Here is a 72,089-nt window from a genome sequence, read left to right as displayed (position 1 = left end):
GACATGTTTTAAAAATTGCTTGTATCATTTTGTAAAGTTGGTAGAATAAAATATTGTGTTACCACCATGCATTTCACTGGCAAGTCTTGAACCCAGGACACTATGCACTACAGTCAGAGCAACATACCACTATGCCAAATCAGCAGCTTCCTGAAAAATAGGAAGACTGCAACTTAATGGCTATCATTTAGTTTATTAATTTTCACTTCCCACCATAGCTCTCAACCTCTCAGCACAAAAAACCTGGACAAAGCCAATAATGGGGGAATACAAATTCAGTTCTCACTTCTCACCATAGCTCTCAACTCTTAGCACAAAAAACCTGGACAAAGCTCACAAGTGGTGGTGGCTAGGGACTTACCAGGGACACCGTTTAAACATTGCTTGTATAATGTAAAGTTGCTGGAATAAAAATGTGTTATCACCATGCATTTTACTGGCAAGTCTTGAACCCAGGACACTATGCACTACAGTCAGAGCAACATACTACTATGCCAAATCAGAAGCTTCTTGAAAAATAGGAAGACTGCATCTTAATGGCTATCATTTAGTGAATTCATTTCTCACTACAGCTCGCAACCTCTTAGCACAAAAAAACCTGGGCAAAGCTCACAAGTGGTGGTGGCTAAGGACTTTAGGCTCTTTTTAACCTGTACCCAAGGTACAGGGTTTGAGTCTGAGTACCTCTGACCACCAGGTGAATTAAATGGGGGCATTTTCTCTCTCTCTCACACACACACACACACACACACACACACACACACACACACTCCTTACTTACTAGGTAGTTGAACTTCTTTCCATCCAGTCTTCCATAGTGCTGTAACAGCCATTTATTCTGCCTGCAGAGTTAGTTTGCTGTAACCGTTCATTCTGCCTGCAGTTAGTTTTCTGTAAGAGATCATTCCATTGCACTTCATTCTGCCTGCAGAGTTAGTTCACTCTCATTTGAACTTCATAGTGCCAGAGTTAGTTGAACATTGCATTTGAACTTCATTAAGTAGAGTTAGTTTCCATAGTGCCAGAGTTAGTTTCCATAGTGCTTTTCCACTCGCATTTGAATGTTGCATTAACAGTCAGCAGCCAGCAATGTGTGAGCTCCTTGAGCTCAATTCTGACAGGCTGGTAGCCATGATGGAGCTGACATCATCTAGCACATGATGACATCAGCGGAAAGTAAAAAAACAAAAGAAAAAATCAGAAATGAAGGGGTGCCACTCGGGAATCATGGCACCCCTTCATTTGAACCCCAAAACTTGGTAAAAACCAAGTAATTTGGCATGGTTGGGAGGTATGGCCAGACACCAGTCATGATTGGTGTGTTCTGCATCCCATTTTGTAACCTGCACATGCTGTGTCACAGCACGTGTGTGCTTCACATGCATGGGGGGGGGCTGTTTCATATAGGGCTACTGTCTGTGTTACATACCTTTCTCTCCAGCATGTACTCTGTATACCACAGTGATGTCATAGGCATGTAGAACAGGTGAGACGTGTTAGTCCTGCCATGGATACATGGGAGGTACAAAGTGGGATCTGACACCTCCCTGTATGGAGCCATATACATCCCCTCCAGAGCAATTAGGAGACAGACTACAGATGTACAGTCATGACACAGACTCCATAGGACAGGTTATCTACACTGTGTATTGGTGTACCATGGGACCTGTGTGACTGCTACAGATGTACAGTATGCCTGTGTAGTGACATAGCAAGGGTGCCACTGCAATGATAGGTGTGATGACTGCCACAGTCAGTATAACAGTGACAGTCTGGAATGTATATCCCAAACCTGTTGGTACAGGTTGTACAACAGTGAATGCATCCCCACATCTTACTGACCAGTGAGCGTCAAAGGCTACATTACTGTCTTTGTCCATAACCCCATGTGTAATGGCTCACCTTTGTGTGGTGTGCTGACGCTACAAAAATTTGCAGGGGTAGATGATTTCCCACAGGACAGTATTGTGCAGTCATTGGCAGTTAGTCTTTGTCAGTGGATCAGAGTACAACTGTGTCTTATGCCATCCTGGATAACTGTTGGTTCTGTGTGGGATTCTGTGACAGCTCCCAAAATGCAATCACCTGCTAATGTACTGAGTCAGAGGTCACTGACATTGGCTGTTACTGCAGAGAGGGAACAGGTATATGGGGTGCACCAGTAATGGAGGATGGTGATGTCATTGCAGCATAGGTTTGCCAAAGCTATCTTCCCAGAGTTTGACTGTCAGTCACTTGCCTATCCGCCAGCTGACATAACACTCTGCACATGATGTACACAGTTTCCAGCAAGGCCTGCTGGTCTAATATTGTCATACACCTTGTCAGGTCATGGTTGGTAGAGTGAGGCATATGTCCAACACCCATTGCATAGTGTAAGAGTCAATGGTCTCCTTCAGTTACAATTGGTAGGCATGATCTGGCCTGGAGCAAAAGTAACAATGTTTGGTCCAGTGTCAGTAGGTGTAAGTGTAACTCCTATCATGGCATTTCAGGTGACATGACTCAGAGATCTGGGGACACCGCTTGGCACTACATGCTAGTTGTCCTCTGTGCAAGTATTGCAGTTACTTCCAGCATGTTGCAAGAAGAGAGTCATGCAAGGTGTCTTGTCAGAGCACAGACAAACACATTAGGGAAGTGTAATATGTATACATTGTGTTGCTTAGTTGTTCTGTGGCTCATTTGCCCAAAGGGTGGTCCAGGTCCTTACCTACAATGCCCTGCAGCAGTTCCATGATATTCCCACATAGGGAATCAATGTAGTGCATCATGCATTTACCAATATGGGTGACCAGTACAGCCCCCCAATGTGAGGTCCTCCCTGGTGAGTTCTAGCCACAGATCAGTCTCCTTAGACCTAATGGCATGTACCCCTCCTGCAGACAATACAGACATATATGTCAAGACAGCCATGTATTACCTCCTGTAGGATAGTTGACATAGCGTGACTGCACTTCCCCTTTCAGATGGGACAAGCAGGTATACAGAGCTCTACAGCCATGCATTATGTCAGCAGCATTACAACTGCATGAACATGGCTGTATGTGACAGGAGGGACACAGGCTCATCATGGCTCAGCAAACCTGGCTGGTCAACAACTGCCATTAGCAGGCTGTACAATAACAGGTGGACAGTGCTGTGTGACAGTTGGGGTGTGGGTGCAACCCCCTAATATGGAGGCACTACCTCCTCAGCTAAAAGAAGCACATAGTGTTGTTTTGATGTTGTGTAGACATGGTAAGTGACAAAAGTAGCCACCCACACAAAGCAGAACCACAACACACAGTGTAGTTACATATGTGACCTCAAAGGACAGGCCCAGATTGTCGGTGACCTTAGACGTCTTGATGCCACATATGATGGGTCTGTACTTGTACCTAACCTGCACACTCACACTGTCTGCATCAACTACATAGGTTCATAGGTTGGTACTAGGCTAGCGACCCTAGGGACTACACAAGCCTAGCCATAACAATTCCCTGGCTATTTCTTCCCACAATATTTACTTCCCTGAACCCCTGTCTAGCAGGGCAACTGATGTGATCCCTGGGGTGAATTTCCTATTTTCCTTCCAATTGTCAAGGTTCCTTTTGAAGACGGCCAAAGAGGTGCTCTGCTTGATATGTATTGGCAGTCTATTCCAAAGTCTGGGGAGTCTCTGGGTCAGGAACCTATCCCTCCAGCATGTTTTGTTTATTATGATGGCAAGGTTTAGATCCCTGGAGTGTGTGGCTTTGAGGGATTGGGATTTCTTTAAGTGTAGCATGTCTAACAGTTCTGGGTTTGACATGGCCTTGTATGTTAAGCAGAGATCAACTCTAAGTAGACGATATGCGACAGAGTATAGCTGGAGTTTTTTAGACGGTCAGCATAGGGCATCTGCTTTAGGCCTGTGATTCTTTTAGTGAGGTATTTCTGCGGCCTTTCCAGTTGCTGCAGATGTCTTGAGAGGTACATACCAAATGGGGCATTGTATTCTATAATGGGTCTAATGAGGGATGAGTACAGTGGGACAATGACCTCCTTTTTTCTGGATGAAAAGCCCTTAGTGATGAGGTGTGCCACATAGAAGGATTTCCTGACTGTTGTGGCAATGTGGTTATTGAAGGTGAGACCACTGTCCACCTGTGTCCCTAAGTCTCTTATCACACTGTCAGTGTTTAGTGTACTGCCACCTATGTGGTAATTCACGGGTACATGTTTTTCCCAAAGGGGGATAACTATACATTTCTTGGCATTGAGCCTGAGCCCATGGCTCTGGCACCAAGCATCTGTTTCTGTAAGGTCCTGTTGTAGAATATCCACATCATTTGGGGATTCAGTAATGGCTCCAGGTTTGCAGTCATCTGCGAACTTTGTTAGTCAGAATCCCTTAGTGTTGGCCTGTACTTCAGAGAAGTGGATGCCAAGAAAGAGCGGTCCCAGGACCCAACCCTGAGGTACTCCACTTGTCACCTGTCTGGAGCTGGATTTGGAGGTGGCTACTTTTACAGTGTGGGTTCTGTCAAAAATCCAGTTGGCAATTCATCGAGTGACATAGGGATTAATGCCCAGTTTAGTAAGTTCATCTATGATTCCAGAGTGGGGGATGGTGTTGAAGGCCTTGGCGAGGTCCAGATAGGGTGTGTGGACAGCCTTACCCTCATCCACAGCTCTGGAGACTGATTCAACAAAGTCAATCAGGTTCAGGAGACAAGATTGGCCCTTCACAAACCCAAACTGGATGGGGTCCAGTGTTTGAAGGTTTGCCAGTGTCTTTGTTTATAAGTTCCATGATAATACATTCCATGGCCTTGCAGATCAGTCTCATCAGACTGATGGGGCGGTAGTTCCCAGGATCCACGGTGGATTCCCCCTTGTGGAGTGGGATAACTGTAGCTGTGTGCCACTAAGTGGGCAAGAAGTCTGAGGTGAGGCTATGATTAACTATGACACTTAGGTGAGGTGCCAGTTCATTTTGTAGTTCATGTAGTACACAGCCTGGGATGTCATCTGGTCCCATGGATGCTGTATTCTTAGCTTTGGAGAGTGTGGTTTTTACCAATGTGGCCATTATTATTGGAGTCTGGCAATCTTTCGGTATTGAGATGGGCCCTTTAGGGGGTGAGGGGGGGGGTGAAGTTGGCACTGAATTGATCTGCCAGGATATTGGCAATATCCTTGAGATCAGTATATTTAATGCCATTCTGTTGTAGTCCAGAGCAGATCTGAGAATTGCCATTTAGATTCATGACATAGCTATAGAATGCCTCCTGGTTGTCTTTGGAATCTTTGGCAATTTTATTTTCGTAACTAGTTTTGGAGGATTTTATGAGGGATCTCAGCTTCCTACTGAGGCTAGTAAGGGAGTTTTTTGCATCCTGGGATTTTCCTCTTTTCTGCAACAGTTTCTTCCTTTTGTTGTAAAGTTTGTTTATGGCAGAGGATCACCAGATTGGCTTCCTTTTTTTGGAGGAGAGCGTCTTGGTTCTACTTGGGATGGCACGATTCATGCACGAGTGGATGTGCTCATACAGTGCCTTAGTGTAGGATTCAGCAGTCGAACTTTCAGTTCCTGTCTGCATGGGTGTCATGAAGTTTGTCACTTCTGACTTGAGTAGCATGAAGTTGGCTTTGGAGAAGTTTTTTATAGAGGTTTCCTTACTGGGGGAGGGATGTGAATGTCAAGGGTGATTAGCTTATGGTCAGACCTGACCAATGAGGGGGTGACCATAGGTGTGGAGCATCTATTTCCCATGTTGTTAATGACCAGGTCTGGGATACTGGAACCCCTGGTGGGACTATGGATTAGTTGATCCAGGGCAAGGGTGTTGGCACACGAGTAGTTTTCCCAGTTAATGGCAGGGTAGTTGAAATCACCCAGTATTAGGGTGTTTGATTATATCTTAATATTTTCCAGTATGTTTACAAAGGTGTAGTGAGAATCTTGGGGCATGGTGGAGGATCTGTAGCAAGCTACAATTTGAATTGCAGTCTCATCTAGTGTTAGTTGCACATGGAGAATTTCAGATGCATTGTGTTGGGCAACTAGCCTGGTGGTGTGAATATCCTTGGTGAAAATGGACTCTCCTCCACCTTTAGTGTTTTGGTCCTGGTTTGGTGGCCGAAAAGTGTGGTAACAGTTGTAGCCTGGTATTGCAGGGGTGCTCTCTGGAGCCTTGAACCAGGTCTCAGTTACTGCACAGATATTGATGTTCTCCATTTTTAGGAGTGCCTCGAGAGAATGCATTTTGAGGTTTAGACTTCCAGCATTGAGTAGCATTACCTTCAGATTTTGTATGCTTGTACCTGTTACAGTGGTGGTTTTGTCCTTTGAACTTTGCTTAAAAAAGGCACTATAGGAGTGGCAAGAGGCTTAGCCAGTAACCTGAATCCCAGGGTCGACAGGTGCAGACCATCTCTGGAAAAGCATCGTGGTCTGTCGATCATGTCCTCCCAGGCAGACAGATACTGGATCCCCTTTGAATGACACCAGAAGCTTAGCCAATTGTTGAAGTCAATCATTTTGTGGTCTTTCTGGGTGAAGGCAGGATGCTACTCAGGGCTAGGGTCATACCTGCCTGGGCCACATGATCAGAGAGGTCTTCCATGTCTCTTTTCATGTAGTCCAGGGCGGTACGTCTCAAGTCATTCACTCCAACATGGACAATGACAAGAGTCATATTTGTACTTGTTGTGGAGTGACTTCAGTGCATGCGTTATGTGGCAGATCTTTGCACCCGACAGACAGCTGACTGTAATTTTCTCCTTGTTCAGCTTGGTGAGTGGGACATCAGTGTGCCTGACTATAGAGTCATTTATGACTAAAGTATTGGGTACGTTGTCTTGCCTTAGGGGGTGTTGTTGGGTGGCACACTGGTGTTGTGAGCTATGTGACACTTTGTTTGTGATTGGTGTTTGTTTGCATTTCAGTGTCAAAGGTCCTTGTTGCTTGGGCAGGTTACTGTTAAGGGTCTCTGCATATGTGGGTTTAGTGTTGCTATGTGAGGGTGTTGGTGGTGTGGGTTTAGAAGGGCTATGTGTTGCTTGAGGTGTAGTGTGGGTGTTAACCTTCTCCTCTTGACTGTCTAGCACAATCTTGGGTGGAGAGAGTTTTGCTTCCAGTTTGGCTATGTAAGTGCATCTCCCGCAGGTTGTAGTGTTGGATAGTAGAAGGAGAGGGTTGTCTGTGTACATGAGGCAATTGCTGCATTGCCCTAGATTCACCAGATGGACAGGAGAAATCACTGGAAGCTGACTCTTGGACATGCCTGGTTTGGTGCTTTTTTTTTGTGAAGTACAAGAGCTGTTTTCCCTTACCTTAGCAAGGTACTTTGCAATTATAGGCTGTTTAGTGCCTACGATTAATGTCCCCACCATATGTGACATGTGACATTCCTACAACCTATCTCATAACTTCCATATATATATAGAGCAGTTCGTAACTGGCCTGTCATTGGAAGTTACACAGCATCTATTGCACATGCAAACATTCCAGGCTGCATCCCAGATGTGATCTGACAAGGATGACTAACACCATTGGGAAACCCTTGCAATCATATTGACACTACTGGTTGCACACCTGCTAATTGGACAAAGTACAGTTGTGTACACTTACCATAAATGTAGATGTTTGAGTGTATTCACTGTTGCAGTCATCACACTTGGGTTACCTGCCTGCAGGTATCCCTCAGTTGGCCCGAATACCAGAGTCTTGGGATTTCTGCATCGGATGCCGTTGCCTCTTCCATGACATCAGGTGAATAAAACATGCAGCCAATGCCATTACATCAGTTTTTCTTGCCCCAGATATCAGGAGCCCCCAAAATAGGAAGCAAGTACATGGTGTGGAGCACCTCCAGTAAAACGAACATACCACAGCCATAAGATATGGCCAAAAAGAGGATAGGTAGAAAGTCCAGAAAAGTCAGGGGGCTGGAGGGAGGGTAACCAGGACTGCAACAATGAATACACTCAAACATCTACATTTATGGTAAGTGTACACAACTGTACAATGTTCTTCGTGTTTCACTGTTGCAGTCATCACACTTAGGTTAATTCCCAAAGCTGAGTAAGGGTGGAGGCAGTCAAGAAGTACTAGGGCTGACTAGCAGGCCTTGTAAGACTGCTGTGGCAAAACCAGTCATGGGTTTAGAAAGGACAGGTAAGTGGCAATGCTTGGAGAAGGTGTGTACATAACTCCAGGTTGCAGCTTCCAGAATGTCCCTGGTAGGGACTCCCCTGAGAAATACTGTAGAAGTTGAGGTAGCCCTAGTGGAATGAGTTTTGATCCCCTGTGGGGTAGGTTTTTCCATGGTGTTAGTAGCACAAATGGATGCAGTGCGCTATCCATTTGGAAATGATTTGCTTTGAAATGGACTTTCCCTTTGCCCCTGTAGGAAAGCTGACTAGCAGCTGGTCAGATTTTCTGAAAGGCTTAGTCCTGTCAAGGTAGAACCTGAGCTGTCTGTGCACGTCCAATGAGTGCAGGATTCTCTTCCTTTTATCCTGAGTGTCAGGGAAAAGGTTGGTAAATGGATGGATTGGTTTAAGACCACACTTGATACCACCTTGGGCATCAAAGATGGGTTAGTCCTGATGGAGACCCTGTCAGCCTAGAAAATAATGAAGGGTTCCACAGCCATTAGTGCCTGTAGCTCAAACACTCTTCTTGCTGAAGTGATGGTTAGAAGTAAAGCTGTTTTCCAAGAGAGGAATTCTAACTCTGCTTTAGCACCAGGTTCAAAAGGGGGAAGCATGAGCTTCTCTAGTACAAAGAAGAGGTCCCAGGCAGGGGTGGGAGCTCTCCTCGGGGGTCTTAAATTGTTAGCTCCTCTCAGGAACTGTTTGATCAGAGGGTGAGAAAAGAGAGGTGGCTCTGAATTGTAATGAGCTGAGATGGTCAAGGCATGAATCTTAATTGATGCGAAGGAAAGGACTTTGTGGAGCAGCTCTGCTAGGTAATCTAGAATTTGAGGTAAGGAGGGCATGGCTGTGCCTTTTCTTAGAGACTGGCTCCAAGAACATATCTTTTCCACTTTTCTGAGTAGGATTTCCTAGTACTAGGGCTTCTGGCCTCAAGGATGACATCTAGCACCTGTTAGCTGAGGGTTGCTGGTGTTGTGTTCAGGGAAGAAGCCAGGCTGCAAGGTTCAGTGTTTGCAGATGAGGATGCAAAATCTGTCCCTCCTGCTGGGAGGGCAGGAAGGGGGTCTGATGTAGGTGCCAGGGTGGCAACTGCTGTCAGATTGCACAGGAGTGGGTACCAGTGCTGGTGTGGCCAGTCTGGTGCAATAAGGATTGTCCTTGGTCTGTTCTGCTTGATCTTGAGTAGTACTTTTTAGAGGAGGGGCAGAGGGGGAAAGGCATAAATTGATAGATTTTCTCATGTAAAGGATAGGGCATCCACTTTCCATGCTTGGCTGTGGGGATTTCTGGTGCAAAGTTTGCTCAATTGATGGTTTTGGGAGGAGGCAAAGAGGTCCACCTCTGGTGTTCCCCACCTGTTGATTAGAAGTTTGAATGAGTCTGGTTCCAGTTACCACTCGTATGGGTCCAGTAGCTTTCTGCTTAAGTCATCTGCCAGTGTATTTTGTTTTCCTGGAAGGAATTGAGCTTGCAGGTACACTTGGTTGCTCAAGGCTGTGTTCCACAGTTCCATGGCTAACCTGCAGAGTGGGTAGGAATGAGTTCCCCCTGCTTGTTTATGTATCACATAACTGTGGTGTTGTCTGTCTTTATCAAGAGTTGTCCTGGAGGGAAAAAGGTATTTGAAGGCTGTCAGAGCATTCTGTACAGCTAACATTTCTTTTTTGATTGATATGCAGGTGAATTTGTCCTGGGCTCCATTTGGCTTGAATGCATTTGCCTGCCATGTGAGCCCCCCATACATAGTCTGATGCGCTTGTTGACAGGGTTTGGGTGGTGAAGGGTTGAGTGAAAGGAAGTCCCTTGTTGTGGTTGCAAGCCTCTGCCAACCAAAGGAGCACTGCACTTAGACAAGGAAAGATAGGAATCAGTGTTTCCAAGTCCTGAGAGTGCTGACACCAGAGACTTTTTAAGTACCATTGAAGTTTCGGCACATGCAGTCTTGCATATGGAATTAGTAGAATGCATGAGGCCATGAACCCTAGGGCCTGCAGTATTTTTCTTGCAGATAGCTGGGTCTTGGAGGCCATTAGTTTGAAGTAGTTTGTCAAATGAACCTGCTTTTCTGGAGTGAGGAATGCCATCTGAAAAGTTGTGTGCAAGCTTGCTCCCAGGAATACAATATTTTGGCTGGGTACCAGATGTGATTTCATTTCATTGATGGTGTACCCCAGAGAAGTTAGAATTCTCTTTACGAATGCCAGGTGCTGAAGTAGCAATTCCTGACTATTCACCTGAATCAGGCAGTCATCCAAGTATGGGTAAATTTGAATATTTCTCTGCCTGCAGTATGCAATGGCTGGAGCCAGGCACTTTGTGAATACCCTGGGTGCAGTAGATAAGCCAAAGAAGTGCAGAGAACTGGTAGTGCGTGTAGCCTGCTTTGAAGTGTAGGTATCTTCTGCAAGAGTCCCTGATTGGGATGTGCCGGTATGCTTCCTTTAAATCTAGTGTTGCCAACCAGGCATCTTTGCCTAGCATAGAGCCTGCCCTGAAATGTAGATATTTCCTGCAAGATTCCCTTGTGGGGATGTGTAGATAAGCTTCTTTTAAGTCTAGGGTGACTAGCCAGGAGTCCTTGGCTAGCACAGGAAGCAGCTGTTGTAGTGTAAGCTTTTTGAATTTTGGGACCACCAGGGAGGTGTTGACAATGGACAGATCCAAGATAAGGCACCATGAGCTCTCTTTTCTAGGCACCAGGAACAGTCTGGAATAGAATCCCTGTTCCCTTTGCTCTATTGTAACAGGTTGAATAATCCTGACAATGAGAAGAGAAAGTACTTGCTTTTGAGCCTCTTCCCACTGGTTTGGAAGAAGGTCTGGCACCCCGCTTGGGGTTGGCAGTGAGTGGAAGTAGAATCTGTATCCCTGGGATACAATGCTTAGGACCCATTGATCCTGGGTAATGGACATCCCATTTTTTTTTTTGCATGCAGGGCGAGTTTTCCTCCTAAGGGTGCAAGTACTTGGGCATGGCTGGGAAGAATGATAGACAAGTCATTGTGAACTATTTCCATAAGGGGGTGGCTTATCTCTCACGGTTTTAGAGGTGGGAGCACTCCATTGCTTAGATCTCTGCATACCCTGAGACTGTAGTCTTGGTGGTCTGTTGCCCCTGGGTTTGGACTGAGAAGGGCTGGGAGGGACTGGAAAGGAACAGTTATTAGAAGGCCAATGTCTACTGAATCTAGGTGACTGTACCTGTAAGAAATCTGTAACAGTTTGCATAGATTTAGCTTTTTCCTCCATCTTTTTAAGAACAACTTCTGCTTTTGTGCAAAACAAGCGTTCCTGGTTCAATGGAGCATCTAGCAATTTTGCTTTGGCATGGTCTGGCAAGATTTGTTCCTTCAGCCAAGCATGCCTTCTCAGTACAGACCCAGTGACAGCAGCCCTGCAAGATGTTTCTAAGGCATCAAAACCACCATGCAAAGTATGTTTACTAACTTGGTTTGCAGAATGCATTAACTCTTGTAACTCTTTATTCTCTGCACAATCTGGAAGCAACAACATTTTCTATTTAATTAGTTCCATGATATGCTGCTGATACTTCAACATGTGAAACTGGCAATTTAAAGCCCTTATGGCAAGAGTTGCAGAAGTGTATACCTTCTTACCCCATCTGTCTAAAGCTCTAGAATCCCTGTCCGAAGGGGTAGGGTTTTTGGCTGTAGTGGCCTTAATGCCTTTAGGTCCCTGGGAAATGGTCTCTGGATCTGCAGCGGGACTCTTAAAGAGAAATTTGTGAGAGTCAGGTACTCTGTAGTACCTGTCAGGCTTTCTAGGAGCTGGTGGTAAAGAATCAGGAGTAAGCCTGGACTTCATGAAGACATCATCCACATTATCCAGAACAGGGGGTATAGCTAGAGGCCTGTGCTGAGGCATGTCTAAAAATTCTCTGAGTCTCTTTTTGGACTGTGGGCAATCCTGGCATACCCAGCGGAAATGCTCCCTTAAGGTATGCAAGGTTTCACGAAAAGAAAAGTCCTCTGGAGGGGGTGCAGAAGGAATGGAATCCTCTGCATTTGAGTCCTCATAGGTAGATAAGGGAATGTCCTGGTAATCAGAGGGATCAGAGTCATCGGGCTCATGGTCTGTAGAATCAGAAGGAAAATCAATCCTTTGTCTTATAGAGGGGGAAGGCTGGCTTCCCCTAATTAAAGTTATAAGGTCTTCAGCCATTCTAAGCATTTGTTTCCATGGCATGGGAGCTTGAGCATGCTCTTTGGTCTTCAGGTTTCTAGGTGTAGTGCGAACTCTGGGCCTGAGAAAGTCGGTAGTTTTAGTAAAAAGTGAAGATGGTTTAATACGAACATCAGAAGGTTGGAATACACCTTCAGAAGCCGATGCCTGTACAGCGGCTCCAGAACCATCCAAGGTAGAGACATCCGTAGGTTCCATAGTCGAAGAAGCAACTCACGGCATACCAGACTCTGAATGGGTCTCAGCAGAGGCCTGTGAATCTGTAGAAGCGGGTATCAGGGGCTGCGAAGGCGCCTCACTGAGTACCGGCCTATGCGGTCTGTCCCTGTCTTTAGCCTTACTTTTTTTGGAAGATCGGTAGTTGGATGGCTCATCGAAGCCATATTGGAATATGGAGAATGAGAGCGAAAGAATTTAGTCACAAAGATAACCTGATGGTGAATAGTTCAGGTGTTAAACAAGGCACAAAACTGACAGAGAGGAACGTCGTGGTCTGGACCTAAACAGGTGATGTAGTAAGAATGAAAAATTCTGTGAAGTGTTTGCTTTCCACAGGCAAGACAATTGTTAACTTTTTCTGATATCGGTTAGAGCAAGAAAAAAGGATCCCCAACAGCATATTTAGCTTTAGAAGACTTCAGGCTTGAAACTCAAAAAATGAAAATTTCAGGTTTCGGCTGACTGGCACTTGTGAACTGCTTCTGCTTCGGGCTCCCACACAGCAAGAAAAGCTGATGTAATGGCATCGGCTGCATGTTTTATACCCCTGACATCATGGAAGAGGCAATGGCATCCGTCGCAGAAATCCCAAGACTCTGGTATTCGGGCCGACTGAGGGCTACCTGGAGGCAGATAACCCAGGTGTGATGACTGCAACAGTGAAACACGAAGAGCATCAACAATTGTTCTACCCTTGCACAGAGGTGGTGCATCCATTGAGCAACATAACTATACACCTCTTTGTCTGAGTATCCATATCTGTATGCCCATAGGGGCGATCATCACGGAGCTGATCAGTACACATATATGTGTTCTACACACAGTTGACAGTACACAGTTTGGATGTGTGACAGGGAGCATGACTGTTACATGTAGTGGACATTTCCAAGGCAGTCACCATGGACCTGGGTGATGGTACATCAGGGCATACAACCCCCTAGATTAAGCCAAGCTATATGACTATATACCCCACTCAGGCAACATTTACAATGCAGCCACTTAGGCATCCATGATACTGTCATTGTAGGGGTCACTGAGTGACTGATTGCTGGCATGCATACACAAAACAGGGACATCCACCTCCAATAACTGATCTGTAAACAGCAGTGCTCAACAGGGCGCAGTCCTGGGTCCTCTACTGCTTTGAATCCATTCAACCACAATACATGCGACTACTGACTGAGTGTGGCTAACAGTGTTGGCTGATGCTTGCAAGCTGTGAGCAGTCATAGTGTTTCTGTGGTATGTCACTATCCTACAAAAGGGTATTGCGAACACATGCCTGTTGGCATACTATTAGCCATAACCTCCATACAGATATATATGTAGTATCATTTCCATCAGTTAGACCTATGTACCTGGTAAGTAGCACATCAGTCGCAACATGTGATGTACATACTCAGGGGTGAACAAACTGGACAAACAGATCTGGCCACACGTTTACACCCAAATGTGCCTTAAATCACGATGTATCTACAGTGGTATGGCAGGAATCATGTGGCATAGCTGAGGCCACAGTTACCTGTAGGTGACATACTCATAACCTCCAAGTACTCTTCCCTCAGCACGCCAATATCTGAGTGCATTTGGTGATGTACCTTTCCAAACAGTTATGGCAATTGCACACATCAGTATGGGCCCTTACAAGGACACCATGTCTTTCAGTATGTGTTCAATGGGGATCATCTGCAATGAGTGTCATTGTCACCTGTGGCATATAGAGTACTCAGAGGTGATCTGTGCCTTGCATACGGGGCAATGTGTGACCCTGCTTGACTGCATATGCTGCCTGTCTGTAGAAGGCATTGTAGATGAATAACTCACTGTAAGGACATTAACCTCATATGTGACATTAGTACTACATGCTTGTGGGAGAGATTTGTGTAGCAGACTTAAGCACACCCTTGAAACAGAACCCTACCTAATGGCACACAGAACACCTCAGTGCACCTCAGCACATACCATCTGTCTGATTGGCTGGGCGACCTTCATTTCAACACAGGGCATCTGCCTGTGTCCCTCTTGGATTGGGGCAATATGTGCTGATCCTGTAACTATGGATATAAAGGTGTCCATGATTGTGAGGGCTGTATGGCCATTATGCTACTGAAGTTCAAATGTCCTATGGTTCCATAACATGATGTAAAATGCTCTATCAGGCTCACACACAAACATGGCTACATTGAGGCTAGCACCACTTCCAATCACTGCATACAGGATACACTGAGGCACACATATACTGCAAGTTGGAAGTATGTAGATGAGAGTACTTACCTATGTAATGGTATACACCACAGATCACAGTATGTGATGCCCACAACACACCTGATGTGTGCTAGTACCATCAGTTCAGGACATATGCTTGATGACATCAGCAGACTTTGTTGTAGTCAGTCCTTTGGGGGGCACATCACACACTACAAATAAAATACTGCAAAACCCTACCTTTTTCTAAGTTACCAAGGTGATCATTTTTATGCCATCTGGACATACACACGCACCAAGTAGTCTGGAATGAGATTAGAACCCCTCCCTATCTAGTCTTACACACTATAGATCACAGTATTTGTCACATGCACCACAGCTTACATCTGATACTACAATGTCAGCTGGTAGCCTCTAGGTGGATGACAACATCAGGCCTTGTACAAGAGGGCAATTTGGAAGCCAGCAACAAGTTACAGGGCCAAAAAGTGCATAACCATTGCAGGTGGATAGCCCATGAGGGCAAGGCAGATGTTTTGCAGGGGTAAACACACACATACGCGCGCGCACACACACACATGCACATGTGCACCAAGTAGCCTGGATTAAGATTAGAACCCCTGCCTATCTAGTCTTAGACACTATAGATCACTGTATTTATTTCATGTGACATGGCTTCAGTCCAGATACTACCTTGTTAGCTGGTAGTCTTAAGGTGGATGACATCATCAGGCCTTGTAGAAGAGGGTAATGTAAAAGCCAGCAGCAGGTTACAGGGCCAAAAAGTGCATAACCATTGCAAGTGGATAGCCCATGAGGGCATGGCAGTTGTTATTCAAGGGGATATATGCACACACACAGATGCACAGCAAGTATCCTGGAGTGAGATTAGAGCCCCCTACCTATATAGTCATATTCACTATAGATCACCGTATTTATTGCATGTGCCACGGGTTGAGTCTGTTGTATATGTAATTGCAGGCACAGTACTTGTACATTACACACACCAGGCTTGTGTTGAACAGCATCTGTGGTCTGCAGAGTGATATTCCTTCGTACTGTTATCTGCATCTAGTAGCCTAGCAGTGGGATAACTTATTATCCTAGCTATGTATGTACACTTACCAGTATGGCCATATGTGGCTGCTTGCAGTTAGGCAAACCTGTGGGCAGGAACAATGTGCCCTGTCCACGCATGCATTGACTACATTATACATTATGCCACCTGCTCACCTGCATCTCTCTACATGGTGGTATCCAGCAGGCACAGGGGTCTGTAGGTAATTGGATTATGTACTGTTGCACCCTTACATTTGATGAAAGTCTTGGAATTTGAAAAGTTCTTTTTTAAAACTGTTTTTGTGTCAAAAGGTGTTTGTAGTGCATTTCATTTGAGCATTAAGGTAGTTGTATCTTTAAAGGATTGTTAAGGGTAATGACATCACTCATTTCTAACAGTATTTAAAGGCTGTACTATGGAGTGCAGTTAGATTCTGATGAAGTCCCCAGTTTGAGGGGATGAAAGTGCTCAATCTGTGTCTTTGTATGTTGGAAGAATAAAAACAGCTTGGACTGAAGAATTTGGCTGACTGAAAGTGTTTCCTATTGCTTCACAGTGTATGTTTTGAACTTTTTTTATTTATATTTTACACTGTGGTTACTTTTGTTTTTTTTTTATTTCCTTTAATTTACCTGACGCACATAGGACAGTTTCACTCATATCTGTACGTGCTATGCCATTTCTGTCCATCTATCTACATTTTTACAGCCCCTTTCATCTTTCTATATTTCTGTACACAGTACAGACACTGACATGGGGTCTAAAGTGCTGCCTATCTGCTTGCTGGATCACTCAACCTGCCTCATTTGCATAAGATTCACCTGTTTATGAGGTGATTCGGATGCCATGGAAGTTTTCACATTGGCACACTTGTGCACGCCGCTCAGCAGAGCTTACTGAATCAAAAACTTGCTTACTTTTGTGTAAGCAGCACAGCACGATGCCTACACGGTAAAAAATACTGTGTAGGTTTTATTAAATTCTCCCCTTAGTGTGCTTGGTATGTTTAAGTGTGAGGCATGCAAGCAAAGTAGATTTATTAATACAGACAGTTTTGGAGATAAACTTACAATACTGTCTTGCAAAGGTCAGTACAATTCCACCATCAAGGGAGTGGTATATGTAACAACCTGTTTATCCTGTTCTGCATTTTATATAGGAAAAACTGAGAAAGGTGTCAAACTAAGAATTTATCAACTCATTTATGCTGTTAAAAAGAAAAATAAGAACAGTGCTTTGGCTAGACATGTGGAGATGTGCCTTGATTTTAATAAGTTTGCTTTTTATACTGGAAAGGATTAAATATAACTCCAAAGGTGGGAACTGGATTAATTTTCTACTGATGAGAAAGTTGTTTCAGCAAATGACATTGACTGCTGTCCAACCTCCAGGTATTAATGACACTATCTCTATATATAGCCTGTATGTTGAAATATAAGCAAATGAATATTAATTAGTCATATTTAAACATCACATCATGCGGCTGTTTACCATGTCTTGCTGCATTTATTCTTCCTGAAGAAGTCTGTACACTGAATAAAATCAACAAGGAGTGTTCAGCACTTCTTGCTGAAAATACTCAGTCTTGTAAATTAAGGGTTTCTGTGTTGGACAGAATTTACCTAGTTTTTTTTTCTATTAATGTATGTGTGTCTATGTCTTTAAGTGGTAATTTAATAAAGGTGTTAAACTTTTTCTAACAATTAGTCTTCTTCTACTAGCATTTCTTTGGATGGGATTTCTTTTGGAGAAACCCTTTGATTCCCAAGGACCAGTCTGTATTGTTTGGCAGATTACCCGCTCATTTCCAGAATAATAGTATGAGGGAAGAAAAATGAGCCCTGGGTCACTACCTATTTAGACCCAGTCCTATAAGAATTATATTTTGTAGTCTACAAGTGCCCACATGCTATCTGCTCCTAATCAGGGTGATACCTTTAGGTCTCCTAATTTACATTTGCTTTACAGTAAAAAGAGATAATCAGCCGGTATAGTCTGTTCTTTAGTTGCAGCATTCAGCCTGTCCTTGGCTTCTTCCTTCCATCTCACTTTCTGTACCTGTTCCAAGTTGTATTAAGAGCCCATTTGGATTGTGTTGCCACAACCTATTCTGGTGGGTCATATTTGTATATTCATAACCCTTTCTGAAGAATTGAGAGGTCCAGGGACTAGATGAGTCCCTACAATCTGCTGTCATTACTCCCAAGTACTTTTGCTGACATTTACATATCTTTTCAACATGATTTTGTGCACCTGCATTATATCCCATTTGTTTATTCTGATCTCTAGAGAGGGAAGAGCTCATTCTCTTCTAGATTCTGGTTATATAGTTTCCTTCCTTACCACACACCCTTCTAGTGGGTTTCTTGTGGATTCTTTCTCCAGCATATCTTCATGCAGTATTTAGGTTATGGCTTGACTAGGACTCTGTAAAGCTATGAGCATTACTGCTTCTAAATCTGTCCTTGTAAAGATATTGCTCAGAATTCTGTTTACTGCTGTCAAGGTGTTATCACTCCATTTCCAGTGGTTCAGACTATGATATCCCCTCCCCCAGGCCCGTAGTCAAGGAGCCTGAATCGTCACCATTGACACAGGTGAGGGACATTCACTTAGAATAAAGATAGGTACACACAGTATTTCCAGATGCAGCTGTCTGCATCAAGCACAATTTCCCTTAAGAGCACACAGGCAACACACTCTGCCTGGGGTCTGGGTTTCCCTGTCTCTCTCTCCAGGCCCCCAGTAAGACTCCCAACTGGCACAGTTGTAGAGTTAAGTCCTCAACCGAGTGCCCTAGCCAAGTCCTCCACCACTCTGTCTGTGAAACCAGTGCTCTGTGTCCCTGATCCAAGTAGCTGACACACACACTCTCTGAGATTTGATTTTCACTCTCACACACACACACACACACACACACACACACACACACACACACACACACACACACACACACACACACACCTAAGAATGGCTGACACAGATTTACTAGATATGCCCCTCTGCCCAGACTATAAGGTAGTTACTGCCACCAGACACTCCAAAGCCACCTGCTCTAAGGCTCTTACAAAGGTACCCAATTATACTCAATTAAATTAATATTAACTCATTACATCCGAGGGATGCCTCCAGGTGCATCTACAGTTAACTCCTACTGACACCTTTAGGCATCAAATATTGCATGTTCATATTTGCATAAATTATTCCAAAGCCATGCTATGTACACAGTTTTAAAAGATTTCATCTTAAAACTTACACAATGGCAATCTCAACTGTATTAATATTTGACATCTGTCCAGTGCAGGTAAAGAGATAATAACTGTTGTTTTTATGATAGTAATTTATATAGATATAACTTTCAAATGATTCTAAATATCTCAACAACCAAATAACACAGATGGAACTCCTTAGCCTTATATGAAAGCTCTCAGCTAGATGAATAAAATACTGCTGACAGTATGTGTGTAACTTGAGTGGTTGCTGAGATATTGTAAGTTGTTTACAAAACATTACAAATGTAATAGTTACTGTGTTTACTGTGACTTATAAAATTCAGTTTAAGACCTAGAACCTAAAGAATACTACCACTATAAAAACAGTTTGTGCTAAAGGGTTTGCCATTTATACTTCTTTCATAACCCCTATGGCTCCAGAAATATGAACATTTGTTTGAAATGTGAGGACATAATTTTATTCTGTGAAATGGCTTAGGCTTCACCCATTGGAAGCTACAGTGCAAACTTTCTGAGCTCCACTGGAGTGAATACAAATGGTAGCATTTGACCAATGTGGCAAGGCTCTCAGGAGTGGCCAGTGTCACCATATAAATATAAGTATTCTTAAAGGTTAAAATGTTCTCTAAAGGACCAGCCAAAATGGGAAGTTTAAATACATTTAATAATAAATAATAAAAGAACATGAAAATACTAAATATCTATTTACAATGAACACCAGAGTTTCATCACAGGAAATATTAAAATAACACAGATGAATAGATTCACACAGATACAGGAAAAACAGTACTTAACTAATCTCAGTATATTTTCCTGATTGATCTCAAGAATTTCTATTCCCTGGTTACTTACTAAAGCAAGGCAAGATGAAGTGGGTGAGAGATCCTTTTATGTTAGATTCCAAAAAATAGACTACTCTCAGACTTTAGTCTCATCTGGTATTAAAACATAATGTTTGTCCTGGATTACAGAATGACATCACACATATACGGTCATCTGACATTTAGTTCTCATATTACTGCTTTTACTAGAAACTGAACCAGAATTTCGCACATACATGTTAATAATACACACACATAGATCTTTGCTAAGATCTTTTGCAGCTTCTGGAAGTCATAAAACAATTTCAACACTTCCACCCTTCTAGGGTAGCAATTAGTGCACTGCTAAGGACAATACAGAAGGCTTCCTAGTACAGACTTTTTGTCTCTGGCTGCACTGAGACCTGTGAAATGCAATCTTTATGACTTATACCAAGTAACTTAATTTCAAACTTTGTTCAAAGTTAGCAGGACTGAGATTAACCTCTTCTCTTTCGGTATCCTCTGTTACCATATATTCATTTCAATAGTTACCATACAGTCTGACATACAGGTATACTTCTTTTTCTGTCCAGCAGAACCCACTATTGGAACATTTTAACACAAGCAACTTTCCAAATACATTTTCAACACAAGCATCTGTAGAAATCAGTTTGATATACAAATAACATATAATTATTTACAAAATTGCAGCTAGTTATGCTGGCATATGTTACACAACCACTGCCCTACTTCTCCTAGCATAGCTGGCAATACCTCACATCGTCACACAGACCATGGTTGGTGACCACTTCCAGATTAATTTTCCTTATTAGTTCCACTTCCAGGGCTGATATATATTACCAAGGTTATTATGGAACAAGTGCAGTATTTTGCACATGTCTCTGTTTTACTTCAGTTGACATTTCCTGTCCACTTAGACTTTCCAAGTTCTTCCTTAGACTCTTCTCTCAACCCTCATTGTTGCATGTATCTTTGTATCATTAGTGAAGACAATTAAGCCAGTTCTTCAATCCCTCAGATAATCCTGAAATGAACACACTAAAAATAATCAACCCTTGTAGTACTCTGCCGAATCACTTACCTTATTTCTGATTTCTATTTCTGCACAATGCATGTGTTATGTTCTTCACTTGTTCCTCATTAACTGATCATCTGTAGGGCATAGACTGAGACTACAGAGCTACATTTTTTTGTTGCTGACTTGATCTTCTAAAATGCTCTGTCTATAGTAGTTTTAGAAACCTCTGTGCTGATAAAGTGAGGGCTGAAAACAATAGCCTGAAGTTTAACAAATGTGACATGGTTTTATTTCATTAGCCTCATCTGTTGTCTAAGTTTCTTACAATGTTATAGTCTTAAAGAGTCACCTGGCTCTGTATGGAGTTAGGACTATAAATCCAGATGACCTGAGTTTGATTACCAACATTAGTGATGGAGGAATCAAGCAGTGAGGAAGTGAAGAAATGGCTTTTTGCTGGATAGTCCACTTGCGGGGGGGGGGGGTGAGCAGGGTTTCTGCTATCTGATATCCCCGGTTATGGGGAAGTACTGTGATTGTGTCATTTGTGGATGGTGCTATCTGATGCTATGTGTGATCATGTGTCTAAGGTCAGTATCTTGAGCTTGCTAGGGCATAAAAAAAAAAAAACCCTTGGTATGCAGGTCAAGTACTGCCAGCTGCTCTGCTCCAAGGCACTTCTCCTTCCCAAATGACACTGTAACCCCAAGAGGGGTCTACTTCTAAATTTTGAAGTTCCAAAACTTCAAATTTCTTATGGCTGAGACCATAAGATCTAAGTTTTGAAACTTCAAAATGTAAAAAAAAAATTAAATAAAAAACAAAAAAAATTTTTTTTAATTGTTTCAGGGGAACAAGCTCCCCTGTGCCCCCAACACCCCCTGCTAATTAAATAAATATATATTATATATACAGCAACTCCGAGATCACACTACAGCGAGGAAAGTGGTAAATATACCATTTCGTGCTATACGGCAATCTCTATTTAAATGGTTCAAAGTTTCAAAACTTTGATCTTATGCTCTCGATCATAAGAAATTTGAAGTTTTGAAACACTGAAAATATCAAAATTTAGAAGTAGACCTCCCAGGAGACATTAAGGAACAAATGGAGCTATAGAGGAAATCCTATAGAGCAGCAGATAGAAGGAACACAAAGACTGACAAAAAAAAAAATACTTAACAGAATTTTGAATCACAATATAAAATATTCCTTTATACAGATTTACCTTCCTATGTATTAACATCATTGTATCATGCTTTTTTTTCTACTTACTGCTTAGGTGCTGATTGCATCTGTTCTCTGTCTGCGTTATGCCTAAAAAGGGTATTTTCTTTATCTCACCCACTGAGGTGCATTACAATTTCAGGCAGGATTGCTTAAAATAATAGCTTGTGTACATTAACACTTGGAAGATTTTTTTTCCCTTTTGGGTTCAGTGAGGTACAAGACATACTGCATTAAGGAAAACTAAATGAGCAACAGTTAAGAAGGCACCATCTTTGTATCATTGATAAAATACATCCTTGTGCAAGCTGATTTCTCAGATTATGCATTTAAATACAGTCTGCATTTCTCCTTTCCTTAGTCATCTTTTTTTTTTAAGAATATAAATTAAACATATCCCCCACTTTCATTTATCTTCTTTATGTTGACCACACTGCATAAACAGGTTTGCAGACCCAAGATGTATACGTATTAAGTATCATGTTTTCAAGTGTGAACATGTCTTGTCAGTTAAGAGCTGATAATTATATAGGGTATTACATTGTAGAGATAAAGTCCAACAAGTTTAAGGGAGGACAACAGTTTGAACAGTCTAGACACCACAGCAACAGCATGAAAATCTCAGCAAACAGAACAGCTAAAGAAAACAAGGACAAATTCACTCTGGTCTGAGCTAGCTATAAAAGCAAGTATATCACAACAGAACTTGCAAGATCCTTTGCAATATGAACAAAACTGGGCAGCCCCAGTAAAAATTAAGGTGATCAGATAACATTAGGGGAGGTGGGTAGTACAACAAGATTTATTTTTTTTTTAACTGGGGTAGAAAGTACAGTTGTGTACACTTACCATAAATGTAGCTGTTCTAGTGTATTCACTGTTGCAGTCAATACATTTGGGTTATCCTGCTGGCAGGTTGCCCTCATTCAGCCTGAATTCCAAAGTCTTGGGTCCTGCGTCAGTTGCTGTCACCTCTTCCCTGATGTCAGGCCGTCAGGGGTATGAAAGATGCAGCCGACGCCATTTTATTCAGTTTTTCTTGCCCCAGATGTCAGGTGCCCCCAAAAGGGTAGGCTAAAAATATGTAAATAAAACATACATGCACCAAAATAAGCTTTATCTTCATCTGTAAGCAAATACACCACCTAGGTTGTATAGATTAGAGAAGTAAAGATAAGTTCCAGCAAAAATAAGGGGGATGGTGGGTGGGTAACCTGGACTGCAACAGTGAATACACTCGAGCATCTACATTTATGGTAAGTGTACACAACTGTACTATGTTCTTCGTGTTTCACTGTTGCAGTCATTACATTTGGGTTGAGTCCCAAAGCTATAGTTGGGTGGCTGGAGCTAAACAGCATCAGGAGCAGCTATAAGGCCCTGCAGAACTGCAATGGCAAAGCCTGCCCTGGATTTAGAGTAAAGAGGCAGATTGTAATGTTTTGTAAAGGTATGCACTGAACTCCAAGTAGCAGCCTCTAAAATGTCTTTGGTTGGTACTCCCCTAAGAAAGGCTACAGAAGTGGCTGAAGCTCTGGTTGAATGTGGCCTAATGCCCTTAGGCACTGGTTTGCCATGCTGTAAGTAGTAGAAACGAATGCAGTGACCTATTCACTTTGAAACAGTCTGCTTGGAGATAGCCTTTCCTTGTGATGCTGTGGCATATGCCACTAGTAATTGTTCTGTCTTTCTGAAAACTTTAGTTTTGTCCAAGTAGAATCTAAGTTGTCTGTGTACGTCCAAAGAATGCAGAATTTTCTCCCCCTTGTTCTGTGGATTTGGATAAAAAGTTGGCAAATTAATTCTTTGGTTAAGGGCTACACTGGAAACCACCTTAGGCATAAAAGTAGGGTTTGTTCTCAGAGAGACCTTGTCTGGATAAAAAAATGATAAAGGATTCCACAGCCATGAGAGCCTGTAGCTCTGAAACTCATCTTGCAGAAGTTATTGCTAGGAGCAGAGCTGTTTTCCAAGATAAGAACTTTATATCCGCAGTAGCAGCTGGCTCAGAAGGAGGTAAGGTGAGTTTTTCCAAGACATAATTAAGGTCCCATGCAGGTATTGGTGTTCTCCTTGGAGGCCTTAAGTTTTTGGCTCCTCTCAGGTACTGCCCTAATAAAGTATGAGAAAAGAGTGGTGGCTCTGTATTGTAATGAGCCGAAATGACTGAGGCATGGATTTTAATAGATGAAAAAGATAGGCCTTTGTCCAGCATCTCAGTTAAGTATTGCAAAATCTGAGGAATATTTGGGACAGCTGTATCAGTTCCTTGAGCTTGGTTCCAAGCACAAAATCTCTTCCATTTCCAGCATAGGATTTTCTAGTACTAGGCCTTCTGGCTTCTAAAATGACATCCATCACAGCTTTACTGAGAGGTGTGGTTTGTGTGGCTACATTATCCGCCATGCTGCCAGGTTTAGGGTCCTGAGTTGGCTGTGCAGAATCTGATTGTTTTGCTGGGACAGTAGAGGAGGTATTTGAGGTAAGGTCCAGGCTGGGCACTGGGACAAGTTCCTTAAGATCAGATACCAGTACTGGCGTGGCCAGTCTGGAGCAATCAGAATCATTTTTGGTTTCTCCTGCCTGACATTTAGGAGTACCTTGGGGAGGAGAGGCAGTGGAGGAAAGGCATATACTTATAGGTTTGTCCAGTTGAAAGATAAGGCGTCCACTTTCCAAGCTTGTCTGTGATAAGTCCTTGTGCAGAATCTTTTTAGTTGACGGTTTTGAGGGGAGGTAAATAGAGCTATGTCCAGGCATCCCCATTTCTTCGTTATCATGCTGAAGACTTGTGGATCCAGGTGCCACTCGTGGGGATCCATGAGGTTTCTGCTTAGTTCGTCTGCTAGAGTGTTTTCCTTTCCTGGCAGGAATTGTGCCTGCAGATGAACTTGGTAAGTCAATGCTGTGTCCCATAAAGCCATGGCTTGTCTGCACAGGGGATAAGAATGAGTGCCCCCCGCTTGTGTATGTACCACATGACCATGGTGTTGTCTGTCTTTATCAGTAGTTGTCCCGGATGAAGTAGGTCCTTGAAGGCTGTCAGAGCATTTTGAACAGCTAGCATCTCTTTTCGATTTATATGTAGATGCTTTTGGTTTGTGGACCAGGTGCCCTGAATACCTCTTCCTGCCATGTGTGCCCCCAGGCATAATCTGAAGCATCCGTCATTAGGCTCTGCCTGGCAGGGGGTAGTGAGAATGGCTGTCCCTTGTTTTGGTGACAAGTCTTTGTCCACCATCGAAACTCCTGTTGCAGGCAGGGAATTAGAGTAATCATTGTTTCCAGACTGTGGCAATGTTGTGTCCAGACACTTTTTAGGTACTATTGAATTTTCCTCATATGCAGTCTTGCATATGGAATTAGTAAGATGCAGGATGCCATGAAGCCCAAAGCCTGCAGAATGTTTCTTGCAGATAACTGGGCCTTTGTTGCCATTTCCTTGAAACAGGTAGTCAGTTGCCTTTGTTTGTCTGGAGTGAGATAAGCCATCTGGGCAGTTGTATTTAAGCTTGCACCCAGGAATATTATCTCTTGCGAGGGTACTAGTTTTGATTTCTTTTTGTTGACTGTGTACCCCAGGCATGTTAAAAGTCTTATCACAAACGTCAGATGCTGCAGTAGAATGTCCTTGTTCTCTGCTTGCATGAGGCAGTCATCCAAGTAAGGATATATTTGTATTCCTCTTTGTCTGCAGTAAGCAATTACTGGTGCCAGGCACTTTGTGAAGACCCTGGGCACAGTAGATAAGCCAAAGGGCAGTGCAGAGAATTGGTAATGCTTTGAGCCAGCCTTGAATCTGAGATATCTTCTGCATGATTGTCTGATTGGGACATGCAGGTATGCCTCTTTTAGGTCTAAAGTCACGAGCCAAGCCTTGCTGCCCAGCATGGGCAGAAGCTGCTGTAAGGTCAACATCTTAAATTTTAGTATATCCAGGAAAGTGTTTAGAATAGATAGGTCGAGTATTGGTCTCCATGCTTTGTCCTTTCTGGGTACCAAGAACAGTCTTGAGTAAAATCCTTGTCCCTGCTCTTGCTGTGGCACTTGTTGAATAGCCTTCATGTCCATGAGAACTGTGACTTGTTTTTGAGCCTCTGCCCATTGATTTTTTTGCAGGTCTGGCCAACCGTTTGCCCTTGGCAGGGTATGGAAATGAAACTTGTAGCCTTGTGACACTATGTCTAGAACCCATTTGTCCTGGGTTATAATGTGCCAATTTTGTGAAAAAAGTGCTAGTTTTCCCCCTAAGGGTGCTGCCAGAAGATAAGTGCTTGGTGCATGCAGGAGGAAGTCATTGGGACTGTTTCCTGTATGATTGTGCTTTGTCTTCTCCACCTTTGGAGGTAGAAGCACTCCACTGTTTAGACCTGTAGGATCCTTGCAGCTGTGATCTGCCTCTAGGGCATCTGGATCTGTCCCTTTGAGGTCTGTCTGAGATTGGAAAGGACCAATTCTTTGTAGGCCAGTGTCTGTTAAATCTAGGTGGCTGTACCTGTAAGAAATCCTTGACCGTTTACCTAGATTTAGCTTTGTCCTCCATTTTCTTTAACACCTCTTCTGCCTTAACACCAAACAAGGTATCATGTTGTAAAGGAGCATCTAATAATTTTGCTTTAACATGGTCAAGCAGATTTTGTTCCTTTAACCAAGCATGCCTCCTAATGACAGATCCCGTAACAGCAGCCCTGCAGGAGGCCTCCAGAGAATCAAACCCACATTGCAAAGTATGCTTTCCAACTTGTTCAGCTGCATGCAATAAATCCTGCATTTCTTTGTTTTCTGCACATTCAGAATTTGCCATCATTTTCTGTTTAAGCAGTGTCATGATATATTGCTGATATTTGAGCATATGAAACTGGCAATTTAAGGCCCTTACAGCCAAAGTAGCAGATGTGTAAATCTTTTTTCCCCATCTATCCAGTGCCGTAGAATCCCTGTCAGAGGGGGTAGGGTTTTTTGCAGTAGAAGCCTTGACCCCTTTTGGACCCTGAGAAATAGTTTCTGGGTCTGCAGTAGGGTTTTTAAAAAGGAATTTATGAGAGTCAGGGACCCTGTAGTATTTGTCCGGCTTAACAGGAGCTGGAGGTAAAGAGTCAGGGGTCAGACTAGACTCCGAGAACACATCATCTACAATGTCCAACACAGGTGGAATAGCTAGAGGCCTGTGTTGAGGAAGTAAAAGGAAATCTCTGAGCCTTTCCTTAGATTCTGAAAAATCTTGGCTCTCCCAGTGGAAGTGCTCCCTCATGGTATGCAAGGTTTCCCCAAAATAGTAGTCCTCCGGAGGAGAAGCTGAAGGAATTGATTCCTCAGCATCAGAATCCTCATGGGGGGAAGAGAATATTCCTGATCAGAAGAGGAATCAGAAGAAACCTGATCTGAAGATTCATAGTCTGGTAGTCTGCCTCTTGCCTAGGCCTCTTATCAGGAGGGGGATGGGAACCCCTGATCAAGGTGATTAAGTCTTCGGCCATTTTGAGCATCTGTTTTTTGGGCATGGAGGCCTGTCCTTGCTGCTGGTGCACTTGTTTCTTTGCCTTTAAAGGTGTTTTAGTCTTTGTCTTTGAAGTCAGTTTAATATATAATTGTTTAGGTCTGAATACACCCTCAGAAGCCGATGCCTGACCCATCTGAGGGAATAATCTCCAAGGCTCCAATACCTTGAGTTTCCAGCGTCCTGGCCGACTCCATGTGGGAGTCGGTAGTGGCCTGCGACTCCAAAGTAGCGGTCGGCAGGGGCTGCGAAAGTGCTTCACTGAGAACCAGTGAGTGGACGACTTGCTTAGGAGAAGCTTCGTCGTCGGTTTTGGACCTCGGTTGCCTGTCTTTTTCTTTGCGTTTTTTGTGAACTCCGGTAGTTGGATGGCTATCCGATGACATTGTATAATTAAATCTTCGCCCAAAATAGCTTAATGCAAAATCGTACCGACGCTTAATCATGCATTGGTTAAATCTAGCACAAAACCGTCAACTAGCAATGTCGTGATCAGGGCGTAGGCAAGGAATACAGTAAGAATGAAAGTCCTTATGAGGTATTTGCTTCCCACAAGAAATACAATTATTAACTTTTTCTGACATCGGTCTGGAGCAAGAAAAAAGTTTCCCCAAGGGGGTACTTAGCTTTTAATGAAGACTTCGGATCTAAAACTCGAACATGAAAATCTCAGGAGTCGGCCGACCGGCACTTGCAAACTGCTTCTGGCACTGCGCGGCAAGAAAGACTGAATAAAATGGCGTTGGCTGCATCTTTCATACCCCTGACGGCCTGACATCAGGGAAGAGGCGACATCAACCGACGCAGGACCCAAACTTTGGAATTCAGGCCGACTGAGGGCAACCTGCCAGCAGGATAACCCAAGTGTAATGACTGCAACAGTGAAACATGTAGAACATCACTGATCATAATGGACTATTTTCAGGCACTGCATGGGTAATAGAAACAAATCCAGTTATTAGAAACAGATTTCTGCGATATTAAACATTAAAATGTAGTGAGAAGGCCTAGGGTTAGCAATATGAGGGACAGTGTCTGTCAGTGTAAAGAGAATCAAGAGAGCCCAAGATTAGCATAATAAATATAGCCCCCAGCAAAGTTAATAAAGTCAGTGGATTCACAGCAGAAATATCTGAATCAGAGCCACTTTGAAAGAATTAAGAGAAGCATATGTGCACATCTGTCCTAATGAAGAAAATATCCTGCCAACATAATTAACTGGAATAAGGCACTTGTGTTAAGAGTCAAGGATTCAAAGCAGATCTGCTGAAATCATGAAACTTACATTTTTGCAGTCAGCTACATAATTATGTTTGCTCTGTATGCTAACGATTCCATTTTATTTTTGGCAGGATTAGCAGTGTTAAAGGTAGAGAAGCAGTACTAGTCAGACCTTGATACCCAACTGCATTCAATACATGTAGAAAAACACTTACAAGCTTTTGTTCTTTTGACATTTTAAGCAAAAATATCAAAGCAGAACAAACTTCCCTGATCCCTGCCCCCCCAGCAGGGTCCCTCCATTAACTCCTGGATTACCTAATGCCTAAAACTAGCAATGCCTACTGAACAACGATATTTCCAGTTTGAAGCTGCTGAGTGCGCAAGCATATCAACAAAAAAGATTATATAGTTTGCATTTGTATGCTCAGTTGTGTAAATGTCTGGAGAGGGGGTTGTTGCCTTGGTTGCATTTTCCTATAAAAGATTAGAGATTCACTTAAGAATACTGGTGGTGGCAGGGAACATGAATTTGGAGGAGGACTGAAGTTTAAAGGAAGGCAAAAAGTGATCAGTTTATGTAATGTTGAATTGATGAAAATATGTGCAACTAGAAATATGTTAATATGGTTTGTTTTCTGAATAAATTACTGGAAGCCATTTCCACTACTAAAAATGAAACTTGAACTGCTTTTTGCTCAACAGCTGCAGTGTTTTTCCCTGCCAGAGTTTTTCCTCTCATTTTCCTATTGAGTTTGATTTTCCTCTTACTTTCTCTATTTTTTTATTTGTTGGCATCCAGGCAGTATACTTAATAGCCAGCAACTGAATGTTACACTAACTGGCAAATTTTATTGAATTTTTAAGCATTTTTTTCACATTGTGGGAGCTCTAATCAACCTGCTGCTAAGTGTACAGCTATCTTGGACTGACTCCCCTGTACTTTCCTCTGAAACAAATTTATGTTAGTCGCTTTCTGCTTAGAGAAGCAAATATATTTGTCTTTGTTAATTCTGATTAAGTCTAAAAATGTGTCCCTCCCCAGCAGCTACTCAAGCAGATCTGTTAAGAGTCTGTAGTGCCTTCAGGAGGAGATTGCACTCCAGGGTCTGTCTCCAAGCCTGCATGGTTTGCCTACACAGCAAGAAGAGTATGCCCCCTGCAGAGCTTTTTTCTTCTCTTGCTTTAATTGATTTTCTCTTTCTTTCTTTTTTTCTTTCTCCAATTTTCTTCGTTTCTGGCATCAAGGCAGTGCACTAGCCAGTAAGTGAATTTTACCAAAACTGGTAAGTTTTACATAATTTTTAAACATCTTTTTTTACACTGCAAGAGCTCTAACAGTGCAGCCATCTGGTCTGGCTCTTCCCTATACTTTCCTCTCAAGCAGAACTTTGTTAATTATTTACTACTTGAAGCAAAGATGCCCATCTCTTTTTACTCCCCATCAACTCATTTCGGCTAAAAATGTGTCCCTCTTTAGCAGCCATTCATGTGGATCTGCTGAAGTCCTGCTCAAGATAGTCTGCTGTAGAATTTTCCTGTGTTGGTATATATGCAGCCTTATACAAGAGACTGCATTCTAAGATCTACTCCCAAGCCTGCATGGCTAGCCTACACAACTGGGAGAGTGTGCCCCCCCCCCCCATTTATGTACTACACAACTCTAGTTTGTGTTATGCTATGCATGGTTCCAGGTTACCAGACTTTCATGAATGCCCTATGAGATTTGACCACTGCTAAAATGTTCTTTTATGTTTATGTGCAGTTTTGCTTGCCTACGATTTCAGGTACCCTGCACTTTGAATCTCATGATATGTACCTCTTTTGCCGTATTCAAGACAGCAATGATTAAAGTCTGGTTTATGGTTGCTCAAAAGGCAGTGGTTAAAGTCTGGTTTAGGGATGGTCAAAAGTGCATGCTCTCTTTCTTTCTGACATGGTGTATCCACCACTCCAATTTCTTCTTTTTGTAGGGCAGGAGTGGGATATAATGTTTCAGGGAATGAATCTAATGTCTCAAGTATTCTTTACATACCACAGTTTCCTTATGTGCAGCCTGGCTAAAAGTACAATGAGAGTAGTGGATTCCATAAGGTCCAGAATGCTCAAACTCTCTGGTTGTCAGCCCTGATTTTCTTAGCATGTCCTGGAAAAGCACAGAAAAGTATTTTACCTTTTTGTGGCAGGTAAAGTTTTGCAGAACTGGTGCCCAGGAAAATTGCAAAGCTTTACCTACCACAAAAAGGTTAATTCAGTGAGAACACTAGTCTACTGTAAGGACTTCCTGATCTCCTCCTGGGATTAAGCCTGAATCAGGCAGTCATCCAGGCAGAGGTAAGTGTGGATGCCCAAAGTCCTGCAGTGAGCTAGGCCTGGAACCAGACATTCTGTAAAAACTTGGATGCAGTAGTCAAACCTTTTGGTTCAGGCGCACTCTATCTTTTGAAGACAGGGATGTGGAGGTAGGCATCCTTGAGCTCTAGTGACACCAGTAAGGTCTCAAACTCCAGGTAGTGCAAGAGACCCTGCATAATTAACATCTTGACTTCTGGAACATTTTCAAATTTGTTTGACCTTGATGAGATCAGAATGGGTCTCTATGACCCATCCTTTCTTGGAACAAGGAATAGTCTGGAACAAAGCCAGCCCTTTCCCCTCCTGGCTGAATAAGTACAGTCATGTAAACTGAACTTAACATATGCTATATGGGTTATAGGGTTATATCCTGCCAAGAATGTAACAGCCAACCAGCTTCCACACTTCAGGGCACATTCCACAGGCCCAAACTGTCAAGCAGTTAGAGCTGAGCTGACTAAAAGACACGTTTGGGCACAAAGCCCTTCAGAGCTTTCCTGCCAAAAAAAAAAAAAAAAAAAGAGAGAGAGGAAGGGTGAGCCCTGAAAGGACAATGCTAGGAACAACAAAAAAATAAATGTTCACACCCATGCATAAAAACACACTAAAAAATAAGTGGAATGGAGGAAGGGGAGCAGCTACTGCAGCAGTGATCATTTGAACATCTACTATTATGGTAAGTTCAACTTATACAACTGTACTATGTACATCATACTGATCACTGCTGCAGTAGCCTTAGCTATATGGATAGATTACCTTAGCTAACTTCATTTGAGAGGTGGAAGGAGAAGAGTCCAAGAGTCCCTAGATAATGGTCCTAGCAAAGCCTGACCTGGACCTAGAGAAGGAATACAGCTTATAGTGCCTAATAAAAGTATGTACAGAGGACCAAGTAGCAGCTTTTAGAATACTTCTAGATTCCACACCTTTCCAAAAAGCCATAGATGAATCCAAGGCCTTGGTAGAATGGGCCTGGACTCAGACAGGAACAGATTTGTTATGGTGAGTATAACAAAAGGTAATAGCCTTAGACAACCATTTGGAAATAATCTGTTTTTACACAGGTAGTTCCTTCTTTTTACATTCACAAGAAATAAGTAACTGATTTGAAGATCTAAAAGATTTAGTTTTATCAAGATAGTATCTGTGTTCATTCAAGGTATGAAGTACCCATTCTCCATCATTTTTAGATTTAGGAAAGAAATAATGGAGATGGATAGTTTGGCTTAAAGTAAATTCTGAAACCATGTTAGGCATAAATGAAGGACTAATTAGCAAACAAACCTTGTCCTTATGGAAAATGAGGTAGGGTTGACTCACCATGAGCTTGCAACTCAAGATACCCTTCTTGCAGAGGTCAGAACAATCAGTAAAACTGTTTTCCATGTTAAGAACCTCAAGTCAGCCAGATTAGCTGGTTTAAATGGAGCAGCTGTTAGCTTCTCTAACACAAAATTAAGATCAAAGGAGGAGCTTCTTATACAAAACCCCTTTCAAGAACATTTTGACATGAGACTGCACTGAAAGAGAAGGATCCATGGGCAGATATAGTGAAATGGCCAGTAAATTAACCTTGATAGAAGAAGAAGAAGAAAGGCCATAGGATAGTAACTCACACAAATATTGTAAAACCAGAGAACAACTAGCCACTAATGGGTGATGGGTAAGTTGTTGGCACCAACTAGAAAACCCTTTTCCATATGATTTTCTAGTAGCAGGCTTTCTTGCCTCTATTAGTACCCATTGCATTTCCTCAGTAAACAGGTGCTAAAAGGACCCTATCATACTAGGCAGTCAATTGAAGATGAGTGATGTCAGGGTATATCAAACACCCCTGTTCTTGTGTGAGTAGATCCTGTCTGTCAAGAAGCTTGTGGTAATTGACCCTGGTGATTTCCAAAAGAAGGGAGAACCATGGTTGCCTGGGACAGAATGGTCTCACCACAATGATCTTGGCGGATTTGTTTCTGAATCTTCAAAGTACCCTGGATATTAGAGGAAAGGGTAAAAATGCTTTCAGGAACATTCCTGCCCAAGGGAAAGAAAAGGCATCTGTTTTCCAGGTTTTCTTGCATTGAGTCCTGGAACAGAATCTTACCAGTTGATTGACCAGAGAGAAGATATGGGTCTATTTGAGGAACTCCAAACAGCTGGATCAAATTTTGGAAGACCCACTTGTAGAACACAGTGTGATCTGTCTTTAAGAAGCATAGCAAGTGATGAATGCGCAGATATAAATAGCAGGCATGTGTTGTACCCCGTGCCATTTTGAAAATGCAGCCAGAGAGTAAGCATGTCAGAATGAATGTAGCTAGTTTGTATATAAGTTAAAGTTAATAATGTTCAGTTGTAATGTGTTTGTACATAATAAAGCTGCTTGAACAGAACCCAGACAGACTCGTCTATTACATCCTGACTAGATAAGTGACATGGTGTCAGAACCGGGATTGCAGAGATAACAGTGAAGGTAAACTAAGAGAAATGAACACGAAAAAGAGCCAGAAATGAACTAAAGGTAAGGAAAACTTGCACAAATGGTTTACTTTATGAAAAAAGATAAAACAGAGCATTACAAGGGCACAAACTGCATTATTAAATAAGGGAGAGGCACAAAAACTGTATTAATTAAACAAAATGTTTAAGATTAAGATATTTGATAAAACGACTAGCAGAAAAGCAAAATGAGTATGTTCCAAGTAAAACGAGTGTGTTTAAAGCAAAATGAGTATGTTCAAAGCAAAATGAGTATGTTCAAAGCAAAGCAAGTGTGTTTAAAGCAAAAGAGTATGTTTAAAATGAAGCAAATGTGTTTAAAGCAAATGGGCATGTTTAGCGTAAAACAAACACAAGAAAAATGGACATGAAAAAGAGATTAAACAAGTAAAACAAATATAATAAGGGTAAAAAGGGCACATTAAGTATAAATAAGGCAAGGCAACTGCATGTTTTTTTGGCAAAGTGCTGTTCTTTTGCATAATTACAACTTTGTATTGTATCTAGGGCATAATTAGAGTTATTCAAAGTATTTTAGTGTGTAAAAGTGCTTACAGTGTGCGCTTATTACTGTACATGTATTCCGAAGAGTGTGTGTGCAAGGTGCAACTATTTGGTAAAGTACAGTCAAAGTACAGCCATTTTGAAAGTTTTTTTGTGCTGGGTGTGGCTAATCACAAAGTACCACCATTACAGAGTGTTTCTTGCATGGTAAAGAATTATCTACCAAAGTACTGCCATTTTAGGGAGGTTTCAGTATGCCGTGTACTGTTTATTCGCAAAGCTCAGTTACTTCGAAATGTGTGTTACTCCGAGCTTCTTCTGCTCACTTCATTCACACAGTGCAGTTATTTGAAATGTTTCTTAAAATGGTGATAAATTATTTTTCTGTACAGCAATTTCGAGAGTGTTACAGTCCCCAAGAGACTTATTTCGCAAAGTTCAGTTACTTAGAGGATTGTTGTGCCATTGGGCAAAGTTACAAATACTAACATCAATTTCTGGCATGTGTGTATTAGTGCATGTTTGCAAAATCCCTCACTGATATGTGTTAATATGGCACACAGATTTTGAAAGCCCTCACCACTTGTATTTGATCAGAATATTGCAGAGAATTGGAGAATATTTGCACAAGAGTACGATATTTTTATACAAGCAGCTTATTCTGAGAAGGATGCATGCACTAGGGCATTCATTTTGCTAAATCTAGCTGGGTCAGAGCCCATTGAAAGAGAGCATTAATTTGTGTGTGCATCAGCAGTATATGAGGGAGAAGGTGAAAATTGTCATATTGTTGTACAGGCTGACTCAAAGGAAGACTCCCAAGTGTCTGAAGCCTAAATTCAGGGAAATGTGCAACCCCCAGACAAATATTACATTAGAGAGGCATTTGTTTTGCACAAGAAATCAGAAACCAGGGGAAACTTTTGCAGCTTATACTACTGACCTGAGAAACAAAGCTAGAATGTGTCAGCTTGGTGTCTTTTGGGGAGTTAAAAGATGAATTAATACAGGACAGGCATGTGTGTGGTATTATAGTGCTGCTGTGCAAAAGATTTTGCTTCATGACAGTGATTTAATGTTGAGTAAAGCCATTGAGATTGGTCAAATCCTTGACGTTACAGACAAACACACAAGTATGGTTGCAAGTGACAAGAGCGTGATTTCAGCAGGCTCCAGAGAAAATGTAGATAGCATGCAACACGTGGCACACAGAAGCAGGCCTAAGCACATGGCACCCACAGTCTCTGTTGGTTCAACAGGGAAACCACGTAGTTTTCCAGCAAGTTCTAAGAAAGAAGCATGCTCAATGCAGTACAAGCGTGAGTCAGCAAAACCTAAATCCAGCTTTATTGTTAACTGTTGCAATTGTAGTGCCAATCCTGAGTCTAAAAGAGAAAAATGCTTAATTTCATCAGCAATGCCACAAGTGTAAAAAATGGAACCATTTTTATAAGTTTTGAAAATCAAGTAAGACTCACATGGTTACAAAGAAGAGTCACTCAAAAAAGCAAGTTATACAGAGAGCTTCAATTCTACTTGTAGATGGTGTATCAGTAATTGGTGAAAGGGTTGACGCAGTGAATATGTTGGCAAAGAATGAAGTGTTTTGTACTGTCCAGATGAATGGTAAATCCACCAAGCTCAAAGTAGACGCTGGTTCAAAGTGTAATGTTATATCAGCAGACACATTTGCTAAGGTGAGAACTAACGAACAGCTCAATGTGGCTAGTACTGTAAAACTTGTTGCTTATGGATGTGAAGAAATTTGAACCGAAGGGTCAGTAGTGCTTTCATGTTATTTGGCTAGGAACTGTTACATCTTGTTATTCTATGTAGTTCAAAGACCTGTGCAGTCATTATTGGGTCTCAGAGACAGTTTGAAAAATAATCTGCTTTCTTTTACCAAAGTTCATCATATAAGTGTATATCCTAGCTCCAATTTTTCTGAAGCTATTTTCTCAGAGTATGCTGATGTTTTCATAGGTTCATAGGCAGGTACTAGGCTATCTGCCCAAGGGCATTTATAAGCCTAGCCAGAGTGTGTCGGCTTTCTCCACCCTATTGATTAATTAACTGATCCTCTGTCAAGCAGAGCCAGTAAAGTGATCCCAGGGGTGTATTTTCTGTTACCCATCCACTTGTCAAGGTTTCTTTTGAAGAGCGTTAGTGAGGGGCTCTGCCTGATGTAATTTGGAATTTTGTTCCAAAGCATGGTGAGTCTCTGTGACAGGAATCTATCCCTCCAGCATGTTCTATTTATTGTTGTGGCGAGGTTTAGCTCACTAGAGCGCGTGGCTCGCAGTGACTTGGATTCCTTTAGGTGGAGCATGTCCATCAATTCTGAGTTGGACATGGCTTTGTAAGTCAGGCAGAGATCACCTCTGAGTAAGCGATATACCACTGAGTACAGCCGGAGTTTTTTCAGTCAGGCTGCATAGGACATATGTTTGAGACCAGTAATCCTCTTGGTGAGGTACTTTTGTGGTGTTTCCAGTTGTTGAAAGTGTCTTGTGAGGTATATCCCAAATGGGGCATTGTACTCTATGATGGGTCTAATGAACTGGAGGTAAAGTTCTCTCCAACCAAGACTGAACTTGACAGTCATGAGAAGGTAAACATTTGCACCACACCACACTCATCACATAGTCTCACTAAATCTACACCACCAAAATCCACACATAGTAACACAAAAACATTCGCGGAGGCTCTCAATAATAATTTGTCTAAGCAACAGAGACCTCCAAAGCAGAAACGCAAGCAACCTCCATCCCCCAACACAACCCAAATGACACATAGCCCACAGACTCAGTGTGCCACTCAACCACAGCCAATAAGGCAAAACAACGTTCCCAACACACTAGTCATAGGTGACTCTATAGTCAGGCACACTGATGTCCCACTCACCAGGCTAAACAAGGAGAAGGTTACTGTCAGCTGCCTGTCGGGTGCCTGGATCCACCACATAACCCACGCACTCAGGTCACTCCACAACAAGTATACAAATATGACTCTGTTATTGTCCATGTTGGCGTGAATGACCTGAGATGTACCTCCCTGGACTACATGAAAAGAGACATGGAAGAGCTCTCCAATCTTGTAGCCCAGGCAGGTATGGCCCTAGCCCTGAGTAGCATTCTGCCATCGCCCAAATGATACTGCAGTACAAGGACAAAATGATTGACTTCAACAATTGGCTAAGCTTCTGGTGTCATTCTAAGGGGATCCAGTATCTGTCTACTTGGGATGACATGGTCGACAGACCACAATGGTTTGCCACAGATGGCCTGCACCTGTCGCCCCTGGGATTCCGGATACTGGCTAAGGCTCTTGCTGCCCCTATAGTGCCTTTTTTAGGCAAGGTTCAAATAACAAATTCATCACCATAACAGGAACAAGCAAGCAAAAACTGAGGGTAATGCTACTCAATGCTAGAAGTCTAAATCTCAAAATGCACTCACTCGAGGCACTCCTTAAAATGGAGAACATCGATATCTGTGCAGTGACTGAGAACTGGTTCAAGGCTCCAGGGAGCACCCCTGCACTACCAGGTTATAACTCATAACACACTTTTTGGCCATGTAACCTGGACTGAAACACCAAAAGCAGACGTGCATCCATATTCATTAAGGATATCCACACCTCCAGGCTAGTTGCTCAGCATAATGCATCCGAGGTTATCCAAGTGCAACTAACTCTGGGCAAAACTGCAATACAAATTGTAGCTTGCTACAGATGTCCCAGGATTCCCACTCCTCTTTTCTTGATGTACTGGAAAATATTAGGGTTCAACCAAACACCCTAATAATGGGCGACTTCAACTACCCCACCATTAACTGAGAAAACTACTTGTGTACCAATTCCTTAGCTCAACGTTTTCTGGAATTCATAAACTCCAATGCCCAGGATCAACTTATCCACACCCCCACCAGGGGCAACAATATCCTAGAACTAGTCATTACCAACATGAGTGACTGGTGTTCCACACCTGAAGTCAATTCCTCGTTGGTCCGATCTGACCATAAGCTAATCACCCTTGATATCCACATCCTACCCCCCCCCCCCATTAAGGAAACCACAGTAAAAAAATTCTCCAAAGCCACCTTCATGCTTTTTAAGACAGAAGTGGTGAACATCATGACACCTATGCAGATGGACAATACAGTAACAACTGCTGAATCCTACACAAATGCACTCTATAAGCACTTACACGAGTGCATGGAACATGCTATCCCAAACAGAACCAAGACGCTATCCTCCAAAAAAAGGAAGCCAATCTGGTGGTCCCCTGCCATAAACAAACTGTACAACAGAAGGAAGAAACTGTTGCAAAAGAGAGTAAAATCCCATGAGTGGAGGAGCTCCCTGGTCATCCTCAGTAAGAAGCTGAGATCCCTTATAAGATCCCCCAAAGCTAGCTACGAAAACAAAATTGCCACTAATTCTAAGGACAACCACAAAGCATTCTATAGCTATGTCAAGAATCTCGATGGCAACACCCAGATCTGCTCTGAGTTACAGTACAAAGGCACGAAAATTACAGAACCAACTGATATTGCCAACATCCTGGCAGATAGGTTCAGAGCTAACTTGACCCCCCCCCACCCCCTAAAGGGCCCATATCTATACAGGAAGAATGCAGAGTCCCTGTAATCCCAACTATGCAGGTAAAAGCTGCACTCTCTAAAGCCAAAAACACAGCATCCATGGGACCGGACAACATTCCAGGCTACGTTTTACACAAACTTCAGAACGAACTGGCTCCCCACTTAAGCACCATGTTCAATAATAGCCTTGCATCAGGCTTTATGCCCATTGAATGGCACACAGCAACAGTTATCCCACTCCACAAAGGGGGGGCCACCACTGATCCCAGGAACTATCGACCTATTAGCCTGACAAGCCTGGTCTGCAAGGCCATGGAACATATCATCATGGAACTCATAAACAAAGACATTGGTAACCTCCAAACTCTGGATCCCACCCATTTCGGGTTTGTGAAAGGCAGACCATTCCTCCTGAACCTGATCGACTTCTTTGAGGCAGTCACCAAAGCCGTAGATGAGGGTAAGGTGGTTCACACAGCCTATCTTGACCTCGCCAAGGCTTTTGACATCATCCCCCATTCTGGAATTATAGCTAAACTCATTAAACTAGGTATAAATCCCTACGTCACAAGATGGGTTACCAACTTGCTCACTGACAAAACCCACACTGTAAAAGTTGCAGACTCCAAATCTGACCTCAAAGCAGTGACAAGTGGAGTACCACAGGGTACCATCCTGGGACCTCTCCTGTTTGGTATCTACTTCTCTGAAGTACAGGCTAACGCAGAAGGCCTCTGACTAACGAAGTTCATAGATGACTGCAAACTAGGAGCCATAGTCAAGTCCCCAAATGATGTGCACATCCTACAGTAGGGCCTTGCTGAGACTGATGCCTGGTGTCAGAGCCATGGCCTCAAGCTCAGTGCCAAAAAGTGCAGTGTCATCCCCCTTGGTAAAAACTCTGTACCCATGAACTACCACATAGGCAGCAATCTACTTAACACCAAATGTGTGATGAGACCTTGGGACCCAGGCGGACAGTAGTCTCTCCTTTGATAGTCACATCACCACAGTAGTCAGGAAGTCCTTCTATGTGGCACACCTCATCATAAAAGGGTTCTCATCCAGGAAAAAAGAGGTCATTGTTCCCCTCTACTCGACACTCATTAGACCCATTATAGAGTACAACGCCCCTTTTGGACTGTACCTAACAAGACATCTGCAGCAGCTGGAAAGGCCACAGAAGTAGCTCACAAAGAGGATGACTGGCCTCAAACAAATGCCCTACATTGACCGCCTCAAAAAACTCCAGCTTTTACTCCATAGCATATCGCCTACTCCGAGGTGATCTCTGCCTAACATATAAAGCTATGTCAAACCCAGAGCTGTTGGACATGCTACACCTAAAGAAATCCCAGTCCCTCCAAACTACATGCTCTAGGGGCCTAAACCTTGTCACCACAACAAACAGGACATACTGGAGGGATAGATTCCTGTCCCAGAGACTTCCCATACTCTGGAACAGGCTACCTATCTATGTTAAACAAAGTTCTTCATTAGCACTCTTCAAGAAAAATCCTGATGAGTGGATGGGAAATAGGAAATACACCCCGGGGATCACTTCTGTGTCTCTGCTCGACAGTGGCACAGGAAAATAACTTTCTTGGGTGGCATAAGCCAAGGAACCTTGTTGGCTAGGCTTACATAGGTCCTTGGGCCGATAGCCTAGTACCTACCTATGAACCGATGAGTGACGAGCAGAGGGGCACTATAACCTCTTTATTTCTAGATGCAAACTCTTTAGTAATTAGATGGGCCACATAGAAGGATTTCCTAACTACTTTGGCAATATGATTTTCAAAGGAGAGATTACTATCTACCTGGGTCCCCAGATCTCTTATTACCTCTTCTGTATTAAGGGGGCTGCCACCTATGTGGTAATTCATGGGTGTTTTGTTTTTCCCAAACGGGATGACTATGCATTTTTTGGCATTTAGCTTGAGGCCATGACTTTGACACCAGGTGTCCATCTCAGTAAGGCCCTTTTGGAGGATGTCCATGTCAGCTGGAGAGTCAATTATGGTTCCCAGTTTGCAGTCATTGGCGAACTTGGTTAGCCATAGTCCTCCTGTGTTTTCCAGTACTTCTGAGAAGTATATGCCAAACAGTAGGGGTCCCAGGACCGAGCCTTGCAGGACACCACTTGTGACTGGTTTAGAGTCGGACCTGGAGCCCGCTATTCTTACCGTGTGAGTTCTGTCTGTATCTCGTGATGTAGGGGTTTATGTTCAGGCTGGCGAGTTTTTCTGTAATACCCGAGTGGGGAATGGTGTTGAAAGCCTTGGCGAGATCAAGGTAGGCTGTGTGAACCACCTTTCCCTCATCTATGGCCTTGGTGACTGTCTCGAAGAAGTCAACCAGGTTTAGTAGGCATGATCTGTCCTTAACAAAGCTGAACTGGGTCGGATCAAGTGTTTGGAGGTTCCCAATGTCTTTGTTAATGAGTTCCATTATGATGCGCTCTACAGCCTTGCAGACCAGGCTAGTCAGGCTTATGGGGCGATAGTTACCAGGGTCAGTTGTCACCTCTATTTTGTGGAGAGGAATAACAGTTGCTGTGCACCATTCTATGGGCATGTAGCCTGTGGAGAGGATGAGGTTGAACAGCGTGTTTAGGTGGGGTGTTAGCTCGTTCTGTAGTTCGTCCAAGACGCAGCCTGGAACAGCATCTGGTCCCATTGATGCTGTGTTTTTGACTTTTGAAAGGGCTGTTTTCACCAGTGCGTCTGTGATTTTTGGGACACTACACTTTTCCGGTGTTGTTGTCAGCCCTTTTGGAGGTGAGAGGGGGGTGAAGTTTGCACTGAATCTATCTGCCAGGATGTCGGCAATATCAGTAGGTTCAGTATATTTTGTGCTATTTTGCACTAGTTCAGTGCATATCTGTGAGTTGCCACTTAGATTCTTAACATAGCTAAAGAAGGCTTTGTGGTTATCTTTTGAATCCTTGGCTATTTTTCTTTTGAAGTTAGCCTTGGATGATTTCATGAGGGACCTCAGTTTCTTACTGATCAGGGATGTCTTTACTTCTTGGGATTTGCTTTTTCTCTGAACTAGTTTCCTCCTTCTATTGTATAGCCTGTTTATAGCAGGGGTCCACCAAACTGGTTTCCCTCTCTTAGAGGAGTGAGTCTTGGTTTTGCTAGGGATGGTACGATCCATGCATCCTTGTAGGTGCTCATAGAGTGCATTTGTAAAGGTTTCTGCATCTTGGGCAGCGTTATCCTTTAGTGTGGGGGCTGTGAAACTTACCACCTCTGTCTTAAGTAAGGTGAAGTTTGCTTTAGAAAAGTTTTTTACTGTGGTTTCCTTAGTTGGGGGTGGTGGGGTGTGGACATCCAGTATGATTAGTTTATGGTCTGATCTAACCAGTGACAAGTTGACCTCCGGTGTAGAACATCTGTCGCCCATGTTGGTGATGACCGGGTGCAATATGTTTTCACCTCTGGTAGGGGAGTTTACCAGCTGATCCAGGGCATTTGAGCTGATGAATTCCAGGAAGTGCTGGGCCTGGGAATTTGTACTCAAGTAGTTTTTCCAGTGAATGGCAGGGTAATTGAAATCATCCAATATCAGGGTGTTTGGTAGGACCTTCATGTTTTCCAGTGTCTCCAGAAAGGTGGAGTGGTGGTCCTGGGTCATGGAGGGTGATCTGTAGCAGGCCACAATTTGCATTGCAGATTTACCTGATGTTAGTTGCACATGGATGATCTCAGAGGTATCATGCTGCGCCACTAACCTGGAGGTGTAGGTATCCTTGATGAATATGGATACACCCCCTCCTTTTGTGTTTCGGTCCATGTTCTGTGGCCAAAACGTGTGGTATGAGTTGTAGCCTGGTAGTGCTGGGGTGCTCTCTGGAGTCTTGAACCAGGTTTCAGTTACTACACAGATGTCGATGTTCTCCATACTGAAGAGTGCTTCGAACGCGTGCATTTTGAGATTTAAACTCCTGGCACTGAGTAGCATAACTCTCAGTTTTTTGTTAATTGTGCTGTTTATGGAGGTGGGTTTGACTTTTGAGCCTTGCCTAAAAAAGGCACTATGGCGGCAGCAAGAGCCTTGGCCAGTATTTGAAAGCCTACGGGTGACAGGTGCAAGCAATGCGGCTTGTCGAGCATGTCGTCCCATGCTGACAGACACTGGATCCCCTTTGAATGACACCAGAAGCTTAGCCAATTGTTGAAATTGATCATTTTTTTCTTTATACTAAGGTATCATTCTTGGTGAGGGCAGGATGCTACTCAGGGTCAGGGTCATACCAGCCTGGGCTACATAATCAGAGAGCTCTTCCATATCTTTTTTCATGTAGTCCAGGGAGGTACGTCTTAGGTAATTCACACCAACATGAACAACGCCAGAGTCATATTTGTACTTGTTCTGGAGTGACCTGAGTGTTTGTGTTATGTGGCAGATTCTGGATCCCGATAGGGAGCTAACAGTAACCTTCTGCTTGTCCAGCCTAGTGAGTGGGACATCAGTGTGCCTGACTATAGAGTCACCTATTACTAGTGTGTTAGGTATATTATTTCGCCTTAAGGGCTGTGATTGTGCGGCACACTGGTTTTGTGTTTTATGTGCTGTCTGGTTTGTGACGGGAAGTGCAGGTTGTTTGGGTGTCTGCTTTGGAGGTCTCTGATGCTTTTGCAGGTTTTTATTTAGAGCCTCAGAGTATGATTTTGTGTATTTATGTATATTTTTTGCCAGTGCTGTTTTAGTAGGTCTGTGTGCGGCTGGAGTTGTGGTGCAAGTGTTAACCTTCTCCTCTTGACTGTCTATTCCAGTCTTGGGTGGAGACAGCTTAGCTTCCAGTTTGGCTGTATAATTGCATCTCTCGCATGTGTTAGTGTTTTGTGGTAGGAGGAGAGGGCTGTCTGTGTACTTGAGGCAGTTGTATCATTGCCTCAGGATACCCAGATTCACCAGCTGGACTGGAGAGTGCACCTGAAGTTGCCCTTTGGTCATGCCTGAATAGTAGGGTGAACTGCTTGGCTGGTGAGGGGTGAATAAAGAGCCTTGCCATAGTAGGGAAATGAAAGAGATAGAAATTAGCCCAAAATGGCCAATGAACTACTAACTTCTGGGCTGGAACCACTCCTCCAGAGACAGATAGGTTGCTCAAAGCTCCCCTCTCTCACAGGTGAACAGAGAAACTTCCTTCTATCCAAGTAAGGTATGGGCAACTCAGAAACTAGTATCACAGCCGTGAATTCAGCCCTAGCCTGAAAACTGAACTATACTAGCTTAGAAAGGCGAGAAACAAGGAATTTTTTTATTTTGTTTTTCTGAAAAGATAAGACAAAAACAGTAAAAAAATACACTTAAAACAGCTTTAAACTACTACAAATGATCAGAAAAGGCTATTGCACTTTAGTGTGTAGCCTACAACAGTTAAATAAATTATTTAAACAAAAACAACTTTTTAAAAGTGCAGGCAGTCAAATAAGTACAATATGTGAAAAAAAAACAAGCTTTTAAATCACAATAAACACTGCAAAATCTGTGTTTAGGCAGAAAACAGTTAATTACAGCAAGAAAGTACAGAAAACTGATAATCACTCCAAAGTCTCTCTCCTAAGCTAGAAGGCTTGTGTCAGTTTAAGGCTTTCTAGTGCTACCCAGTAGGTTAGTTACAGGAAAAACGGGAAACAAGCGCAGATGTGGTCTTTTAAACCAGAAAGTTGAAAGAGATGGACAAACTGTCCAAATGGTCAATAAACTACAATTTCTGGGCCAAGAACCTCTCCTCTCATGGTAGACAGGCTACCTAGTGCTTACCCACTCCCACTGATGAGCTAGAAGGCTTTCCTCCAACACAGAAAGGCTAGCGGGGCTCAAAGATTACCAGCACTCCTGGATACAGCAACTCTGTAGCTGGACTAGGCTAGTTACAGGAAAGGTGGGAAACAAGCGCAAGTGCGGCTTTTAAACCAGAACGTTGAAAGAGATGGAAAAAAACTGCCCAAATGGCCAATAGCTACAATTTCTGGGCCAGGGACCACTCCTCTTGTGGTAGATAGGCTACCTAATGCTTACCACTCTCACTGATAAGCTAGAAGGCTTCCCTCCAACATAGAAGGGTTTGGGAGGCTCAGAAGCTTACAAAGAGTCCTGGATACAGCAAATCTGTACCTGGACTAGACTACTAACAGGAAAGGCAGGAAACATAGGCTTTTAAATCAGAAGGTTGAAAGAGATGGAAAAGCTTCCCAAATGGCCAATAAACTATAATTTCTGGGCCAGAAACCACTCCTCCTGTGGTAGATGGGTTACCTAGTGCTTACCACTCCCACCGATAAGCTAGAAGGCTTCTCTCCAACACAGAAGGGCTTGGGGGACTCAGAATCTTACCAACAGTCCTGGATACAGCAAGTCTGTATCTGGACTTGACTAGTTACAGGAAAGGCAAGAAACAAGCTTAGATTTTTTTTTTGTTACAGAAAAGCAGCTAAAACAGCAGTAAATACAATTCAAATTGTAGTGCAGGCCAGCACACCCGAGCGTGTAGCAACACTATGGCAAATACAGTTCAAATAAATGCAATTAAATTAACAAATGACTAAAAAACAAGTGCAGAAGGCAGTAAATTAGAAGGCTACTAACAAGCAGCAATAAGTGCAGAGTAAGAGCGACTGAACAGATAGCACGCAGAAGAGCAACTAAGACAGTTACAGTAAGAGCAGATGAATGAGATATATAAATATATATATATATATATATATATATATATATATATATTTTTTTTTTTTTTTTTTGATGGAAGGAACAGAGCAGGATTAAGAGGCTACAGGGGATGTCCTTCCCAAATGCTCTCTTTGTACACAGTAGGAGTACCTGAAATCAGAATATGATCTCACTGCACTCAGTTGAGTGAGCAAATGAGAAGGGCCCAGAAGGAGTATCCAAATACAAATCTACAAGAGGGGTGGGCAATTTCAAAGTCACCAACACTAATACCAAAACAAGAACAGGGAGGGAGGCTGGAGAACTAACTGTAGAGAGACAGCCACAACTTCAGTTGAGTTAATATTCATTGAAAAACACAAATAAATAAATTAAATACAGTACTATATGCATAAGAGCACATAAAAGTGTACTTAAATTTACTTATACGTCCAGCTGACTTCAGGTAGATGTTAGCCGGCCAAAGCTCTGATATTAAGCAGAGATAACTCAAAATGTACCACTTATATAAGACAAGACAGGATGTCAGTGATGAGCTGAAACTACCCCCACTGCTATCAATGGCTACACAAAAATTCTAAAAAGTACTCTGTAGAGAGACAGCCACAGCTTCAGTTGAGTTAATATTCAGTGAACAACACAAACAAATAAATTAAATACAGTACTATATGCAAAAGAGCAGATAAAAGTGTACTTAAATTCACTTATACAGCCAGCTGACTTCAGGTAGATGTTACCCGGCCAAAGCTCTGATATTAATTGACAAGTTGGGCAAATTTCCAGTTGTGTATTCTATGAAGTTAGATGTAGAGGCCAGTCCAGCGAGAAAAGTTCCAATAGCTATGCAAGGTAAAGTCAAAGCTCAGCTGGATAAGATGGTGCAGCAAGGTGTAATTTGTCCAGTTACAGAACCAACTAAATGGGTGTCATCCATGGTAGCAGCCCACAAGAAAGGCTCAGATGAAATCAGAATATGTACTGACCCAAGAGATTTGAACAAAGCATTAAAGAGACCACATCATGCAATGCGTACAGTTGTGGAGGTCACAGCCCTAATACCAAATGCCACTGTTTTTTTCTGTCTTGGATGCAAAAAGTTCATTTTGGCAATAGATGCTTGATCACAAATCCTCATTACTGACCACTTTTGTTACCCCGTTTGGCTGATATAGATTCCTGAGGATGTCATTTGGAATAAATTCTGCATGTGAAGTCTTCCAGTGCAATGGAGCAAATTTTTTCACGTTATCCTTGTGCCATAATAATAGATGAGTTACTGGTTGGAGGCAATGGCGAAGCAGAGCATGACAGAAACCTTAAGCTAGTTCTAGACAGAGCACATAAACTGAATTTAAAGCTCAATCCTCTAAAGTGCAAATTCTGGCTACCACAAGTTACTTATCTACATCATTTATTTACCAGCACTGGTTTAAGACCAGACCCATCTAAGCAAGCAGCTATTCTTGACATGTCAATGCCAGATAATATTCAAGCTGTACAACATTTCTTTGGCATGGTCAACTATTTAGGCAAGTTTATACCAAACTTCAGTTTGTTGACAGCACCTTTAAGAGGGCTGATGTGCAAAAATGTTACATGGTCTTGGTGGAACAGCACTAGAAGGCATTTGAAGACTTTAAGCAGAAAATGTCCACCCCACCTACATTAAGATGCTATGATGTCAATAAATTAGTCACTCTTTCTTGTGATGCTTAAAAATTTGGTCTTGGCGACGTTATTCTTCAGGAATGTAGACAAGTAGCCTATGCATGAAAGTGATCACCAACTTCTAGTTACTATTCTAAAGAAGCCTATGCATTCAGCTCCAGTGAGATTACAAAGAATGTTGCTCAAAGTGCAAAAGTATAACTTCAAAATGGTCTATAGAAAAGGCAAACTTCTTTATCTTGCTGATACCTTTTCCACATTGCCCAGAAATACAATGGAACAGCTTGATGCAGAGAATTTTGACTTTGACGTTATGGCAGTGCGCAATTTTTCTATCACAAGAATTGATGAGCTGAGAGATCATACAAAGACTGATCCAATTTTGCAAAAGCTCAACCACTACATTAATGTTGGATGGCCGTCAAAGCAATCTAGTGTACCACCTGAAGTGCAAACCTATTTTCCTTACAGAGATGAGATGTTGAGACAAGATGGCATTTTTTTCAAAGGTCCTAAAATAGTTGTCCCGGCTTCCGTACAACATGAATTATCCAGATTTTGCAGAGTGGTCAACCAGGTTTCCGAATCTACAAAAAGAAGGGTGAGAGAACTAGTATTTTGACCTTCACTAGTGAAAGACATTGATAAAGTACTTTCTTCTTGTTCAGTATGCAATAGTACTAAACTGCATTTGCAAAGAGGAACACTCAGCTAAGTCAAGTTCCTGAGCTACCTTGGTCAACAATAGCCACTGACATATTCGAGTGGAACAATCAGCATTACTTAGTATTGGTAGACTCTTATTCAAACTAGTTTGAGATTGATTTACTACCTAATCTAATATCCACTACTGTTATTACCAAATTGAAACAATTTTTCAGTCCATGGTAGTCCACACAAAGTTATTTCTGACAATGGTACTCAATTTACTAGTCAGTTATTTCAGAAATTTGCAAGAGAATCGGACTTTATACGTGTTACTAGTAGTCCAGAATATCCACAGTCAAATGGACTAGCTACACATGCAGTTCAGAGTACAAAGCAATTACTTGAAAGGTCAAAGTGTGACAATACTGATGTCTTTTTGAATTTACTTAATCTCAGAAACATACCCTGTGATGATATACTTGACACGCCAGCTCAGAGACTTTTCTGCAAGCAAACCAAAACAACATTGCCTATTAGTTCCAGTTTATTGAGGTCTAAAGCTAAAAACAATAGAACCATTACAGACCAATTATTCAAGAAGCGTTCCATGCAGAAGTCCAGTTATGATAAATCAAGCAGATTTAATTTAAAAGGAGGACAGACAGTGAGGATACAAACGGCGAAAGGTTTTGACTGGATTGGTCAAGTAACAGGTATATGTACTGAGCCAAGATCCTACTTTGTAGAATCTGAGGGTGTGGAGTACAGGAGAAATCACAGACATCTCCTTCCTATACCAGAATTGTTATCACAGCATTGTTCCTGTAATACAGACTCTAGATCTTAGAGCAATCCAGATGATGTTCCTGTTCCAGAACATGTCTTACCTTCTGATTCCATTCCTGATGATGTTCCCAATATTCCAAAGGTTGAACATTCAGCAGAGACAGATCCAGTTGCTAAGTCTAATTCTCAGTTTTATGTCACATGATTCAGTTGCACATCCAGACCTGGTGTGAAATACACAGCGACCTGGACATAACTGTATATAAATACATAGTTCTGTATAAATGCATAACAAAAAAGCTATTTGCATTATTTACTTGTCAACTGATATTTTCAGCATTGCATGATCTATTTCTCAAAGAGGGAGGATGTAGAGCAGAGTGTGTGATGTGTCTTTAAGAAACATAGCAAGTGATGAGTGTGCATATATAAAATGCAGGCAAGTGTTGCACCCAGTGCCATTTTGAAAGTGCAGCCAGAGAGTAAGCATGTAAGAATGGATGTAGCTAGTTTGTATATGTTACCCAAGTTAAAGTTAATAATTTTCAATCGTAATGTGTTTGTACTTAGTAAAGCTGCTTGAACAGCCCCCACAAAGACTCGTCTATTACATCCTGACTATACAAGTGACACCACTTATCTGCTTCCATTTGTGAAGGTCTGCTCTGGTCCTGCTCAGTTTGTCTGGCACACAATTTTTCTCTGACGGAATGTTGGATGCCTTTAGAGTAAGATTGTGCTGTGAATCTATATTCCAAGCTAACAAGGCTAGTCTGCAGAGGGGGGTATGACCTGGTTCCCCCTTACTTGTGGATGTACCACATGACTGTGGTATTGTCTGTAACCACTTGAAGAGGTCCTGGGGGCCAAAAATGGTTCAGAGAGTTGAGTGCCTTTATCAGGTCTAGTGTCGCCTTAATATTTAAGTGTTTGCATATGTCCTTGGTTTCCCACACTTTCGAGTATCCTGAAACTGCACCCCAAGCAAAGTTTGAAGTATCTGTAGTGACTGACTGCTTTGGAGTGGAGAAGGAGAAGGGGAGACCTGGCTTTAAGAATATCTGCTGTCTCCACCAAAAGATTTCTCTTTTGACAAACTCCAGCAAAGGGGTTTGAAAAGATAAACGGTGTTGATGCCAGGACCAAAAAGATTTCACTTACCACTGTATCTTTCTCATGTGAATTCTTGCCAGGGGAATCGTGAAAATCATAGATGGCATTGAGACCCAAAATCCTGAGGTATTCCCTTGCAGTGATTGACATCTAAGTGGAAAATCAGAAATAGATCTAAATAAAAATCATTTTTTTTCTTGTGGAAGAAAAGCTTGTGAAGTGAGGTGTCTTTTTGACAACCCAGAAACACAATCCTGTGTGAAGGAGTCAAGATCTTGGGTAAGAGATCTCTCACATCAGAGAGAGATTCCTAACACTTTGAAAAAGGATTTGCAACAAGAATCAAGTTGTCTAAATGCAGAAAAATGTAGATACCCTGTAGCCTATGGAAAAAATGTAGATACCCTGTAGCCTATGGAAAAAATGTAGATACCCTGTAGCCTGCAATAAGCTATAACTGGAGCTGGGCACTTTGTGAACACTCTTGGTGTAGTGGATAGTCCAAAGGGTAAGCCAGAGAACTGATAATGTGCTCCAGGCACACAAAACCTTAAGAAACATCTGAAATCTGGATGTATGTGGATGTGATGATAAGAATCTTTTAAGTTTTGTGTTACCACAGAAGTTGAAAGAAGAAGAAGAGATAACAGGTTGTGAAGTGACATTTTGAATTTGGGCACTATCACAAACAGTTCAAGGAAAGAAAGATTCAGAATTGGTATTTAATTTCTTTGGCACTAAGAACATCTTCCCATCCCCATTGGGAAGAATGAACTGGTTCTATCACTCCTTGGGGCAGCATGTGATAAAAACATGAGGAAACAAGAGAGTATTATCTGAAGGATGAGGAATGACTCCCTGGAAATGAAGAATTTCCACCCACTGCCATCTGTAACCTTGGTAAATTTCAGAATCCATTTGTCTGAAACAATCTTTTGCTGAAGAGAAAAATGGAGATTCAGACTTTCTGGTAGAAAAAGCGGCCAGTGTGTGTGGGGGATGGGGTCATGTGGTTTCTTGAATAGTCATTCAGACTTCTTAGATTGTCCTTCATTTTGGGAGATTGGTGACTTCTTTTTGGAATCCCTTTGCCATTTCTTCTTAAACATGCTTACCTGAATTTTTGTGAGACTATTTATTCTAGTTTTTGCCAAAATTGGATGAGGAAAGGAAAAAAAGCCCTTGGGCAATTTGGAAAAGGAGGGCTGAAAAAAATCTTAATAGATTCCCTGGATCAACTTGCCCCTTTCAAATCTTAGAAATTCCCTGGATCAACGTGGCCCTTTCATCACAATTTTTGATTACCTCTACAGCTGTGGGGCCAGACACTAAATTTCTATCCAAGGGAGAATTTAACATCTAATTTTTAACATCATCTGGGAGGTTATGAGAATGCAGACATGCAAACCTCCTCAAAACAGTACCAGTGGCCATAGCCCTGGAAGAAGTATCAACAGAGTCATACACATACTCTAAACAATCAGTAGTGGCCTGTGCAATAAAAGAAACTCTGTGATTCAAAGCAGAGTTTTCCTCACAAGTAGAAACTGCAGATAAAATATTATTCATGCTTTCACAATTTGTCAGAACAAACTTTTAACAAATGAGCCTGACAATTCACAATTCGAAAAATCAAAGTTACAGAAGTATATACCCTTTCCCATATCTATCAATAATTGTCCCAGCCTTATCAGAAAGAGTAGGATTGGAATTAATTAAGCGCCTAGCAGCAGTAGAAGTAACTAAAAGTATAGCTGTTAGGTCAGGTTTGGGAATAATGCATAGAAATACAAAAGAATGAGGAAACTTATACATCGTATCTGCCTTTTTTAAGAGCAGCTGGCTGACTATCAGGAAAATTGCAGACAGTAACACACACATCCTCTGAAGCAGATAGAACAGGGAGAATGGGTGTAGATCCCGGAAGATCCTTCTGTAAAAACTCATAGTATTTTTTGAGGGACTGAGCCACCTCAGAATTCTCCCACTGAAACACTGCACATTCTAGTAATAGTCTTAGAGAAAGAGAAACTCCAACAGAGAAAATCAGAAACGGAGCTCACCTCTGAGTCTGAATCAGAAATCTGAAGGAAATACCCAGTATCTATCCCTGCATCTTCCTGTTTAGATTCGGAATCTTAAATCTCTTCAGAAAAAGAGGAATTCCTCTCTCTTCTACCAGAAACTGTTTTACAAGAAGGCTAAATAGCCTGAATTAAACCCTGAGCTAGACTCAGTGAATTACCTCTATCCAACGAAATTTGAGGAGGAGTAGATAAATGTTTGGTTTTCTGTTTCTTTTGACAGGAAAATGGGGCCAGCTGTTTTATTAATAGCAATAGCTGCTTCCCCAAGCACAGCATTCTGACACAACAGGGAAACTGTCACGTTCCCTGTCCCAGGACCATCAAGCATGGCTCTCCCCTGCCCACTAAGGGGAACCCCAACAGCCACAGAGAAGCTGGGTAACCTCTGGTCCATAGTGGCTATAGGTGCCACACAAGAGCGATCTGAGGTAAACGATGATTGGTCTGAGGTACCAAAAATGGCCACAGCAGTCACCCACATGCAGCTGAGGCAAAATGCTAGCCTGCTGTGGTGGCAAAGGCTGTTTCTTAATTTTTTTTCTTTTTGTGGCTAGGAGAAGGACAGACCATGGGACAGGTAGTCTGTTCCAAGGTCAATTCAAAAATGATGCCTCTTTCCTAGGCAGAACAAGCAGCAATTGCTGGTAAACACTACCAGTCCACAAAAGTTACTTTTTTGACAGAAAAAAACACAGTAAAAAGTTCTTTAAAACACTATGCCAGCCCCACAAAAGAAAAATAAACACAATTTCTCCACAAAAAAATGTTTTCATTTACACTACACTACTTTAAAACTGACAGGAAAAAAATGAATGCTCTGTGTAAAAGTATATTACAGTCCTGAGACAGTCCATTAAAACAAAGCACTCTTAGCTTTAAAATAACTTTTCGGAAAAGGAAAGCAATAAAATATCAACAAAAATGGAGGGGTTTTTTCTCCCCATCAAAGGAAAGGACAAGGAGACCGTCAATCCTTGAAAACCTCAAGAGGACAGTACTCTTCGGCAGCAGTAAAGCTCAGAAGGGCTTAGTGTCCAAACTTGCCTTTTAGTCAGCTCAGTTGGAGTTGCTTGACAGTTTGGTCACACATAAAGTGCCCTGAAGCTTTGAAAGCTGGCCAGCTGTGATATCCTTGCCAGGATATAACCCATATAGCTAAGGCTACTGCAGCAGTGATCAACTGATGAACATGCTTACTTTCTATGGCTCATTGGAGTAGTACTTCTACTAAATGGGATTACATGTTTCTGGCTTTTTGTGGGCATGTTTATCTTCATTTTTATTTAGATGTCCATCCCACCCTGCTGCTGTAAGTCTGAAGACATCATGTAGTGAGCCTCTGGCCTGGTATGCCTGGGGGGCTTCCTTCCTTTTCTTGATGGCCTTTGGGTGAAACCCCCAGCAAGCAATGCAATTAACCATGCCATTTTATAGGCTGAGGCAAAATACACTTGCTGGAAGATTGGGCATGTACATGCTTAATGGTTAATTTTTCTGATCTGTGTATGGAAGTCTGTTCAGTACAGTTACTAATATAAAATACAATGCATATAATAAAAGCAAGGAAAAAATATAGAGCCCAGTGAGGTACTTCTGTATTGATGCTCTTAAGACTCTAATTCAGGACTGCAACACGCTCACCTTTATGTGGGCAAGAATGAACTAATGATGACAAAGGCAGAAGCTACCAGAAAGCATGATTTCACTGTCCTTTGTAGCATTGTTAGAAAGTCTAAGGAATTTTTCCTTTAGAGCTAAATCTTGTAATACCTCTATCAGATCTTCTCCATCTGTCTTAAAATATTTCCCTGATAGTATAACATATGGGTCTGACAGTTGTTTCTAAGCACATCTTCTCAAACATGTCAAGCTTTCAACTTTGATAAGAAGGTGGTATTATTAGCTTAGCAAGTATCCACTATAATTATCTAGCAGAATTTAATGACACAACTGCTGGGTCTGTAACATATTTCTTGGTATTTACATTTTTCCTCTACCTTGTAGAATCTATCCAGTTTTTCTAGAGTTGATGCTTGTGATTAAATATGTCTTTAAAAGTATGAATGATCGAAGGAGTGGTAGCTGGCCTGAGGTCATCAATGCTCTACAATTGGAGGTGTCTTTTATTGTTGTCAGCTAATCCCTTAGTCTCCCCTACCAATTAAAATGTGGTTAAAACAAAAGCAGATGAAAGAGAATCATCTGGGTGTAGTAAGGCTGGTAAGCATATAAAGGGTTCTAACATCAAATTCAGAAGAGAAAGGCAACCTTTTTGGTAGAAATCACTTGCAAGACATGTGCTTAGTTTGTCTGGTAAACAAATGGCATGTCCAGAGATGTGCATCACTATTAGAAAGTGCTGAAAGTTGCTAGCCCATTCCTGCTTCCTGACAGAGTAAGATCTGTTTCCTCCTTGCTTGTTGATATACCACACCATGGCTTGGTGAATGGACATCACCCCTTGCAGAAAGCAGACTTGGAATGCCTGGAGTGGTCATCTCCAATATGATGATGTGCAGATGGGCCTCTTGCTGATTTCAAGTACCCTTAACCATCTGCCCCAGCAATATCCCCCATCCTATTGCAAATGTTCATAAGTAGGTACTAGGCTATTGGCCCTAGGGCCTAAATAAGACTAGCCAAAAAGGTACCCTGGCTTTCGCCACCCAAGAAAATTATTCTCCTGTGCCCCTGTCGAGCAGAGCCACAGAGGTGATCCCCGGGGTGAATTTCCTATTTCTCATCCAATCATCAAGATTTTTCTTGAAAGTGCTAATGAGGAGCTTTGTTTGATATAGATAGGTACTTTGCTCCAGAGTATGGGAAGTCCCTGGGACAGGAATCTATCCGTCCAGCATGTTCTGTTTAGGTCCCTAGAGTGTGTAGCTCAAAGGGATTGGGATCTCTTTAAGCGGAGCATGTCCAACAGCTCTGGGTTTGACATAGTTTTGTATGTTAGGCAGAGATCGCCTCTGAGTAGGCCATATGCTATGGAGTAAAGCTGGAGTTTTTTGAGACGGTCTGCGTAGAGTATCTGTTTGAGGCCGGTAATCCTCTTTGTGAGGTATTTCTGCGGCCTTTCCAGTTGTTGTAGATGTCTTGTGAGGCACATACCACAAGGGGCGTTGTACTCTATAATGGGTCTAGTGAGTGATGAGTAGAGGGGAACAATGACCTCTTTTCTCTGTTCTCTAGCTTTGTAGAGTTCCAGATGCTTAATTCGCTAATATGGGCAATATCCTTCTGTTTTTATCTTTATAACAGCACGGGGGTCTTGTGTATGTACTGATTCAAACACTGTTGAATACAGAAACATTATATCTGTAGCCTGCATTTACTGACAATTAGATCGTTCAGACAAGAACGACTATTTTGAATGTTTGTTACCCACTTGGTGTAATCTTTTAGCGATCTCTAGCTCTGTAGAGTCCCAGGTGTTTAAGCGCTATCACGGGCATACTGGAGTTGCTCATGCTGTAACATTGGGTTTTGTTACCTACTCAGTGCAAACTTAAGCATTTCCCTTGCTCCGTAGAGTCCCAGGAGCTTTATCGCTACAGCGAGCATACTCGTGTAGCTGTCCCTCTTAACTGCTGCATACCACTATTCCATGTGTAGCTCTAGTAGCATAATTAATGTTTGTTACCCAAATTGTGCAACTTTAGCATTTTTCTAGCTCTGTAGAGTCCCAGGAACTGAATCACTAACACAAGCATACTTGAGTAGCTGTCCTGGTTGTCTGCTGCATTCTACTTCTCCATGAGTAGCTTATATAGCTGTATTACAATTTGTTACCCACACTGTGCACCTTTAAGCATTGCTCTAGCTCTGAAGAGTTCCAAGAGCTTAATCGCTAATGCAGGCATACTCGGGTTGCAGCTTTAAGCGCGTCTCTAGCTCTGAAGGGTCCCAGGAGCTTATCGCAAACTTAAGCACTCTCGGGTAGCTGTCCCTGTTATCTGTTGGATTCTATTACTCCATTGAGTGAGGCATGTAAAACTAGTTGTATTCTCCTAGGTGTTTTTTTCCTACTTGGTCAAGCTGTTTTTGTGCACATTCCTTCAATAGTTGGGTCAAGGCCTGCCTGCTATCTGCTCTAGCTCATACATGAGATCATATTGAGTAAACTGTACTGTTTTCCTATGGTAGTTTGTCTTATAGATGATTATACAATTATTTACATGCATCACAGGTTGAATATAGCTTACATCTTAAATGTGGATGATAGTCCTACTGAACCTACAAAGAGTGTCCTGCTACAACATTGATTTATAGAACTGTTGGTTTAAATGTGTTACCCATTACATCTACTAATGATAAGGGAATGTTTATATGCTCACTATATCTTTTCTGTCTTTGTGAAAGCTTTTGTGTAATAGTGCTATAACTACCTTGCCATGTGCTAACTCTTGTTTCTCTGTACCACTTTGTCTCTCTCTCTCTCCCTTCAGTAACCTGCTCTCCTTGTGCTCTTCCTGCACTAGTCTCTAGAAACCTACCTATCTGGTGGAAAAGGACCCTATCCAAATCCCTGCAGTTTCATCGCACAGCCTTAATTCCCTGCACCCTCTCTCAAGGAAACAAGAAAGTATGTTGTTGTTGTCTAATTCCTGCCAGTAAAATTGTAAACCATTGTACTGTTGCTTTAGAGGTTCAAAAGAACGCTCCGTGCCAAGACAGCCAGCAGCCTGTACCCCCCTCTCTTATCTAACTTATTATCCACTTACCTCCTATCCTTCGTAGTAACCCCTTTTACTTGCAGTCACCCCTTCCCCAGTTCTAGACCAGCTAGCTCCCTCTCAAACTTACCTGCAATAGAAGACCTGGCCACTAGGTGGCACCCTTATCACAGCCTCTACCTCCTGCATACCCTCTGTTTTCTTGTTTCATTACCTTAACATTTTGGAAGTCGCAGACCTGCTCTTAATTCTCTCTCTTCACCCTTTACTACAACTGTCTATAACTACCTATTCCATCACAGACTCCTTACTTATCTCTGCTTTTACCCACTCCTGACTTACCTAACTTACCTTCAGTATCCAGCTTTGCTGATTGTTTCGTCTCTAGCTGCTTCACTACCTGTCTCATATCTGTATCTATCTACCACCTGGCAATAACAATGCCACCATAGAAGATATTCTCTGCTGGCTATCTCAAAACGTGTCCCAAGAAACCATAATCCTAGGCGATTTTAACACTGATTGGAATTGTTGTAGCAGCAACCACCCTACCAGCCACATTAACCTATTTGTTTTTTCTCAAACCATTACCGCCCCACCAGGATAAACAAGCCTAATAAGAAAGGAAGTACCTTGGATTGGATTCTCATAAATAACTATCCCCATATATATGAATCTGGAACCCTCCCTGATGATGTAAGTGACCACTCACTTACCTACATCATCAGGCATAAGACCAATGCTTCCATTTCAACCACTTTCAGGAATATTATGTCCAAGAAAAACTTTAACCGTGATCTCTTTCAAAGCGAACTAAGAGCATGCGACTGGTCTCCCTTAAAACACCTCCCATTGGAGGAAGCTGTTAAGTACTTTAATTCCAAATTCCTAGCCATTCTAGATGACCATGCACCAACCTGCTCTATTAGAATTAGAACTAAATCTGCCCCATGGCTTTCAAAAGAAACCAAACAAAAAATCCACCCCAGAAATAAATACTGGGCCAAATGGCAAATGACTAAAAGCCCTGTAGACCGACAAAACTTCAGACAGCTGAGAAATGACACTAAGAAAGCTATACTGTCTGACAAAAGAAATTACTACCTACAGTTCCAGCAAACTAAACATAATAACCCACAAAAATTCTGGGCAAGTATTAACCAACTACTACACCCAGGTCAATCCATTACAACAAACCACAAGGCACAGACCAGGAGAATCCCAAGCATACTGCCAATGCCTTCAATACCTTTTTTACTGAGGCCATTCAAACACTTGCCGGTCAGCTATCACCTAATAACTTAACTATACCAACCTCTAACACAACCCCACCCCCTCCATTTCTCTTCCAACTAGTCCCTACAACATATATTCTTACTCTTATCCAAAAACTGAAACCATCTTCTCCTTCAGCAGACCAAATACCTGCTGAATATCTACAGAAATCTGCCACATCCATGGCCTATCCCATTTCCATTATGATTAATAGAACCATTAGTAAAGGGCACATCCCTAGCATCTGGAAAGTCTCCAATATTATCCCCCTTCATAAAGGCGGAAACTCTACTGAATTCTCCAACTACCGTCCCATAGCCCTACTTCCACCTTTGGCAAAACTTATGGAAAAATGCATCCATAAGCAATTGCTAGACCATCTAATCCAAAATAACTTACTTTCCAGCTGTCAACATGGTTTCAGACCTTCCCACAGCACTGCTACTGCCCTCCTTTCCTTTACTGACTGTATTAACAAAAACCGTAACTACAATATGCTTTCCTCTGCATTGTTTATTGATCTGTCCAAGGCATTTGATATGGTTAATCACCAAATACTTATAAATATCCTCAAATCCCTGTCACTCAATGCACTCACTATAAAATGGTTCCAGTCCTACTTAGATAACAGACAACAGGCGCTGCTTTGGCACAACATTCTATCTACCCACCTGCCCATTAACCTTGGCGTCCCTTAAGGGTCCATATTAGGACCCCTTCTTTTCTCCATATTTATCAATGACCTTCATCTAGCAATCCCCCAAGCTACATGCATACAATATGCAGATGATGCCACACTTATATGCACATCCACTTCCAAACTTCACTCCCTTACCCAAAAGGTATTTAATACATTAGAACAATGGTTTACACAGCATTGCCTCCTCTTGAACCCCCCAAAAAACTAAACTCCTCCTTTTTAATCCTACTCGTAAGTCCTCCCCAATAGATTTCTCAGTTACATCCACTAATGATACTCTTATATCACCAGACTCAACTACCAAACTACTTGGTATCACCATAGAAAACAATCTTAACTTTGACATCCATATCAACAATACTATAAAAACTGTTAACAAAAAACTCGGCTCTCTCTACAGGATCAAACCCTTCCTTTCACCAACAGCCAGAACAACTATTGCTCACACTCATCTAATCTCTACACTCCTCTATGCCTCACCCGTATATACTAATCTATCTAAAAATAACCTCACCAAAATGGAAATCTCCTACAATAACATTGCCAGATTTGCTACAGGCAACCCATTTAGAACCCACCATTGTTATAATCTTAAGCAGCTAGGATGGCTTGAACTTCAGAATCTGCTTAAATTCCACCAACTAACCATTGCCCATAAGACTCTTTACCAACCTTCCCGTACTCCTATGCTATCTATCCTTATCATCCCCTATAATAATCTGAAATCCTTGCGCTCATCACATAAACTTCTTGTAAATACCTCTAAATCTAACAACAGGGCTGGGGATTCTCTTTTCACTAATACTGTTGGAAAATCCTGGAACCTTCTCCCTGGTGAACTTTCCTCAGTTTCCTCTACATCACTTTTCAAAAACAGACTGAAACATTTCCTGAGAACACACTGGCTATGCCGCTGTACTAAACCTGACTAATCATCTTTCTCTTCAAACTAGGCACTGCCTACCCTTTACTTCTCAATAACAAGCTCTACTTTCCTTATTAACCACAATACCATTTCCTATACCTAACCTTTTTTCATCCTCTGTGCTTACTTATAGTGTGACAACTCTTTATTAATATAATTATACAATAAGCTGCCTTTTTTGTTATATTCTGTATTCTACCTGTAATTTGCATTCACCTGCTTTTTGCACTGTGAAGTATTCTGCCCTGTTTGATAATTTCTGTATTAACCTGTAATGTTCGTTGTAAATATAAATGTTTTTATTTCTTTTTTTATCCTCAGAGCTTATCTCCCCAGGTCATAGTATGTATTCTACCTGCATTTTGCACTGTGAGGTATTCAGACATCTTTGATAATTCTGTGTTAACCTGTAACGTTCATTGTAAATATAAATGTATTTGTTATTTTTTGTTTTGCACGGAGCTTATCTCCCCGGGCCTCTACTGAAAATGGACATGTATCCAGTTAGACTAGCCCGGTCAACAAATGTAAAATAAAATACAATAACATTTTTTCCTGGATGAGAAACATTTTGTGATGACATGTTTCACATAGAAGGATTTCCTGACTGAGGTGATGTGATTATCAAAGAAGAGACTACTGTCCACCTGTGTCCCAAAGTCTCTTATCACACTTCCGGTGTTAAGTAGACTACCACCTATGTAGTAGCTCATGGGTACAGAGTTTTTATCAAAGGGGATGACAATCTCCTTTTTGGCATTGAGCTTGAGGCCATGGCTTTGACACCAGGCATCTGTCTCAGTGAGGCCCTTTTGTAGGATGTCCACATCGTTAGGAGTTTCAATTATGGCTCCTAGTTTGCAGTCATCTGTGAACTTCATTAGCCAAAGACCTTCTGTGTTAGCCTGTACTTCAGAAAAGTAGATACCAAACAGGAGAGGACCCAGGACTGAACCCTGTGGTACTCCACTTGTCACTGGTCTGAAGTCGGATTTGGAGTCTCCTACTTTCACAGTGCAGGTTCTGTCAGTGAGCCAGTTGGCAATCCATCTTATGACATAGGCATTTATATCTAGTTTAGTGAGTTTATCTGGAATTCCAGAGTGGGGATGGTGTCAAAAGCCTTGGCAAGATCTAGATAGGCTGTGTGAACCACCTTGCCCTTGTCTAAGGCTTTGGTGACTGCTTCAAAGAAGTTTATCAGGTGTAGGAGACATGATCTGCATTTTACAAACCCAAACTGGGTGGAGTCCAGAGTTTGGAGATTACCAATGTCTTTACTTATAAGTTCCATGATGATATGTTCCATGGCCTTGCAGACCAGGCTAATGGGGCGGTAGTTCCCGGAGTCCGTGGTGGCTCCCCTTTTGTGGAGTGGGATAGCCATCACTGTGCGCCATTCAGTGGGCACAAAGCCTCAAGTAATTAAGATTGAACATGGTGCTTAGGTTGGGTGCCAGTTCATTCTCTAGTTCATGTAGAACGCAGCCTGGGATGTTGTCAGGTCCCATAAATGCTTTGTTCTTGGCTTTGGAGAGTGTGCTTTTTACCTATGCAGCCATGATTACATGTGTATGTGATAACTGTATGGGGAAAGAAAGGGATGCTCTACGATTACATTCATAGGTTGAAGAAATAATCCAGGGCAATTGGAGATGATATAAGTCTAGCCATAAACTTTTTAAACACCTCAGGGGGTGGTGAAGCCAAAGGGCAAAGCATTGAATTTGTAGTGACTGGCTCCCACTCACAAGTAAAGGAGGCTCTGTGACAGCTTGGTTTTCTTCATAAGAAAGTAAGCATCTTGGACATCCAAAGGGAACATCCAATCTCTGTTCTGCAGGCAGAAAGGGATTGATTATACTGTGACCATCTGAAAAATTATTTTCTTGAGAAACTGGTTCAAACATCTGTGGTCCAATATGGACCTGAGCTCTTTTGACTTCTTGGGTACCAAGAAAAATGATAAGTAAACCTCAGATCCTTTCTGGCAGAGTGGGATATCCTAGATTGCTCCTGTATGTGATTTATATATCTTTTGTAAAGTTACCTTTCTTTGAGACAGTGGGATGACTGGTAAAGATGACATGGGTGGAGTCTGGAAAAAGGGTATTGGGTAGCCTCTGGATAGTATTTCCTTTATCCAATTGTCTTTTGAGTTTGGATATAAGGAAATTTGACCCCAACTGCCTACAGAAGTGGAAAATTGGGCAGCCCTTCAGGGATTTTGCTGCCTGTTCCTGGAAGATGGATTGCAGAATCCTTGGTTTTCCAGACCACCTCTACCTCAAGCAGCAGTCGCTGGAGAACCCACTGTAACTTTGGGGGCAGGGGGCTAATTCCTTGTTGTTCATACTGAGTCTGTTGGGATTTGCAAGACAATGTGTACTTCACACCCTTCTGATTCTTAGTAAAGGACCTTTGAGGGTCTGAGAACTTAATCCTAAGATCAGAGTCATTTTCTTCCTTCCTGCTCACTTTCTAGCAACTGTGGTTTAACTTTTCTACTAAACAGTGCAAAACCATCAAAGAGGACATTAGCAAAGACCACCCCAAAATAATCCATGAAGCCCGCTAGTGTGAACCAGGCCTGCCACCTCATCATGATAGCTGACCCAGCTGATTTCACTGCTCCATCTGCTGTATTTTGAAGCAGTGGCATGGATAATGTGATACAGTATTCATAGTTTACTCTGTTTTTTGTAGTTCTATGTGGCAACTTCCTGAGGGACATCTTTTTGACTAGCTCTCTCTCTGAAATCTTATCACGTGTCAAGTAATTTGTGGAGTGTACTTGAGGCATAAAGTCTAGGCTCCTTGTCCACAGAACTTTATTTATTTATTTTACATTTGTTGGCCAGGTTTGTCCGACTGAGCTAAGTAGCCCTTTTTCACCGGAGGTCCGGGGAGAAAACCTCCATATGTTCTACAGATTATAATTTACAAAAATAAGTAAACAAACAACAACTGGTTTACAGAAAATATTCAAAGCAACATATACATAAAAAACAAGGATTTACTACAGTAATCTAATCATTATGTCTGTCAGATTTAGAATCCTACATCATTCAGGACTAACAATAGTTTTGTCACCAGACATAAAATCTTACATTATGCAGATAAGAATTATGTAATGTGCTTAGGATAGAGAAGTTAATGTGAGACAAGGTCAAAAGCGTTAGAAAAAGTTACATAGGTTGGGAGCAGATAGAGGTGTGCAGTTAGGGTTGATAAGCTGTTTAAGGGGGATGGGTACAGAGGCAGGTCTGTTGGCTTAGCAGGTATTCTTTAGTGGCTAGTTTGAATCGACTAAGTTGTTTGAGTGACCTGATCGCTAGTGAGAGTTTGTTCCATGCCTTGGAAGGCTTATAGCTATAGAGAATACATCCTTTCTTAGTTTTAGGTATGTGGATTTGTAGCAGATCTAGGTTAGAGCTACGGAGGGATCTAGCAGGTGAATAGTGGGAAATGACAGATGATAGGGTAGGACAGTAAGAAGGCTGATAAGGGATGTTGGGGATGATCTGGAGTTGAGGGAGAAGAAGCTGGTGAGGTAGTACAAGTCAGTTAAGGTGTTTGAGTGAGAGACAGTGATGTGACTTGTAAGTTTGATGTGCTTCAGATTTGGCTATCTTGTTGTAGGTAGATTCAAGTTTGGCAAGGAGTGTGGAGTTGAGGCAAGTAAGAATTTGAGAGCTGTAAAATAGACTGGGTAGGAGGTAGGCATAAGACAGAGTTACTTTAGCCTCACTGTTGAGAAACTTTTTGTTGCGGTAAAGAAGCCCTAGTTTCTGATGTGTTTTCTTGATACAGTTGTTAATGTGTAGATCGAATTTAAAGTTGGTCATCAATGATGACACCAAGGAGTTTAGTGCTAGTTTCCACCTCGATGTGTGTGTTATTAAGGGACAGGATTGTGAAAGTGGATTTAATGTGGTTGTAGTTTTTAGGAAGAAAAAGCAGTAGCTTAGTTTTTTTTTTTGGTTGAGGATAAGTTGGTTATCAGAGAGCCAGTTTTCTACTGAGTTAAAGGAAGTCTGTGCTGTACAGATGAGTTTGGAGGGAGAGTCTGCAATAGTGATGACATTAGAGTCATCGGCGTATTGGACCAGTGATAACTGAGAACAGGAAGAATAAAGAAGATTAGTGAAGATGTTGAAAAGTAGTGGACCAAGGATGGAACCCTGAGCGACATCCATTTTAACTGGGAGAGGAGGGGAGAGTGCAGACTGCAACTTCGCTGCTTGAGATCTGTCAGTGAGGTAGCTGGAAAACCATGCAACAGTAGCAGGGGAGAAGTTAAGGTTGGTTAGTTTGTGCAGAAGGAGAGGGTGAGAGACAGTGTCAAAAGCTTTAGAGAGATCTAAGAATAAACAAAAGACAAGTTTGTTCTCTGGCAAGGGCTACAATATTAAGGAATGATAATAGGGCAGTAGTAGTACTACTATGCTTTGGTCTAAAGCCATGTTGAGTAGGTGTAAGCAGATTTTCAGAGAGTAGGTAGTACATAACTTGTTTATGTATGCATTTTTCTAGAACTTTAGAGAGAGGAGAGAGGATGGCAATTGGTCTAAAATTAATGATGTCTTAGGAGTTACCTCCTTTATGTACTGGTACAGTGAAAAAGAAGTTATGTACTCACCATAACGTTCCATGTTGGTAGTCCATCTCACCCTTCATTTTTACATATGGGTTCAGAGCCAATCCTCGGCTCCAACTCGGACGATTTATAAGCTCGAAGACTTCTGGTTGGCTCGTTGCTAAACAGGTATCCCATAGTGCACCAGTACAAACCCCAGATCTTGTTTCCTGCTCACTAGAAGAAATAACCATAACAGGCAAACCAATACTAAAGGGTCTCCAACCAAAGATAACCAAATTATTAATATCTCCAGATTCTTCCAGGATGGGGGCAGGAGGGCGGGTTGGTAAAAATGAAGGGTGAGATGGACTACCAACAATAAACGCTATGGTGAGTACATAACTTCTTGATGTTGTGTAGTCCAATCTCACCTTCATTTTTACATATGGGACAGCGTCCCTAGCATCTTATTATTGGGTGGCTCACTGGAAAATAATCCTGAGCACCATGGAGCCAAAGGATGCTCTACCCCTGGAATCTAAATCCAATTTGTAATGTATAATAAAAGTGTGAGGGGTAGCCCACGTAGCTGCTGCACAAATATTATCAAGTGGGACCCTGGCTTGAAAGGCTGCAGAGGTAGACAAAGACCTGGTAGAATGAGCCTTGATCTTGAGGGGTAAAGGTCTGCCCTCCGAACTGCAGACAAAGGCTATGCAACTGGAAATCCAATTAGATAGTGTCACTTTAGAAACTGCTAAGCCCAATCTGAATTCAGAAAAGGAAATGAATAGTTGATATGATTTCCTAAACTCCTTGGTCCGATGCAAATAAAAACGTAGTTGTCTATGAACGTCTAGCTGATGAAACCAGTATTCAGCTGCATTACAGTGATTAGGGAAGAAAACTGGGAGTTCCATGGATTGATTTACGGTGGAGTGGGAACAAACTTTGAGGACAAAGGAGGGGTTAGTACGCAGTGACACCTTGTCTTTATGAAAGATCAAATAAGGTGGCTTAACAGACAAGGCTTGTAACTCCGATACCATCTAGCTGATGTGATAGCCACCAAAAACAGTCTTCCAAGACAAAAATTTCAATGAAGATGAGTGAGAAGGTTCAAATGGGGAAGATGTCAGTTTGGACAACACAAAATTTAAATCCCAAGAAGCCACAGGTTCTTGGAGCAGTGGCCTTAACAGAGTGGTTCCTTTCAAAAAGGTCTTGCATAGCTTATGAGACATTAAATTGGTATCTGGAAACCCTAAATGGAAATGAGAAATAGCCGCTAACTGAACTCTGATAGTGGCAGCGGCAGATCCTTGCTGAAAAAGCTCGGAGAGAAATTCCAAAATCACAGGGATAGAAGCAGTGTAGGGATCTACATTCATTTTTTGTGCCCAAATAGAAAATCTTTTCCATTTACTGCCATATAGTCTCCCAGTTGAAGGTTTATGGGAGCCTAATGGCTTTGCCCATGCACAAATCCTGACTGACACTTTCTCCCCTAGCAGGACCATTCTTTACTATCTATCTTTAACATGCTATTTCAGGTGCTCTGATATTCTCTCTTAATTCCTGCTGTAGTAACTCACCTCCTAAGGTTTGGTAAACTTTATAAACAATGCTACCCTCAAAAAAAATGTTTTATTAATCCTTTTACTCAAAATTTTTAACTTATTTAGTCGGGTATGTTGGCATGTTACTGTAACACTACTATATAAATGTTCCTGTATTTGAAATGTTTTACCTGTCTGACATTATCTATATTGTATATGGTCAAGATTTCTGTCTTGTAAATTGTCTTAATGTGGAGCTTTTCTCCCCGGGCCTCCGCTGAAAATGGACATACATCCAGTTGGACTATCCCGGTCAACAAATGTAGAATAAATAAAAAAATAAAATAAATAAAAAAATAAGAATATGTGACACTGAGGAAGATACATCGTGAAGCCTGACTAGGGATGGAACTGGAGCAGCCACACTGTCAGTTTGAGGGTGTGGATTGAGGGATGTAGCAAACCTGACATGTGAGTCAACAGATCTGGAGCGGGGTCCAGAATCCAAGGATCGTCCAGGAGAAGAGGCTCGAGGAAGGGGAACCAAACCTGATGAGGCCAGTAAGGAGCAATGAGGATTAACTTGCATCCCAGCCATCTGGCTTTCTGAATCACTTTGGAAATGGAGGAAAAACATACAGAAGACCCAGGGGCCAATCGTGAGCTAGAGCGTCTCTGGGTGTCTCCCCCAGAGGGAGAATGAGGGAAAAATAGCTGTTGCATTTGGCATTGACTGGACTGGCAAAAAGGTCGCAGCAAGGGTGTCCCCATTTGCGGAAAATCCGTTCTGCTGTTTCGTGTTTCAGAGACCACTCGTGAGGCAGTAGGATCACCCGGCTGAGCTTGTCGGCTATCACGTTGGTCGTCCTGGAATGTGCATTGCAACCAGAAAGTGCTGGGAAAAAAATAAGAAGTTATGTACCTACCATAACGTTCCATGTTAGTTGTCTTCTTCTCGTCTTCTTTCTTGCTGGATGGGTTCGGAGCCGATCCTCGGCTCTGACTCGGCCAATACTAAAGCTCGAGAGCTAATTCCACGGGCTCGAGGCTCCCCTATATCCCACAATGCTAGGCGGTAACTATTCAGATCTCGTTTGATAGCTATACCAAGTAATCCTAGTCTCCATAGAATGGAGTTGGGAAACCCACCTCAAACAATCTCCATAAAGGAAAGGCAGACCTCAGTAAAGATAGAAGAGGTGGGAGAACGTGTGGGAATGACAACTTTCGGAAGAAAACACAAAAAGAATTCCGGTCGGTATGTCCAGGCTTGGGGGAAGGAGGGAGGGACGCAAGAAAGAAGGTGAGAAGAAGACAACTAACATGGAACATTATGGTAGGTACATAACTTCTTAATGTTAAGTTGTCAATCTCACCTTCATTCTTGCTGGATGGGACCGCGTCCCTAGCACCTTATCCCGGGTGGCCTATCGGAACAGACTCTTGAGAACAGTGGAACCAAATTTGGCACGGCTTCTGGAAACCATGTCCAATTTGTAATGTGAAATGAATGTATGAGGAGAAGCCCAGGTGGCCGCTGCACAAATTGAATCTATTGGCAACCTGTCCTGAAAAGCTACGGATGTAGCTAATGCCCTAGTTGAATGAGCTCTAGGTCTTGAGGGTAGTTTTTGATGTCTAATCTCATAGATGAAGGTAATTGTAGAGGTGAGCCATCTAGAAAGGGATACTTTAGTGACTGGAAGGCCCAATTTACCTTTCTCATATGACAGAAACAATTGATCAGATTTCCTGAATTGTTTAGTCCTGTCTAAGTAATATCTCAGCTGGCGATGAACATCCAAAAAATGTAGCTTTTGTTCCGACCTGTTTGAATAGTTAGGGAAAAAAATGGGGAGATCAATAATTTGGTTTAGGTTAATTTGAGAAGAAATTTTAGGCAAAAAGGATGGATTAGTACAGAGGGATACCCTGTCTTTGTGAAAAACTAAGTAAGGAGGACGACTGCACAGAGCATGGAGTTCGGATAATCTTCTCACTGAAGTTATAGCTACCAGAAAAAGTGTCTTCCAAGAAAGCAACTTCAGAGAACATGAAGCCGCCGGCTCGAAGGGGGGAAGAATTAAAGATGCCAGAACCAAGTTCAAATCCCATTGAGGCGGGGGGTCTTTGATTGGAGGTTTGAGAAGAAATACACCCCTTAAGAAGGCTTTACAGAGTTTGTGAGCCATGATGCTGGATTCTGAAACACCAACATGAAAATTTGATATGGCAGCCAATTGAACTGTAATGGTTGATGCAGAATATCCTAAATGAAAGAGTTCTGCTAGAAAGTCTAAAATAGACTGGATAGGTGCAGTAAAGGGATCTATGTTTTTCGATGATGCCCAAAAGGAAAAACGTTTCCATTTGCTACTATAAATCTTCCGGGTAGAAGATTTATGAGAGGCTATCAAGATATCTCGGACCGAGCGAGATATTGAGGGAAGCCTGGCTAAGGTTGGAATCGGAGAAACCATGCTGTGAGGTTTAGAGAAGACAGAGATTGGTGCAGCTGACCCGATTGATGGGTGATCAGATCTGGTACTGGGTCCAGATGCCAGGGCTGCTCCAAAAGGTAATGATGAAGAAAGGGAAACCATATCTGTCGAGACCAGTAAGGGGCAATGAGGATCATTGTCACTCTCAAGGCGATGGCTTTCTGAATTAGTTGAGGTATCAGTGGAAAGGGGGGAAAGGCATACAGAAGTCCCCGGGGCCAATCGTGGACTAGAGCGTCTCTGATGGGATGGCCTGGTAACGGGAAGAGAGTGAAGAAGTCGTGACACTTGCTGTTTTGGGGAGTAGCAAAAAGATCGCAGCAAGGCTGGCCCCACCTTAGGAATACTTCTTCTAGAACTGACTTCTTTAGAGACCACTCGTGTGGCATGAGAATTGCTCTGCTCAATTTCTCTGCAATAACGTTGGATTTCCCGGGAATATGCGTTGCTATCAGAAAACGCTGAGAAGAGATCGCCCATTGCCAAAGTCTGAGTGCCTCTCGACATAAAGGGTATGATCTGGTTCCGCCTTGTTTGTTGATGTACCACACTACGGACATGTTGTCCGTTTGAATTGCAATAGTCCCAGTGGGAAGAGAGTCGTGAAGGGCTTGCAACGCTAAAAGCACTGCTCTCATCTCTAAGACATTTATGTGCAAGTGGCACTCGAAAGGTTGCCACATGCCCTGGACTGTCCTGCCCTGATAATGCCCCCCCCACCCGATCAGGGAGGCATCTGTTGTCAACGTGGCAACTGGGGGGGGGGGGGGAGTGAAGGGTCTTCCTCTGAGAAGTTGAGGTGATGTGATCCACCAAGACAGTTGATTCTTGCATGCTTGAGTTATCAATATGGTATGGGACATCAGGAGCTGTTGAAAGGACCATTGAGTAAACAGCATCCATTGGAGGATCCTCATGTGAAAGCGAGCTAAGGGAAGAAGGGGAATAGCTGCTGCCATGAGTCCTAGTACCTTCAACACCAGTCTGGCTTTGACTTTGACACATTTTAAGAGAAGGGACACTTGGTTCCGTATGTCTGATACCCTCTGCTCTGTGAGTCTGGCTGAAAGATTCCGTGTATCTAAGGTGGCGCCTATAAAAATAATAGACTGACAAGGCGACAAGGCAGATTTTTCGAAATTTATCGAAATGCCTAGAGCTTGGCAAGATTGGATGGTGAAGTCCCTGGATAGGAGAAGCTGATGTCTGGTGGTGGCAGTAAGGAGCCAGTCATCCAGATACGGAAACACCTGGAATCCTTGACGTCTCAAGTGAGCCGTGACCACTGCCATGCATTTGGTGAACACACGGGGGGCTGTAGTGAGACCAAAGGGCAGGGCCCTGAATTGGTAGTGACTGGCTGCCAGCCTAAAGCGGAGATATCTCCTGGAGCGTCTGTTCATTTTGATGTGGTAGTATGCGTCCCGAAGATCTATCGAGCACATCCAATTGTCCTGACCCAAGAAGGGTAGAATGGACTGAAGCGTGACCATCCGGAATTTCGTTTTTTTGACAAACTTGTTTAAGTAGCTGAGATCCAGTATGGGTCTCCAGTCCCCTGTTTTTTTTGGTACCAAAAAGAATTTGGAGTAGATTCCGGATCCTTGCTGGTCTGCCGGGACTGATTGGATGACTCTTTTTGATAGCAGCTTTGAAATTTCTAATGCTGCTTGTTCCCTTAGACCGGGTGGAACATCTGGAAGGGATCTTTTTGGTTGGGTTGGAATGTGAACGAAGGGAATTTTGTAACCCTCGGATATGATCGACTGTACCCATTTGTCTTGAGTAAGGGAAAGCCAGGCTTTTGGGTACAGTGATAACCTTCCCCCGACTGCCTCCGAAGGTGAACAGCCGGGCAGCCCCTCAGGGGTGCTGGAAGGGTTTGTCAGAGAACATTTCTCTGCTACCCTGGTTTTGCGGACCTCCTCTGCCTCTAGGGCGGCGTCTATTATTATTCCCCCCTCTGCCTCTAGAGGGGAATCGGCCTGTCGTCAGATGAGACTCCTGGGATTGTTTATGAACCACATCTTTCCTCCCCTTTGACCTTTGGGATAGGGTCTAGAAGGGGTAGAAAAACGGACTCCTACAGCAGAGAGAGTCTTACCTTCTACCTCGCACCTGGTCAATGTATCCTTCACCTGTGAACCAAACAAAGATGATCCATCAAAGGGAGAATTGGTGAAGGACGCCTTGAAAAGGTCCGCAAAGTTGCATAGCCGCATCCAGGCGTGATGTCGTAAGGCAAAGCCTGTGCCTGCGGCTCTACTCGCCCCATCTGCTGCATACGAGACCAGCCGCATGGAGGAGTTAACGATGGAATTTAGGGTTGCCAACTGGGAGTTCATAGTGTCTTTGAACCCCTCAGCTGTAGGATCCTTCATCAGTTCACCCATATCCTTGAGTAAATCTCTTTGGAGATGAGTGAAGTGGCATAAGTAGTTCAGCGACCGCATTGAAAAGGTTGCTGACGAGAACATCCGCTTGCTGTACCTGTCCATGGTCCTAGATTCCTTATTAGGAGGATGGACAGGAACCGAAGGATCAGCTAACTCCTTCTTTGTGGCCGCAGCCACCACCATGGCATCAACAGGGACACCTTTGGATAAAAACTCTTTGTCTTTGGGGGCAGTAATAAATTTGGATGGTCTCCTCGGGGTGGGTTCCACTGAGTCAGGAGCCGTCCAAGCCTTCCTTGCCACCACTTCCATAAGTGGGTCAAAGGGAGGGGACACCCAGGAGGTAGAAGGGCGAGAACCAAACGCCTCAAGATACACTGACTCATCCTCCGAAGGATTAAGGGCTGGCCAGTTCCCCCTCTGTTTCAGGATCTCAAGGATGTCAACAAAGGAGACATCCTCAGAGGGGGATCGAGGGGACCCTTCGGATTCCTCTAAGTCAGTGTCAGAGGTGATAGACTCAGGGGAGTCAATGTGCTTCCTCTTGCACTGCCTCTTCCTTGGGGGATCTCCTGCAGGGTCAGGAGAGGCCTCGGAAGAGGAGGAAATTCCCAATGGGGAAACTTGAGGAGTTAGCTCTCTGCAGTCTGGGACAAGGGGGTGAGAAGAAATCACCGCAGGCACTGTAGATGGAGGGGCTGAAGGAGCTGACTGTGGGGCAGAACCTGGTTCTAGCATGCTCCGCATGACATCGAAGGCACCCCTGTCAGGCAAGGCCCGAGGCCCTCGCTCTGAAGAGACAAGGACCTCCCCCGGCACCGACAGAGATGGCTCCGAAGCCGATGTCGGAGCCGAACTCACTGCCAAGCCCGAGAGGGAGAGCGGGGTTGGACAAGGGTCCAATGCCACTCGCCCCCTCGGAGCCGATGATGGAAGCCCGGTGCCGAGATCCCTCCAAAGAGGAGATCGGGGCAGACGACAGAGCCAAAATGGAAGGTATCGGATCCAACGCACCGACAGTCATGGCTCCGACAAGCCTTGGCTCCGAACTCGAAGGAGTCGGAGGAGGAATGTATTGGGGAACGGGAATAGCCACTGACTGGTGAGTCGGGCTATGCAGCATTTAGGCCAGTGCCTCGGACTTGAGAAGTCTACTCACCACCCTTTGCAAATCATGGTCTGATAATCTGGAAGACCAAGAGGAATGAGTTTTGTGACTTCGTTCCGAAAGGAGAGGGGATCCTGGCGCCGAGTGCACGGATCCGATAGAGGGGGACCTGGACCTCTTTCTCGAATGTGGCTCCGATAAGGGTATCGGAGCCGACAAAGTCTTATCAGCCTCGGCTCCAGCCGGAGCCGAGGTAACAGTATGAGGCTTAGAAACATCGGCTCCAGCCGGAGCCGATGTCGAAGCCGGCTTAGACTTCTCAGCAGTCGACTCAGGAGCAGGAGCCGACTGCTTGGAAGATTTTGAAGGCTTCCCCGACACAGATTGAGTCGGGGGGCCTTCAGGCTTTAATAAGCCCCGCAAGATAAGTTTGTTCTTGCATTCCTGCAGGACTCTAGGGCTAAACCCATGACAAAAAGCACAAGAGTCCTGCAGGTGCAAAGGCCCCAGGCAATACACACAAGAAGTGTGACCGTCTGTCAGAGACATTTTCTGACAGCACGAGTCACACTTCTTGAAGCCTGA

The sequence above is a fragment of the Protopterus annectens genome, chromosome 10.part0 (assembly GCF_019279795.1).
Source record: "Protopterus annectens isolate FY-2018-M chromosome 10.part0, PAN1.0, whole genome shotgun sequence".
Classification (NCBI taxonomy): domain Eukaryota; kingdom Metazoa; phylum Chordata; order Ceratodontiformes; family Protopteridae; genus Protopterus; species Protopterus annectens.
The sequence above is the reverse complement of the archived record's forward strand: the minus strand, read 5'-3'. Positions refer to the sequence as shown.